The sequence below is a fragment of the Erigeron canadensis genome, chromosome 5 (genome assembly GCF_010389155.1).
Source record: "Erigeron canadensis isolate Cc75 chromosome 5, C_canadensis_v1, whole genome shotgun sequence".
Classification (NCBI taxonomy): domain Eukaryota; kingdom Viridiplantae; phylum Streptophyta; class Magnoliopsida; order Asterales; family Asteraceae; genus Erigeron; species Erigeron canadensis.
In genome coordinates, this window is record NC_057765.1 from 7,598,146 (window position 1) to 7,670,234 (window position 72,089).

The 72,089-nt window shown below is 35.2% G+C and overlaps 2 protein-coding genes across 2 annotated transcripts; both read right to left on the reverse strand.

Annotated features, from left to right (window-relative positions):
* Positions 1 to 24,767: 24,767 nt before the first annotated feature.
* On the reverse strand, positions 24,768 to 26,194 carry LOC122599666 (leucine-rich repeat extensin-like protein 4). The gene has a single exon (XM_043772211.1). It carries the CDS (start codon positions 26,128 to 26,130, stop codon positions 25,033 to 25,035), a length of 1,098 nt encoding a protein of 365 aa, XP_043628146.1. The 5' UTR covers positions 26,131 to 26,194; the 3' UTR covers positions 24,768 to 25,032.
* A 26,331-nt stretch (positions 26,195 to 52,525) lies between these two features.
* Positions 52,526 to 56,325, reverse strand: LOC122600201 (coniferyl alcohol acyltransferase-like). The gene is made up of 2 exons (XM_043772879.1): positions 55,591 to 56,325; positions 52,526 to 53,730 (listed from the first exon to the last, which is right to left on the reverse strand). Exons 1-2 carry the CDS (start codon positions 56,293 to 56,295, stop codon positions 52,792 to 52,794), a joined length of 1,644 nt encoding a protein of 547 aa, XP_043628814.1. The 5' UTR covers positions 56,296 to 56,325; the 3' UTR covers positions 52,526 to 52,791.
* Between the last annotated feature and the right edge of the window lie 15,764 nt (positions 56,326 to 72,089).

Genomic DNA, 72,089 nt, shown 5'->3' on the forward strand with positions numbered 1-72,089 from the left:
CCCCTTTCCGAATGCGCCCCTCCCCCCTTCTGGCGAGATATATATTCCGCCCAAAACACCTTTGACCAAACAATTGGTTTCCGTGTTTTTGGTCTCCAACGACTACTTTGAATATTTTTTTTCTTTTTTTCCTATATATATACTACCCATCTATATTTAAACCAACATAAACCCAACAAAAAACTAAAACAAAACCAACATCCCTTCCAAAAAATTATACAAAAAAAAACACTACATTATTTAACAAATATGGAAGATATCGATGGATTTTCATCTTCTAGTTCTTCGTCAAGTGGTGGTTCAACCGATCTAGACGAGGCTATTGAGCAAACAATCGTTTTGACGATAAACACGATGTTAGAAGCCACAAGAGAAGAAGAAGAAGAAGAAGAAGACGAGGGGGGCGCACCAATACCACGTGAGCCCGGAAGTAGGCGTAGGGCGGTTCTAGATCGAAGACGGCATGAGGCAAACAAACGGTTGATGCGTTTTTACTTTGTTGACAACCCGGTTTATCCACCAAGGGAGTTTAGGAAGCGCTACCGTATGAGTAAACGTTTATTTTTGCAAATAACAAGAGATTTGGAAGAGAAGTATAGGTATTTCCAACAAAGATACGATGCTCGTGGGAAGTTAGGTTTCACCGGGATACAAAAGTGTACTGCAACGCTTCACCAACTAGCCTACGGGAGTACCGTCGACTCATTTGACGAAAATTTCGAGATGTGTCTGAAAGGGTTTTACGAGAGTCACTGGCCAACTTTTGTGAAGGTATCATTCTAATATTTTACTTACGTAGTTTTACATTTTATTATAACATACTTATTATAATTTAGTTACGTAGTTTTACATTTTATTATAAATTAGTTATTATAATTTAGTTACGTACTTTTACATTTTATTAGGTGTTAGGAGTATATATGGGCCGACCTTTCTACGTAGACCTACTTCTAGCGATATACAGAGGCTTTATGATGTGCATGAGCAGCTACATGGTTTCCCGGGCATGATAGGTAGTATTGATTGCATGCATTGGGCGTGGGAGATGTGTCCAACCGCATGGCGTGGTACGCATACACGAGTGGATATTGAGCAGCCGTCCATGATACTTCAGGCTGTAGCATCGACTGATTTGTGGATTTGGAACGCTTACTTTGGGCAGCAATGTTCAAACAATGACATCAACGTATTTGAGTCGTCGCCCATACTTGAAGAACTTATTTCCGGGTTGGCACCTACAGGTTAGAATTACAAAATTTGACATTATAATTAGTATAAACTTCAACATTATATGATTATAACGTATTAAAGTTATATATTGCAACTCCTTTTTATGCAAATGACAATAATTACAAAGCCGGATATTATTTGAGTGATGACATCTATCCAGAGTATGCTTCCTTCGTGAAGTCATTTACCGACCCAATTGATGACAAAAGAAAATACTTCAAGAAAAAACAGGAGTCGGCGAGAAAGGATATTGAGTGAGCTTTTGGCGTGTTAAAGAAGCGTTGGAAAGTTATTAGCTTTCCATCACGGTTTTGGACCAAAGAGAGGATGCATGACGTGTTATATACATGTATTATCTTACATAACATGATTTTGCAGGATGAAGACAAAGCTTTCTGTCAAGACTTCTACGAGCACGACCCGACTTTGGACGAGGAATATTGGATGCAAGAAACTCCAATGGAGAAGCGGATTGAGAACTCAAATGCGGTTAGAAGCAGGGAAACACATAACATGTTATTGGCTGATTTGGTGGATTATGTATGGGAGAACCGCACAAGGGCGGACGAAGAAGAATACGTGTCGCCTAACGTTGAGTCCTACTTTATCGATGATGACTAGTTTTTATTCTAATATGTTGTATGATGTGTATTTGAACTGTAATAATCATGTGTTTGAACTTTATGAATCATGTATTTGAACTTTATGAATCATGTATTTGAACTTTAATAATTATGTATTTGAACTTTATAAATTATGTAATAGTTAGTTATTTGACTTCTATTTATAGTAAGTTGGATATTTTTTAATTAAAAAAATGGAGGTGAAAATAAAAAAATAAAATAAAATAATCATTAGAATGTGACACATGGCATTTATCCCCCCGGATGGAGATTCCCTCAAGTTACATTAACTTGATAGGTAAAGTTTAGATGATCTCAACCCTTGATTTATCCTGCCCCTCTTTTTCTTCTTTTTGAGAAATGATTTCATATCTTTCTCTCTCATCAAATTATTTAAACAATCATTCAAATCATTTACTTAAAATCTTGAAAAGGATTATATTGAGCTGAATTATAACCTCGACAATCTTTACATAGGATAAAAAAGAGTTTTGCTAAATGAAGCCCTAAAGGCTGTGTTAAATAGTTGTACACTTATCAGTGGCGGCTTAAGGTTTTTAAAGGCCTCAAACGAGATTAATTTTGGGGGCCTAGTTCATTACCATATAAACTAAAGTAAAAAAAAGAGTAGCTCGTTTTTTGTTACTGAACTACAAGCATCAAAAAAATATGCAGATGTTGCTGTAAAAATCAAAAAGGCGTTATTGCAATGCAAATTATATAATGATACTTAATCCAAAATTCAAACACTAAGTCTAATATACAAGATTTTGAGGCCTTGGAAATTTGGGGGCCTAAAGCGATCGCCTAGTCCCATAGTACTGTTGAGCCACCTTCTGCACTTGTCATAAAATTTAAGGGGTGAACTTTTGATATGAAAACGTACAATTTCTTTTTATATATGCACATTAAGTGAAGCCCTACGGGCTTCATTTAGCATTTTCCTAAAGAAAATGTCATTACTCAATCACTTTTAGGTATAGATTATTAAGGCCTTGTTTCTTTTTTACTTAATAAACCTAATAGTTAAGAACTTAATTATTAAGTTAAATTTCATGTTTCTTTTTTACTTAATAAACAAAAATAACCGTCAATTACCTTTATTTAACTTAACACATACATACATTCTTTATGCATTCAGCCACTTAATACACTTAGCACTTAATGACTAAAAAAAGAAACTGCCTTAAAGCATCTAATTTTCAAACCGCAAAAAGCATACCATATTTCAGCATTCAATTGAATGTTAATTAGATAAAAGTCAATTAGATAACTCTATCTTTTTGTCTAAAATTTTAGCCAATATTCAAGGTGTTTGTACACCAAACCGAGATTAGGTTTAGAAGAGGGATGATGGGTGTTTTTGGTTGTTTGTTGGCGATTCCCCGAAGGTAGAGTGAATCTCTTTACGCCAATTGATGTATGTGTATATCTTGTTTGAGCGTTCCAAAGATCTGATTGGTTATGTCGAGGGTGTGTTGTATATGAAATGGCGCCTCATCACGTCCCTTTTATATGAACGTCTTAGGCTTGGGAAATAGGCCAAGATTTAGGGTTTTCTCCAAGGGATATTATTTCCATAAATGTCGGCCTTTTGATAAGAACAAATCTCTATTTTGTAGGGAAACAATTCTTATCCTTTTTAATCTTTCGTGCGTCCTTTGTTACGCGCGACCTTCGTGACACTCTTCGTGACTCAGGCAGGGTGTGTCATCAAGCCCCACAGTCCAAGGGGATGTTTTTGCAAATCAAACATTGTCTTGGACTATTCTTGCTGAACCAATAATTAATGAGGACGTGCTGTGGTAAATGCCATTCAAGAAGTCTTGCACGAATCCCAAGTATCTATATCGACGGGTAGGGTTTCTTCCATCTTTCTATAAAACTCTTTTTTATTCAACACTGCTTTTATTTTCCTGCCATCTTTCCATTAACTCTCTGTTAGTCTCTTCTTCTTCCGCCGCCATTTACTGTTCTTTTCCTTTTCTTCTTTTTGATATATATATATATATATTTGTTTTGCAGATCTTCCATAATGTCTTCAAAGAGGAAAGTTACTGATGTTGGTTCTTCTGGCTCTCCTTATGATGTTGTTGATACCACGTTGAAGAAAGGGAAAGGCACCGTCGATGTGTCGCCCATTACTTTTTCCGGAACCTCTGCTCGTAAGTTTATGGAGGAAGAGCTTTTATCAAAGAACCTTGGTGATCGGGAAAATCTTCTGATAAACGGTTTGTGTCAAGAGTATGAATATTCCCAAGCCATGTTGAAGGAATCTCAGTTTGTTGTTGGAAACCTGTTTGACAGGATATCAGATCTGGAAAAACGTTTATCGTAGCAAGATATTGTCGTTAGGGCTTTGCGTGGTGGCTTGGCGAAGCGTCATGATGAGTTGTTGCAGAGGGATCTCGAGAATGGAGATCTTTTGAAGAAGGTTGATGGTCTAGTGAACCAGGTGATCCTTTATATTTGTGAAACACTTGTGACAGGTCCCGAGGCGGTGAAGTTGGTTGATCTTGTAGTGAATACATCAAAGAAAATGGGGTGCTTTCTACTACTCACTCTGAACATGATCCCGACTATGTGAAGGCAAAGGAGTCATTTGATCAGGCTATCAGGAACTTGGCTGCCTACCAAAGTAATTTTATTTATGATGTTACACATTTGTCTGATCCTGATGTGCATGATTTTCTGGCTGTGAAGCCTCGTTTGGACTAAACTTTTTATTTTTTCTTATGGAACTTTATATATGATGGAATGTTTATGTACTAGACTTTATATCGTCCTTTATTTTATTCCATGCTTTTTGGGTTATTTGCTCAGGCGTCCCTACCAGTTTGTTCCCATTTGAGGTTGCGACCCTCAACTTTTGAGGCGATTAGCCTTTTTTTTTGTGGTCTGCCCCTTCTGGGGCTTTAAATTCTAGGCTCGTAGCCTTGCATTGTTGTTGTTTTTTTTTGAAAGGTTATCATTCATTTTGTTATTTGTGGTAATTCAGCATGCTTTGAAATTGTTATTTGTATTTAATGTAAAAAATATCAATGCAGAGAGAGAAAAACTTAACAGTAAAATTTTAGTAAATTCGAACTATTCCATGTTCTATCGACCGGAACTCCTTTGGGAGTTTCGAGCTTGTATGCCCCATTTCCGAAGGACGTCTGTACTCGGTATGGGCCTTCCCACGTCGGTCCCAATTTTCCCTTGTACTCCTTTTCACTAGCATTATTTAGTCGTAGCACGTAGTCTCCGGTCTTAAAACTTGTGGGGTTTACCCTTTTGTTGTAGTATCCTTCTATTTTCTTTTTGAAAGCAGCTTCCCGGATGGCTGCTATCTCTCTTCGTTCTTTGAGCAAGTCCAAATCTACTCGTAGTTCCTCATCGTTTCCTTCTGTGTCTAACATTCTATGAGTCGAGACTTGGAACTCTGCCGGAGCTACGGCCTCCGTTCCAAATGCCAGGCTAAACAGGGTTTCTCCGTTGCTCCTTTTTGGTGTTGTCCTATTAGCCCAAAGCACCAAAGGCAATTCGTCTACCCACCCTTTATGGCTCCGTCCCAGACGCTTCTCTATTCCTTTGATTATTTCCTTGTTGGTCGCCTCTACTTGTCCATTTCCTTGGGGGTGGTAGACTGATGCGAATGACTGCTTAATTTGTAACTGCTTACAGAACTCAGGAAAAACTGCTTTTGCAAATTGGGGTCCGTTATCAGATACTGTCACTTGTGGTATCCCGAATCTGCATATAATATGTTCCCACACAAAATTTTTCATTTGGTCTCCATTTGTTGAGGCCAGCGGCTTCGCTTCGACCCATTTTGTAAAATAGTCGATCGCAACCACCAGGAATCTTTTCTTGTTTTGCGCTTCGGGGAGTGGTCATACGAGGTTGATTCCTCATTGTATGAAGGGCCAAGCCGAGATAACTGAGGTCATGTCATTGTTTGGTTGTCTCGAGACGTTGGCTCGTAGCTGGCACGCCTCGCAATTCTTCAGTAATGCTGTGGAGTCTTGGTGCATAGTTGGCCAGAAATATCCCAGCCTCATGGCCTTGATATGCCGTATTTTATGCCCATTTCCGATAGCTTAAAGTGTCGATTAGTGAGGTTTACGAGTCGTTTTCGTATACATTTGGTGCATTTATGGTATTTGTTAGTGTTTCAGGTGGAAAACAGGTACCAAGCGATATTTTGCAGAAAACGAAGTTTCTGGAGCAAAATGGGTGTTTACGGATGTTTCATGTGGCTCGTAAATGAAGAATTAAAGTAGTCAAACTGGTCAAAGAGGGTCAACGACAGAGTGCGACGCACCTAAGGGAGTGCGTCGCCGTTTATGTGTCGTGAAAATAAATGCTTCGCAGTTCAAGTAATGTGCGACGCACATTCTCTATAGGCGACAAGAGACCAGTCAACGAAGTCAAAGTCAATAAAAGTCAAAAGGGATAGTGCGACGCACTTGGCAATGTGCGACGCACCTGGGCGCCGAATCTGCCCACTTTTCTGCATCATATAAATAGCTGCAAAAACATTCCAAAAATTTATCTTTCACTTTCCAGACGATTTTAAGAGCTTTTTCTAGGGTTTTTCTTATTTTTCATCATTTTGGAGGATCAAAGACTCGTTCGGAATCATTTCGTTATTCGTTTTTCAATCCTTTGTATTCGGTAACAATGAATTCCTTCGTTTTGATTTGTTATTTCATATTTAGTATGAGAGGCTAATCGCCCTTTCATCCATCTTGATGGAGTGAGACATTATGTAGGGATTGGACAATATTTATTAATTCAAATGATTTGATTTAACGTTTTGTCGTGATCTTAATCTATTAATTCTTTGCTATTCAATTATTGATTGCGGATAATTTGTGCTCATTGCTTAGTGACGACTAGGATTTGGGTATAAGTTATTTTGATTGCTTAGTTAGAAGCAATTGGTTCTATGACGGGTACAGTAGAGGGTAATCGATATTTGATAAGAATTAACGGGTTGACGGTTGGGTACAATCGATAGGCAAAATCGTTATCTGAAATGACCAAAACCATTGTTAAACTAGGGAAGTTATAAAAAGGCGTCCCGGGGTACCGGTCTTAATAATGAAACTAGTTTATACAAGAGAGTCGAACAAATTGTTAACTTGACGGGTACGGGTTGGCGATTAATTTGAGTCTCGGTTATTTAATCACTAAATTGAATTTGAACTTCATCCAATGTGCAATCCTAACATTCTGTCGAGCGAAATCAAGATGGGTTACCTTTAAATTATTGTTTTCAACAACAAACTTCTCTTTCGATTAATCCTTTGGGATTACTGACTTTTCAAACTAACTACTTGCAACGTGGCAACTCGGCCACAAAACCCCCATTTTTACTTGAATCATTTAACGTTTTACAAATGCTTGTTTAAGTCCTTGCGAACGATCTCGGCTTACCAGTTTTAACTATACTGCATGCGATCAGGTACACTGCCTGTGAGTGTGTAGTAGTCAGTCTTTCGGTAAATCGTGTTTATAAATTTAAAGCTAGATTTCGCACATCAAGTTTTTGGCGCCGTTGCCGAGGACTTGAATTAAGTAGTTGTTAGTTTTGTGATTTGTTCCTTCCTTGCATTCATTTGTGAGGAAGTTATTTGTTTTTAATAGATAGATTTTATTTTTGTTTTAGTTTTATTTTGTTAGTTTCTGGTGCGGTTAACGGTATTTCTTGTGGTGCGTGTGCAGGTGCTTTGTAGTTGATGAACACAAGAGCCTCTGGTAGACCTTTGCTTAGTCCTCAATCTAATCTAGGGAAAGCCAGACAACGCTTACTTAGATCAAACAACACGGAGCCCTCAAACACCGAAAACATGGATTCAAGCGCCAAAAACCATGATCACCCGGACGTAGATTTGGATCAACATTACTCAAAGAAAGGGTCAACGTCCGAGGTGCACTTAAGTCCTAAATTCTCCGAAGGTAGTGGTTTGTTCAAAACTGGTGATAGCTCAGAGGAAGAAGATAATCGGGATAAAACTCATCAACCAAATTTAACAGAGATTCCCAGAGAAGATCTTCGGGTAACTCAACCAGTTAGAGCTAGGAGAATGGGTGATCAAGAACCGGTAAACCCTAATAACCGTCTTTACGGTGACCGTAGGAGAAATGTCCCCACTAATAGGGGCACTTCTATTCGCCTTCCAACCACCGGAGTAAACTTTTCTCTTAAAGGAAATCATTTGAAAAGTGTGGAGGAAGAGAAGTTTGATGGGGTAACTAATAATGATCCGTATGGGCATTTAGAGAGGTTCGAGAAGATTTGTAGGTTTTATCACTATGGCGCGAACCAAGATGATAATGTGAAGCTTGAGCTTTTTCCACTCACTTTATGTGGAGGAGCTAAGGCATGGTTAAAGGAGCAACCATATGATCTGTATACAACTTGGGATGAGCTTCGTGTTGGGTTTATCGATGAGTTCTATTCTATAAGGACTCAGAGGCAGTTGGAGAATAAGATCCGATCATTTACTCAAGATCCAGGGGAAGATGTAGTAGATGCATGGAAACGATATAAGGAAATGATCAGGAATTGCCCAGGAAACAATCTGAACACAGAAGCAGTGGTTGAGATCTTCTATGATGGTTTGCTAAAGAGAACTTGAAAGGAATTAGCTGGGGCATTTGGAGGTAGCTTGAACAATGTGACCCCGGCTGAAGGGTACAAAATCTTAGATGATATGGCCAAGGAGTTCTCTGATCGCGATGAGCTTGTAAGCAAGAGAACTAGTGGTAAGACTGTGGCGAAGTTGGAGAGTGGTGAAGAATCGAGCTTGGTTGCTGAAGTCAAAGCCCTCACAAAGCAGATGAACGAGAGGTTTGACAACCAAGATGTGAGATTCAAAAGCATTGAAAGGGATGTTAAGGTGATTGCTGATGGGTGTGACTACTGTGGGGACATGCATTACTCGGAGGATTACCCGGATAAGCCGGCACAAGAAGTTAACTATGTCCAGAATCAGCAAGGGAACTTCAATCAGAGTACTGGTTATCAAAATCGGTCATCAGGTACTTCTTTTCCTTCATCTAATTTTAATGCTAATAATTCTGGTTTTAGTGGAAACAGGTTTAGTAGGTTCAACAGTCAGCAGAATGGGAATGCTGAATTGAGGGATATCATGAAGGACTTGGTAGGTGCTCAGAAAGCTACTAATGAGAAGATGGCCTCTCAATAGGATGCTATGACTACTAGGTTGGATGGATTGACAAATAAGCTTGAGCAAAGTTCGAAGAGTACTCAAGCAACGTTTCAAGATATTGAGGCAAAGCTTGAAAGGCTAGGAGCGTCGAACAGGCAGCCCGGTACTTTACCGAGCAATACCCAGCAGAATCCTAAGCCTCAACAGAACAATCAAGGATCTGGAACCAAGTATAACCATCCAAATGCTAGGAATGAGCAAGTCAATGCTATCACAACAAGAGCAGGTAACACTTATAACTCTGCAAATGCTTTACCTAATGTTGTTACTCCTCTTGTGCAGGTTGAACCAGAAGGGACTGTTGATGAAGAAATCGAGATGGAGCCGAGCCCGGCCGTGAAGATTCCGACTGTTCCATCTAAGAATGTTGAGAAACCTACTATTGAGGCACCTCCGGTGAGGCCCTACCAACCGAAAGTGTCGTTTCCTCAACGGTTGAAGCGGGGGAAGATCAAGGAGAACTTTAAGAAATTCGTTGAGTTAACTCAAAATGTTAACATTTCTGTTCCGTTAGTTGATCTCCTTGCAGGTATGCCTAACTACGCGAAGTTTCTCAAAGATCTCATTTCGGATAGGAAGAAGCTACAAGAAGACAAGACGGCAGTTATGAGTGCCGAGGTTTCTGCGATAATAAAGAACGAGATACCCCCTAAGCTTGATGATCCAGGGAGTTTTCTTATTTCTTGTTCTTTTGGTGTTGAGTTGTATAAGGCATTGGCCAATCTTGGGGCCAACATTAATTTAATGCCTTACTCTGTTTATAAAAAGTTGTCTCTTGGTGCGTTGACCCCGACCCGCATGAGCATTAGGCTTGCGGATAGATCATTCCAATATCCCATGGGGATTGCAGAAAATTTACAGATTAAAGTGGGTCATTTGATTTTCCCGGTTGATTTTGTTATTCTAGAAATGGAGGCGGACAATAATGTGCCTCTAATTTTAGGCCGACCATTCCTCATGATCGCGGATGTTATCATCCGGGTCAAGGCCAAGGAAATCTCTCTAGGTGTCGGTGATGACTGGGTTGTTTTTAATGTAGATAAAGCTCTTAAGCATCCGTATTCATGTGATGAATCTTGTTTCAGGATAGACGTGATCGAGGAGGAAGATGCTTTGGAAAAGGAGCTTATGGACTATTTGGATATGGAAGATAGACAAGCTGTGTTAGCTTGTAGTGAAGAAGAGCATGAGTTGGTTGAAGAAATGATGCATGAAATCATGGCTCTTAATGTTGATGAAACTCCACCGGAAGATGAATATTTCGAAGAGATCAAAGTTGATAGAAGCATCCGAGTGCCTACATCGGTTGAGAGCCCTCCAACCGATTTGGAACTCAAGCCACTTCCAGATTATTTGGAGTATGCATATTTAGAAGGTACATCCTTTCTCCCCGTTGTCATTTCATCTTCCTTGATGGAGGATGAAAAATCTAGGCTTATTAATGTGTTGAAGGCCCATAAAAAGGCCTTTGCATGGAAGATTTCCGATATTCCGGGTATAAGTCCAGAATTCTGTAAGCACACAATTAATTTTGTTGATAATGTTAAACCTGTTGTGCAAAGACAACGGAGATTGAATCCAAACATGAAGGATGTTGTTAAAAAAGAAGTTTTGAAATTATTAGATGCGGGAATCATATTCCCCATCTCGGATAGTTCATGGGTAAGTCTGGTACACTGTGTACCGAAGAAGGGTGGGATGACTGTTGCTTTAAATGACAAAAATGAATTAATTCCCACAAGAACTATCACGGGGTGGAGGGTATGTATTGACTATCGGAAACTAAATGATGCGACCCGCAAGGATCATTTCCCATTGCCCTTTATCGATCAAATGCTCGAACGGCTTGCCGGGAATGAGTATTTTTGTTTTCTGGACGGGTTTTCCGGGTACTTCCAAATACCCATAGACCCGAAAGATCAATAGAAGACCACCTCTACTTACCCCTATGGCACTTACGCCTATAGGAGGTGCCATTTGGTCTTTGTAATGCACCAGGGACTTTCCAAAGTTGCATGAATGCCATTTTTCAGGATATGATAGAAACATCCATGGAAGTGTTCATGGATGATTTTAAGGTGTGAACGGGCACATTTGGTTTTGAATTGGGAAAAATGTCACTTTATGGTCAAGGAGGGTATAGTTTTGGCACATAAAGTTTCTAAGGAAGGGTTAGAGGTTGACAAAGCTAAAATTGATGTGATAAGTAAGTTACCTCCACCCACAAATGTTAAATCTGTTAGAAGCTTCCTTGGTCATGCGGGGTTTTACCGTAGGTTTATAAAAGATTTTTCTAAAATCACCCGGCCTATGACCAAGTTGTTAGAGAAAGATGTCCCATTTGTTTTTGATAAAGAGTGTCTTGAAGCTTTCAACTTGCTTAAGGAGAGATTAACCAATGCCCCCATTATGACCCCACCCAATTGGTCTTTACCATTCGAGTTGATGTGTGACGCTAGTGATTATGCCTTAGGGGCCGTTTTAGGCCAAAGGGAGGATAAGCATTTCCGCCCTATCTCGTATGCTAGCAAGACTTTAAACCCTGCCCAACAGAACTACACTGTTACTGAAAAAGAGTTGTTGGCAGTTGTATATGCTTTTGATAAATTTCATCCCTACTTGGTCCTTAACAAGACCATTGTCTATACTAATCATTCTGCCTTGAGGTTCTTGTTCTCGAAACAAGATGTCAAGCCCCGTCTAATTCGTTGGGTCTTGCTTTTGCAAGAATTCGACATTGAAATTAAAGACAAAAAGGGGGTTGAGAATGTGGCAGCTGACCATCTTAGTAGGCTCGAAAATCCTCACCGTGAGGAGTTACAAGAGCATGATATTAATGATGATTTTCCTGATGAGTTCTTGATGAAGATTGAAACAGGACCTTGGTTCGCCGATATTGCTAACTATCTTAGTTCAGGTGCAATTCCGGAAGATATGTCAAAGCAAGAACGGAGGAAACTTTTTACCGAGGCCAAACATTACTTTTGGGAAAATCCATTTTTGTTTAAAATTTGTGCAGATGGGATGATAAGGAGGTGTGTGGCTAATGATGAGACTCGCCAGATTCTTGATGCTTGTCACCATGGGCCAACTGGTGGACATTATGGAGCGTCAGTCACCGGTAAGAAAGTATATGATGCTGGATTCTTTTGGCCAACCGTGTTAAAGGAAGCACAAACTTTGGTAGAGGTTTGTGATGTGTGTCAAAGACAAGGTAACATTTCCAAACATGATGAAATGCCTCAAAACTTTATTCAGGTATGTGAAGTTTTTGATGTTTGGGGCATAGACTTTATGGGACCATTTCCCCTATCACATAGGAATTTGTATATCCTTGTTGCTGTTGATTATGTTTTGAAATGGGCCGAGGCTAAAGCCTTGCCAACGAATGATGCACATGTTGTCATTCACTTTTTAAAACAGCTTTTCTGTAGGTTTGGAATTCCCAAGGCCTTAATCAGTGATCGCGGAAGTCATTTTGCGAATCACCAACTCGCTAAGGTGCTAAAGGGGTACGGTGTCAATCATCGCTTTTCAACCTCTTACCACCCGCAAACGAGTGGCCAAGTTGAGAACACGAATCGGGCATTAAAGAGAATTCTTGAGAAAACCGTAGGAGATAACCCGAAGTCTTGGTCCACCAAGCTTAATGATGCTCTATGGGCATTTAGGACCGCATACAAGACACCGATTGGGACAACCCCATTCCGGTTGCTTTATGGCAAAACTTGTCATCTTCCTATTGAAATTGAGCATAAGGCCTATTGGGCGCTCAAGAATTGTAACATGAACCTAGTTGAAGCCGGTGAGTTGAGGTCGATGCAACTAAATGAACTAGATGAACTTAGGTTGTATGCGTATGATAACTCGTTGTTGTATAAGGAACGAACACAAGTTTGGCATGATCGTAGGCTTAGGAAAAAGGATTTTAAAGCCGGTGATAAGGTCTTGTTGTTCCTTTCCAAGTACAAGTTTAAACAGCCTAAGTTGACATCTAGGTAGACCGGTCCTTTTGTGATCAAACATGTGTATCCGTCTGGTTATGTGGAATTGTTTAAATCGGATGGTACTTCGTTTATTGTTAATGGTCACAGGTTGAAGCTTTATCATCATGAGGAAGAAGATGTGGGAGTCGTCGTTGACGAGGTTCCATTTTTCGAAATCAAGCAATGAGGAGAACTTCGAGTCTAGCTAAAGACTCGTAAATAAACGAAGCGCTTCGCGGGAGGCAACCCATGTTACGTGTTTTTATGTTTTTATGAAATTTTAATGTTTTTAAGGTGTCTGTGTCGAGTATTGCAGGTCTGGAAGTTCCCTACGCGATCCGGTAAATCTTTCGAGGACGAAATCCAAGGTAAGTTTGGGGGGGCAAATATGCGACGCACTTCAGAAAGTGCGATGCAGTTTCATGCTTACAGAAAAAGGCGACGGAGTTTCTAGAGACTGCGAAGCATATTTTTACTCGACAAATAATGGAGCGACTCATGGGTTGTAAGTGCGACGCAGTCCAGGTGTTCAGAAAATTCGAAAAAAAAAAAAAATTAGTCGAAAAAGTGCGACGCACTTCTAAAACGGCGACGCAGGGTAAATTAGATCTGGTCAAAGCAGTAAAGGGGCTAGGTTTTCTCACTTTTTACCTTATCTAAAAAAAATTTTAAACTCCCCTTTGCTCTCTACAACAACAAGTCGACCGATTTTTTTTCTTTCTTGATATCTCTTGATTTTCTTCATTCCCTTAATTCATTGTAATCATGACAAGAACTGGAAAGGTTAGATTTTTTGTTTAATTTTCTTTGTTTTGTCTATTTTATAGTTTTAATTCGTGAATAAATCTTGTTGTGTAATGATGGATTACTGAAGAAAATGATGAATAAGGTCGAGGGTTGTGATTGTTGATTGTTAATTGACGATATTCTGGGAATCAATCTTTTGGTTTAAGTTTTTTTGATTTAGGTTTTGAAAACCCTTCAAACCCTCGACCAAAACCCAGAACACCTTAGAGTGCGACGCACTTGCTTAAGTGCACTGCAGTGCAAAATACATATGAGGGCGACGCACTCTCGAAAGTGCGACGCAGTGTTTTGTGACGAGCTGGAAACTGCTTCGCAGTCTTCTAAAACTGCGACGCAGTTTTCCCTCTTGGCCCCTATCTGGCTCATATGTAGGGTCATAATTATTCGGGTTTTGATTGTTTTCGTTTTTGTTTGTATGTAGGCCGCTGCTGCAGGTACAAGTGGGCATAATCCCAGACGTGCCACTTCTTCATCCTACACGGGTGAAGACACATCAGAAGCGGCTCAAGCTCAAGCCGCCATTGCTCCTGTCCCCGCACTCTCTGCTCACCAATGGCTTACTTGGCCTCGTGCCTCACAAGAGGAAAAAGCCGCGTACAATGCGAGGTTGGAAAAATTTCTCTCCAAAGATATCGAAAGATATCGATGAGCCCAGGTATCTCCCCTCTAGTATGCTTGACATGTTAGCGATACGGGGGGACATTGAAGGGTTTTTACGTTTGGTTGGGATGGAAAATGATGAAAGTGGGAATCCGAGGGATTAGGACTTTAGACTTTGGTTTGATATTTTTGGTAATAGGGAGTCAGTTTGCAAGGAATGGTGCTTGGAATTTTACTCGACCATCAATGTTAGTAAAATTGATAAGGTTAAGGACATTTTCGCTGAAAAATGTATTCACTTCCGCTGTGGGGGTAAAGATAGGTCTTTAACCATTGCTGAGTTTGGAGTAGCCACCGGGATGTATACCCAGAATTTGTTAGAGAATAATCCATTGTTCAGGAAGGTTCTTAGCAGGGGGGCCAGAACCGGGTTAGGGTTCGCAGATGGTGATCAAAAATCTTATTTCAAGCAGATTAGCGGTGGTGTTACTTGGGAAAATGGTATTGGGCGTGTCACATTAAGTCACCCATTTTGAGATTGTTTTTGAAAATGATAACTTACTTGGTTGTTCAAAGATCGAATCAAAGGGACAAGGTTTATCTAGAGGATATGTGGTTGCTTAGGTTGTTTCATGAGGGTGCCCCTTATAGGTCAGCTTGTGCACCATACATGGTGGCGAGGCATATGGGAACCCGGGGAATGAGGGATCGGAAGCTAGTGTGTGGTCACTACATTGCAAGACTGGTTAAGTTTTTTGGATGTGAGAACGACAGGGCAAATGCGGTTTACAACTTGAACTGGAAGCTTATGAAAGAATTTGAGTACGCTGACTTGAAGCGTTTTGGTTTGTTAAAGAAACAGTCCCACAGGGATTTGTACTCTTTGATTGATTTTGGTGATGATGCCCCCGAGGGTGAAGAGGGGGATGATGAGGATGATGAAGAAATGGAGGAGGCAGCGGAGGAAGAACTGGTTAGACGCCCTAAGCGTCGTGCTACTTCTACTGCAGGAGCTTCTTCTTCTTCTTCTGTTGTTCCAGCAGGTTTTGACTTCACCTCTCTTCAGTCTGTTGTGGATCGGATGTTTGAATCTCAGCAATCATTTCACACCCGCATGGATAGTTTCAGAGAGCAGGTTGGGGGAGATATGACTATGATGGGTTATGGGCTTGGGAGAGTGGTATATGACTCGCGCCGTTACCAGCCCATGTGGGAGGCACAACTGAGAGGGCAGGACTTTAGCCCACCCGCTGATCTTCCCGACTATCGTCCACCCGCCATGTCTATCCCGCATCAGAGAGTCGGTGGAGGTTTTTACTTTCCTCCCGAGCATGTGGTCGAGGAGCCTCCCCGTCACAATCCAGGGGCACTAGGACCGGATATGCCGGTCCAATTTGGTTCTTATACAGGTACTTATGCTTGCATGGACGTGACCCAGGCAGGAGCTTCTGAGCAGACTTATGCAGAACGGGTGGTTGGTTCTTTCTTTGACTATGGTAACCTTCCTGGTTACCAACACTACCCACCTCACCCTCCACCACAGTGAGTTTTATGCAGGTTGAAGAATGGAAAGCTGTCAGTTCGCTGTTTTTGATGGCTTGTATGATTTGTTTGAACAATTTCATTTTCCGTACTTTTAATTTCAATTTGGTTGTTTTGTATCCACCCTACGGGGTGATGAGACATCGTATTTTCTTTCCATTTCCGTAGAATAATTAGGTTTGAATGTTGCATGCTTAACAATTATATTATTATGTTGGCTTTGTTTGTGTTCATGTGTGATAACAAGGTTGTCATATGCATATGCTGGCAGTAAGTTCAGCGCTCATTATTATTGTTGGCATCATTCGCGCATGGAACACCACATCTACCCGGCAAGTTTTCTTGTTCTTATTTTTCTTTTTAGTTTACTTTTCCCTATTTCCCTTATTTGGCTTAGTTTCTTCGACATTGAGGACATTGTCCAACTCAAGTGTGTGTGTGTGGGGGGGGGGGGGGGGGGGTAAATAGGAAAAAGTCGGGTAATTTTTGAAAATTTTTGAAACTTTTGAAGATTTTTGCATGTTTGTCCTCGTAGTTAATTGCTTTTGTCACTTAATTATAGATACATATGAGCAATGTAACTACACCTTGGTAATACTTTTAATATGTGGAATGTGTTTTGATTGATTAACGTGGCATCCCTTCTGGATTAATAACATTGCTAGCATGCTTGTAGCATCAAAACACCAAAATTGTGAGACTGATTGATTCATTGTTAGTTATGATAGGTGTTACGGTTTTGGAACTATTAACCTTGTGAATTTGTCCCTCTCTTAGGCTTTCGGATTTTATCCGGGAGTAAGGGTCTCTTTTTGAGCTCTGAACTAGGATGTGCAAGTTTGAGGTTGATTTTTCATTTCCGGATTATCTCATTTGCTATGAGTGTGCCGGTGATTGCGTTGATTCTAGAACTTGTCCTTGTTGATCGTTTCGTTATTTTGCTATATGATGAAGAGGCAAATTTAGGATAAAACCTTTATTCTTTGTTTATTCACCCTTTGTTTAGTAAAAATCTGTTATGTTCATGTTTTGTAATGTGCTTTGTAACAACACGATCTTATCACTCTAATTCACATCAACAATGGCGGTTTAGTGCGTGTGTTTGTTCTTGGTGTTTGTGTGTGTGTTGAGAGAGAATTGGGATCAAGTGTGTGTTATTCAGGTGTAATGGTATGAAAAATGTGTCAAGGTTTTTTTAATGTTATGCCAAGGTTATGATTTCTAAGGAATTGAGGGCTATTTATAGTCTAGACTAACCAACTATGCTAATTATCACAATTAGCCCCTCAACCTTAGAAATCATCAACACATGACTTAACAACAAGTAAGTCCATAACTTAAATTACAATGTATCACTATTTTTGGATTTCTAACATGCTTAGTAGCTAACTACACCGGTTAGTGAACCTCCCGTTGGAAACCCGTATGTTGCACTCCCTTTTAGTGCAAGAAACAATAGAAAACATGTTGTCACTAGCCTGTTCTTTGTTAATTAAATCCACTTAAATATAAACCATTCCTCACCATACCGATAGTCGACGTCCATTGAGGACAAGCAAGGCTTAAGTGTGGGGGGATTTGATATGTCGTATTTTATGCCCATTTCCCATAGCTTAAAGTGTCGATTAGTGAGGTTTACGAGTCGTTTTCGTATACATTTGGTGCATTTATGGTATTTGTTAGTGTTTCAGGTGGAAAACAGGTACCAAGCGATATTTTGCAGAAAACGAAGTTTCTGGAGCAAAATGGGTGTTTACGGATGTTTCATGTGGCTCGTAAATGAAGAATTAAAGAAGTCAAACTGGTCAAAGAGGGTCAACGACAGAGTGCGACGCACCTAAGGGAGTGCGTCGCCGTTTATGTGTCGTGAAAATAAATGCTTCGCAGTTCAAGTAATGTGCGACGCACATTCTCTATAGGCGACAAGAGACCAGTCAACGAAGTCAAAGTCAATAAAAGTCAAAATGGATAGTGCGACGCACTTGGCAATGTGCGACGCACCTGGGCGCCGAATCTGCCCACTTTTCTGCATCATATAAATAGCTGCAAAAACATTCCAAAAATTTATCTTTCACTTTCCAGACGATTTTAAGAGCTTTTTCTAGGGTTTTTCTTATTTTTCATCATTTTGGAGGATCAAAGACTCGTTCGGAATCATTTCGTTATTCGTTTTTCAATCCTTTGTATTCGGTAACAATGAATTCCTTCGTTTTGATTTGTTATTTCATATTTAGTATGAGAGGCTAATCGCCCTTTCATCCATCTTGATGGAGTGAGACATTATGTAGGGATTGGACAATATTTATTAATTCAAATGATTTGATTTAACGTTTTGTCGTGATCTTAATCTATTAATTCTTTGCTATTCAATTATTGATTGCGGATAATTTATGCTCATTGCTTAGTGACGACTAGGATTTGGGTATAAGTTATTTTGATTGCTTAGTTAGAAGCAATTGGTTCTATGACGGGTACAGTAGAGGGTAATCGATATTTGATAAGAATTAACGGGTTGACGGTTGGGTACAATCGATAGGCAAAATCGTTATCTGAAATGACCAAAACCATTGTTAAACTAGGGAAGTTATAAAAAGGCGTCCCGGGGTACCGGTCTTAATAATGAAACTAGTTTATACAAGAGAGTCGAACAAATTGTTAACTTGACGGGTACGGGGTTGGCGATTAATTTGAGTCTCGGTTATTTAATCACTAAATTGAATTTGAACTTCATCCAATGTGCAATCCTAACATTCTGTCGAGCGAAATCAAGATGGGTTACCTTTAAATTATTGTTTTCAACAACAAACTTCTCTTTCGATTAATCCTTTGGGATTACTGACTTTTCAAACTAACTACTTGCAACGTGGCAACTCGGCCAAAAAACCCCCATTTTTACTTGAATCATTTAACGTTTTACATATGCTTGTTTAAGTCCTTGCGAACGATCTCGGCTTACTAGTTTTAACTATACTGCATGCGATCAGGTACACTGCCTGTGAGTGTGTAGTAGTCAGTCTTTCGGTAAATCGTGTTTATAAATTTAAAGCTAGATTTCGCACATCAGGCCTTCGTCGCGACAGACCTTGCCCCTGAATGGGCTCCGCAGATTCCCTCGTTGTAACACCCCAATAAATTTAAGATAAATAAATTAACCCCTTTTTATAGTTTTGATTTTAAATTAGTTTCCTAGTATTTTATTTTTGGATATGGGGTTAATTTAGTTGGAACTTTAACGGATAGCGGGTAAAAATACCCACAAAAGTTAGTCAAGGGCGTGGCACTCATAGAAAGTGCCAACCATTTGATTTTTCTACTTCTCACATTTTCACTCTTGTTCATCATCATTCCTCCATGCAACTTCATCTCAATTCTTCCAAAATCAAAGACTAATTCTTTCAATCCAAGAATAAAAATCATAATAATAATCATCACCATCAAATAATCTCCATTCAAGAATTGAAAAGCTAGGGTTTGCGGGTTTTGTGGTGGTGGACGAAATTGCTAGAGAAAAGAAAGGAAGAAGAATTTTCCAACTTAAGTCTAAGCATTAACCTATTGTTTGTTGAGGTATTGAATTCCCCTAATTTAGTTTTTATCTTTCTTTTTGAATTTAGGGTTCATGGATGAACCAAAATGGGGGGTTTTTTTCTAGAAAATGAATTGTGGTTAATTTCTCCTAATTCCTTAGTTAACCTAGTTGTCATTGAGTTATATGATGTGTTTGATTATGAAATTGATAAGTTCAAAGTAATAATTTGAGTTTGTAAGAAAAGATAAAATTTTGCTAGTTATTGTAATGTGGTTGAAAAAGGTAAGATGAACTACCTAATATAGTTGTTAAAGGTGAAAGTAACTCAATGACAAATGGGTTGAGTTTCGGGTTTGGAAAAGGCTAGTGAATGAGAATTTGGTAATTTTTGAGCAACTAGATGAAATGGCCACATGTTGGTGGTAAAATGAGATTTTTAGCAAAATGATAGATAATTGAGATTGATGAGTTAGAAAGATTGAGCTTTGTTAAGTGAAACTTAATTTTAAGCCAACTCAAGGAAATTGAGTTTGGGTGAATAGGAATGCTAGTGAATCGTTAGTTTGGCTAAGTGAGTTAGCCAAGATTGTGAATAAAGTCTTATGTGCATATTGTATTGAATTGATAGGTTGAAAACTTTGCACTTGTTGTTGCATTGTTGATTGTAGATAGTCACGGAGGAGGTGAGTTCTCTTGCATACTCTTATATATGCGTTGGGTCGATTACCATATGATGGTGGATTCTGTGTGTGGTAATCGATTTGGCGTTAGGGCCTAATTGAGGTCGGGGCCTAAGAACCCCATAGTTGATATGAGATAAAGGCCTAAGAACCTTTGAGGCCTAAGAACCTCTTGAGATTATTTTTTAGCGTATATGGATCCATGTATGTTTTGTTAGCGCAAAAGTGAGTATGCAAGTCTTTTGTGTTTTTGCCCTCCTTCGTATGTATAATTGTATGCAAGTTTATTCACTAAGCATTCGCTTACGTTTTAGTTGTTTAACATTTTATAGGTGGTTCCGGAAGAAGGAACTAGGTATTATTGATTTGAAGTTGTTGACTTGAAGTGTTAGTGACTTGAAGGTATTTGGTCATCCGTAGAAGAATGACATTTTGGTTAGAAACCTAGTTAATTCCCTCTCAAACTCTTGGCTCTTGATACATGTGTCTTTCGAATAAGAATGTTGTGTATGATGTATTTTAAGTCTTGAAGTCTTGACTATTATGGTGGATTGAAGTATAAATCATTTTGGAGTCAACTTGGTCATTTCGTCACTTTGGGTAAATGCGGGCGAGTGACCCGCTTGGTTGTTTTAGTGTAAATTTCAATGGTTAAAGTTTCGAATGTAGTAATTATGTTGTAAATTATGTCATGTGAAGGTTTGAAATCAAATTTGATGTGTGATGGAACTTGTGTTTGAGTTTGGAAAAGGTTGCAAATTGAGTTAATAGTCAAATTTGATGTTTTGTGTATGCAGTAAGAGTACAGACGCAGACACGGCTGACCGTGCTCAGCGTCTGCAGTATTTCCTCTTGGTGTTCAGTTTCTGAGAGCACGGACGCAAAGCAAGGTCAACTGTGCTTGCGGCCGCAGTCCCTCTGTCTTCGAGCAAAATTTTTTTGAGTTTCATCCGATGTTTTCAAGGTCTGAAACTTATAGGATATGTTTATTATAACATATTAAGGTGTTCTAATTTGTTAGATTTTGAATTTGAACATTTCGAGTTTTTCACTTTATTTTGTCTAAAATTTTTCTAAGTATGGATTGGTCAAATAAAGTCAACTTGTAAAAAAAAAAAAATGGTCGAGTCGAGTTGAGTTCTTTCACTCGTGTATTTCTCTGATTATCATCTCTGCTTGCTTAGGCCTTACACAACGAAGCCACGGCGTGACGAAGCCTTTTTTATATAATTTCTTGTCTAGGATTTTGTATTGTAGGGCTTTAACTCTTATTTTCCGGGCTTCGTCTTTATCGGCCGGGAGTATTCCACTTAGCAAGAATTCGTAGATGGGAGTCATCCAATTCTTTCCTTCCTCCTCCACGAGGTCCGAAACCTGTTTTTCTTCTATTGATCTTTCCTTCAGGACTTCTACCAGTACTTGTTTTCCTAAATGTCTAAATGTGAGCGAAGCTAACTTGCTCAAGGCACCTGCTTTTTTGTTCTGGTTTCTTCGAATGTGCTCTATCTCGAAATGACTGAAGCATTCTATCAATTCCCGCACCTTTTGTAGATATAGCTTTGTTGTTCCCTGCTTCGCATCGTACTCCCCTTTCACTTGACACGCCACTAACTAGGAGTCAACGTATGCATGGATATTGCGGATCTTCATATCTCTGGCCATTCGCAACCCTGCTAGTAATGCTTCATACTCGGCCTCGTTGTTGGTTACTTCGAACTCAAACCTCAGTGCATAAGTGAATTCTTTGTCCTCCGGGCTAATTAACATGAGGCCCGCCCCACAGCCGTCTGAACTGGCGGCCCCGTCAGTGTACAACTTCAAGGTGTCATGTTCGACGCTTCCTATCACCTCCAACGATACAGAATGCATCATGGAGTTTTTTCCTTCATGGACTTCGGTAATGAAGTCAGACAACACATGTCCTTTAACTGCATTCCTTGCTCTAAATTCTATGTCATGTTCTCCCAACTCGATGGCTCACTTAGCTACTCGTCCTGATTTTTCCGGCTTCACCAGTATTTGTTTTATCGGTTTATCGGACAAAACAACGATAGGGTGTGCCTGGAAGTACCTTCGCAACCTACGTGCTGCATGAACTAACGCCAGGGTAAGCTTTTCTAGCTCTGGGTAGTTGGCTTCTGCGCCTTGTAGGACCCTGCTTACGAAATAGATCGGGATTTGATGCCTATCCCTTTCCGCCACTAGTACTGCACTTACACATTCAGCCGGTGCTGCTAGATACACGAAGAGAGTTTCTTTTGGTCTCGGGGCCGTAAGTGTTGGCAGGTCTGCGATATATTCTTTCATTTGTTCTAGTGCTTTGTTTGCTTCGTCCGTCCATTTGAAGTCCTTGTTGCTGGCGCAGCCCTTCAATATCTTAAAGAAGGAGAGCTGCCTGTCTGCGCCCCTGGAAAGAAAGCGACTGAGTGCGACGAGTTTTCCGTTTAAGCTCTGGGCCTCCTTAATTGTTTTCAGCGTCGGGATCTGCTTTAATTTATTTATCTTCGAGGGGTTTGCATGGATCCCTTTGTTGGTGATATAATATCCTAAAAATTTGCCTTCCTCTACACCGATGGAGCATTTTTTAGGGTTCAGCTTCATGTTTATCCTACGAAGGTTCCCGAAGGTCTCGAGTACATCCTCCATGAGGCCTTCCTCATCTCTGCTTTTGATGACCATATCGTCCACATATCCTTCCAGGTTCCTCCCTATTTGCGTTGCGAAGGCTTTATTGACCAATCGTTGGTACGTTGCCCCTGCGTTCTTCAAACCAAATGGCATCTTTCTATAACAGTAGGTCCTCCTACTCGTGTAAAATGTTGTCTTATCTTCATCTTCTTCCTCCATTTGTATTTGGTGGTACCCTTTGTATGCATCCAGGAAACACTTTAGTTTATGTTCCGTCAGTGACTCCACCTTCCAATCAATTTCCGGCAGGGGATAGCAGTCTTTGGGGCAAGCCTTGTTTATGTTTGTGAAATCGACACACATCCGCCATCCCCCGTCCCCTTTTCTCACCATTACGGGGTTAGCGATCCATATTGGGTAGGTGGACTCCCTTATCTTTCCGGCTTGCAACAGCTCCTCTACCTCCCTTCTGGCAGCTTCATCTCTGTCCGCGGAGAGACTACGCTTTTTCTGGTGAACCGGTTCTACATGCTTTCGCTCGTTCAAGCGATGCTCCGTCACGAAGGGCTTGCCTTCCAACGTGAGGATCCGAGGCACTCCGGTCATGTCTTTGTATTCCCAAGCGAAAATGTTCATGTTCGCCTGTAGCAATTTTCGGAGCTTGTGTTTGCATCCATCCGAAAGGTGCACACCAATAGAGATTGTTTGGTCAGGGTAATCAGGGTTGATTATGACCTTCATCGTATTTTCCTTTTCTTGCGTATCCTTCGGGACGGACGGGCTTGCGTCGTCGCCCCTTTTTACGTCACTGACTTGCTTAGTTGCCTCGTAGGTGGAGGGGATCGTTCCTATCCCTGTCTCGGATCGAAACTTTATAAGCTTGTGAATTACTAAGGGCACCATCTCCAGCTTTTGCATTGCGGTTCTCCACAGGAGAATATTATAGGGTGAAGGGGAGCGCACTATCGAAAGATCCAGGGTCTCAGTTCTTTCATGTGTTCCGTCGCTGATGGTGATGTCTAAGTCGATTTCCCCCAACGGCCATGCGTGTTCTCCCGAGAAGCCAATTAACGGGCCCCGAGGGTCTATCTTTCAGGCTCACAAGGCGTCTGGTAGTTTGAGGAAGCAGTGCTCAAAGATCACGTCACACTCACTCCCACTATCTAAGTAGACCCTTCTCACTTCGATGTTGAACACCGTGGTTTGAATAATGAGGAGGTTGTTGGATGGTTTGTCCTTTCCCAAGGGAGGGAAATAGAAACCTTCTGTCTCGATCCGACACGGATCTAGGTGACTGGTGGTTCCTTGGCTGATCGCCAGGGCTGCCCTTCTGTCCTTTAGGGGCCTGCTCTTGTTCTTCTTCACCATTTATTGAGGCGTGAGTTCACAAAAATCTTTTTCGTGGGTTCTTGATTCTAGATGGGGTCCCATGGACGGCGCCAAATGTTTCTACACCAAACCGAGATTAGGTTTAGAAGGGGGATGATGGGTGTTTTTGGTTGTTTGTTGGCGATTCCCCGAAGGTAGAGTGAATCTCTTTACGCCAATTGATATATGTGTATATCTTGTTTGAGCGTTCCAAGGATCTGATTGGTTATGTCGAGGGTGTGTTGTATATGAAATGACGCCTCATCACGTCCCTTTTATATGAACGTTTTAGGCTTGGGAAATAGGCCAAGATTTAGGGTTTTCTTCAAGGGATATTATTTCCATAAATGTCGGCCTTTTGATAAGAACAAATCTCTATTTTGTAGGGAAACAATTCTTATCCTTTTTAATCTTTCGTGCGTCTTTTGTTACACGCGACCTTCGTGACACACTTCGTGACTCAGACATGGTTTGTCATTACAAGGTCGTCTAGGGGTTCGTAACTATACATAATTCTAAACAATAAAGTAATAGTTTGTAAATTTGAAATATTATTACAAACACAATTAATTTCATTTCACATAAATAATTAATACTCCGTACATTACACAACCAACATGAATACTGACCCGACCACACTATACGGGTATAATGCTACTTATCACTTAATCATCTTATATTTAACACAAAATCATTACAATCCATTAAACCTACGAATTCATTAAACTTGCATCACGTTTTATTATTTATATAGCCTTCATCACACACGCACATATATAAATAAATATATATATATTCTGCATTTCCTTTTGTTTTTTAACCGGCACATTGTAGCAATTGGCAGTTAACAGGCCTTGCAAATCTGGTAGAACACTGCCCAGGAGTTCTCTGGTTCGGTCTACCAGCAATACAATTCTTGGCATCATAAAACACTTTCCTTGGTGGTGGGGCCACACACGAAGGTGCCTCACCGGTAAAGTAATTAAACGAGTACAAAAAGTTCACCAACTTCGGCAACCGACAAATGCTGCCCGGAACAACTCCGGTCAACCGGTTATGTGCCACATTCAACTGCTCGACACTTGTCATTCCACCAATGGCTGCGGGCAATGACCCTTGAAGGTTATTACGGCTGACATCAAAGACTGTCACCTTTTTTAATAACCCAACTTGAGTGGGTATGCACCCGCTCAAGTTATTGTTGGAGAGAACAATTTGATATAATGTGTTGGCCATTCTACCAATGCTCGAGGGAATACATCCCCCGAGATTATTGTTTGCTAGAACAATTGCAGATACCGTCGAATTACCCAGATTCGACGGTATCCCAGACCTAAACCTGTTACTATTTAATATAATAGCGTCAAGTTTTATATCAAAGAGTCTTCTAGGAAGTCTCCCTTCAAAATCATTAAACCGAAGATCTAAATACTTTAGAGTCGGTAGTGACAAAACACTAGTTGGAAATACTCCTGAAAACCGATTATTACTTAAATCAAGCTCAAAAAGTGAAGTAAGATTTCTAATACTACGTGGAATGGTCCCACAAAAGCGGTTTGAGTTAAGATGAATGAGAGATAAATCATTTAACAAACCAAGCTCATTAGGTAAACTACCCGAGATATCTGCGCGGTTGAGGTCTATTCCACCAACCACGCGGATAGACCGGTTACCCGGAAATGTGCTACAAAACACCCGACTATAATTACAAACATTTGGGCCAACCCAATTTCCTGTAAAGTTGTATGGGTCAGACAAAACAGTGGCTTTTATCGCTTGTAACCCGATGTAGGCTTGTCGGAGTCTTGGGTTTTCGAAAGTGAGTCCATTTACATTGGTTTTGCCTTGGGCGGAGATGTGGTGGACGACGGTGGAGATGATGAGGGCTATGAGGAGGAGGTGCGATGGTGACATGGTGTTATATGAGCAAGAGAGGGTGTGAGTAAGACTGAGTAGCTTAGCATTGTGCTAGTGAATTGAAGTGTTAGTATATATAAGTGTAATGTATATATTAACATTACTTTGTGACTTTCCCACCAACGTTAGAAATTTAAAGGTTTTATTTCATTATTATTAACATGGTACGAACTTTCTTTCTTTTTGATATATAATAGGGTGATTATTGGATGGCTAGGAACCTTTAACTTTAAGTAGACCCATTGGTTTCACTTACACGAGTATCACGAGTACTTTACCAAATCAAAGTAGCTACTTGAAAAGATTTATACGTCTAAAGCATGCATCTAAGTTTGTTTGTTTAGTTTTAGGTCTAATTAATATCATATTGGAGGAAATATTAGTCAAAAATCTGAAAACTGCTTCTATTAATCAAGAAAAATGATATATATTTATAATAATTAATTAGCCAAATAATCCTTTTAAGAATCTTAAGATTAAAAACTGCTTCAATTAATCAAGAAAAATGATATAAATATCATGGGTAATACTATGGATGTCTACAGTGAAACTTTTATAAATTAATAATGTTGGGACCAACACATTTTATCAATTTAACGGTATATTATTATATTGATAAATTAACAATATATTAATTGAAAGAGGTTCTATGATGTTAATTTTGAAAAAGGCATTCGTAAATATGAAACCTTGATTACCCGTATGCATTATCAACATAAAATAGATATGAATCACTTGCTAGATTATGCTAGTGAAAATAATACATGTTATGAGATTCAAAACATTGGAGAAATTGTGACGGATACCATTCAAAATCCAATCCATGATATGAAGTCGAGGGTGATTTAAATATTAAACTGTTCACAACTTATTGTTACAATACGAGTAAATAATGCCCAAACTCTTACACAGTTACACTACATTGTTGAGTTTTATGAGATTCATAGATAAAGTCCATATAAATTTAAAGTTCTACAAAAAACAAGTGACTATATATCATTTTATACTAAAATTTGAAATATTTAGAAATTATTAATTTATAGTTTTGTTGGGACCAATATATATATACTATGATTTCAAAAAAGTTATTATCTTATTATTTTATTGATTAGAGTCCAATTTTATACTGGTCCCAAGTTAGAACCAGACAAATTATTAGTTTTATCAAGGTTATTAATTTATCGAGTATTAATTTATAGAGGTTGTACTATATATCTTTTAAAGATTTTTTGTTTAATATTCGATGATAGAATTGTTCATCCCCAATTATCCATACGTTCATTTTTAGATGAATGCCATATTTGGAGAATAATATATCAACCTACAATTAATGTATGAGCCTTTTTATGAGTTGGATACTATTCTCTATTAATCAAGTCATATAATAGATGTTTTAAAAGTATTAAATATTTTTGTGGGTTTATATGATATATAGACAATAGATATATAGTTGCTTTAAAAGAAAAATTAATCAGGATTAGGATAATAAAACCTGAAGTTAAAAGATATATATACAGAATTACATACAGATCCACACTTAGTAGCTTTGATTTTCTTTTAACATAAAAAATCACCCTTAATCTTACATCAAAGAAATTACACTACTCTCATACCCATAAACTGTTATACTTCAAATAATTTAAACCAATTTTAGACTTACTAGACTGGTGCCCAAACGTTGTAGCGGTTAAACGGTGATGACAATTTAAAACATGTGAGGTGAGGCGACAACGATAAATTACAGAAACCGAGAGAAACCAACCACAACAATATTTAAATATAGGCTTATAACACTATAAAATATCAAATAGTAATAGTTATCGTAACAGAGAAACATAAGGTGGTAGAATAATTAAAAGCTACTTTGTCTCAAAAAAAAAAAGGAGACATCGTAAAGAAGAAACATAAAGTAGTGTCTATTGCAGCTTTGGTAAATAGTGAAAAGGGTAGAATTGGTATTTTAGTATTGTATTGTATTGAGGTAGTATAAATATAGAGGGTATCTTTGGTATTTTAAAGGTATAATAGTTGAAAGTTATTATGGAGTAAAGATATGATTATACGAGATGGGTACCCGCACAATGCGGTCGCGGTGGCGGCAACGGGTGGTGCTAGTGGCGGTGGTGGTAACGATGTGGTTATTAATCTAAATATAATTGACGTAAATGGTAGTTTAGTTATTTTATGGTTAAGGCATATATATATATATATATCTTTTGTAAATAAATTTATTAAAAATACTATGAGATATTAGATAGAAATATTTAAATTAATTAATAAATAAGATAGATAGTTTGGATAAATTAATATGGTAATAAACTATTTTAGGGATATATTGGGTAGATTTAGTGTGTGAGTTAGGAATGTGTTGAAAATTAAGGGTATTTTGGGTATTTTAAAGGTAGAGAGTTGAAAAGAAGAGAGAGTAGTTTGTTTATCTATACTATTATATAAAGCAAACTACCATTCCCCTTTAAGTAATTAAAAAACCTGAAATGACCATATTACCCTTCTTATTTATTCACTAATTTAAACATCTTTACCTATATACCTATAATACCCTTAATAAAATAAACTACAACATAGATTCTCCAATCCTTAAATAACCATATTAAACCTTACCGCCGCACATCATCGCCACAATTGCCGCAGCCACACTTTTGTCGTTACCACCATCACCGCTGCATCGCGCGGACACCCCGTCTCGTTAATATAGTATAGATATAGATAAGAAGCTTTGATAGCATTATCTCTTTAATATAAGCTAACCCCACACATAAAAGCTTTGATAGCATTATCTCTTTATTAACCATGTAAAAGGGATACAATATATACAAGAATACAACTGTAAAAGTCCAATTATAGCTTAAAAAGGTGAAAAAGATGCATGAAGACATACACTTTGCAATATTTAACGGAATATATTGCAAAAATAATAGAATAAAATATCAATACAATGATAACAGCTATGAAATTTATGAAAATAGGATCGAAACAAATGTCCATAGATGAAGAACGTTGAACTGGAAAGAAATAATAACTTTTTGGGAATATAAGACGAGCAAAACACAATCTTAGATGATGATGCTTAAGCTAACATGAGCTATACCACCTCCGTTATAATGATTTTCATCATTAGCAGAACTCAAAAACTTTCATACGGCCGGAATGCTGAGTATAAAATAGAAAATTTTTATCGTCATATCTTTAACTTAAACCCTTGTAAAGCATTTGAGATGTTTTTTTTTCTTTTAATTTTTAAGCCTTTAAACAGTCATAAATACTCTTAAAATTTTATACTACCTACACCTAAAAAACCTAGAAATATCTGAACTACCATTTTATCAATTCCTACCCCTAACAAGTAAAACAAAAAACATAAAATGCTGAATATAAAATAGAAAATTTTTATCGTCATATCTTTAACTTAAACCCTTATAAAGCATTTGAGATGTTTTTCTTTTCTTTTAATTTTTAAGCCTTTGAACAGTCATAAATCCTCTTAAAATTTTATACTACCTACACCTAAAATACCTAGAAATATCTGAACTACCATTTTATCAATTCCTACCCCTAACAAGTAAAACAAAAAACATACACTAACCCCCCCCCCCCCTTCTCTCTCCCTCTGTACGCTCAAACACCCTCTCGCCGCTGCAATGTGGGTACCCATGTAGTATACATCTAATAAAATTTACACTAACATATCGATGTTTTGAAGGGCCAAGTCACCTACATGCAACTTCTTATCTTAGGTAGTTAGGGATAAGGTGGTCCATATATTAATTTTCTTTATGCATACACTATCATAACTTATATATGTGAAACACAACATTGAGAGTTACTTTTCTTTTCTTTTATTGTAAAATTTCAACATAGTAAATGATGTGTAATGTTATATGTATTAAATGCTTTTTTGTTGATTATTCGAAATTTATAAAAGTGTATGGTCTTAATTTGTTAATTAGTGTTACTTATTTGTAATTGTAAGTTGATAATCGAATTGATAAAAGTTGTTTGCTATTGTTGTAATTTTTATCATCTTAATTACTAGTTTTTCATTTAGTTATACAACGGATTTTAGGCTCGTATCTATTACACGGGGTTTACGGTGTTATCAATATTAGATGTTAATTTAATATAGCTTAGAACTTAATATACTATTTTGAGTCATAAAAAATTGATCTATATATCAACACTTTAAGTTCTAAATTGAAAATCTTGTTAAAACATGTTTACTCTTAAAATCTTGATATATTTACATTATTTTTTATTTATTTTTAATTAATTAATTTTATTTTTATATGATAAAATATACTATTGGATATATATTAGTTATTATTCAATTAGATAAATATTAGTTATTATTGTATTGGATAAATATTAGCTATTATTTTATTAAATATATATATATATATATATTTATATATTTACTATTATTATTTATTTATTATATTAAAGTTATTGGGTAAAAAGTATAAATTTACGATCAAAAACAAAAAAATGTAAATTAAAGTCAAATTGAAAACAAAAGTCAACTTTAAGAAATCAAGAGCTCTGATTGGTCGATAAATTATTAGAGCAACTGTGTTTTAGAATAATAAAAAAATTTAGGTCCGTATTGTTTCAGTCAAAAATTACATAAGATAATTTTAGAAAGGATTTTAGACAACTCAAGAACCGAAGATTTGTAAGTGGGGTTTGGTGTTCAAAGATCTTCAATTAAAAGGAAAGTTTTCTTAACAATAATAACTGAAACTAAGAGTTTTATCTAAAAAGAAGTTTGAGAAAGTCTTTGAGACAAAACTACTTCGAGTAATTAAGAAAACTGTTGAAGATAAAGCTAAAGTACTCAAAATTAAAGATAAGATCTTTAAATAAAGAAAGGTTTTTGCTAATGAAAATAGTACGAAAAGACTTTTGATCAGAAAACCTCTAACAAAGACCTTAAAAAGATGTTTTAAAGAAGATATAATTAAAACAACGAAGATTAAAGCAAAAAGACTCAAGGTCTAGACTATGATCCATAAATAAACGATTTTATAGCATTAACTCTTGTGAAAAGTGGTTTTAATGCATAAAGTGGAAATAAGTAAAAGTGTTTTAATGTCAAAAACTTAGTAAGTTTAAGATAAACTTTTCGCAAAGATTTAAATACATGCACAAGTTAAATATTTTGCAAAAAGTCTTAATAAACTACAAAAAAACGTTTCATAAATGCAAACTAAGACAAAGAAAAAAATAAAGAGCATGAACACAAAGCATTTTTACAAGGAAAAGCCCTTAATCCATCTGGATTGTCGGCATAAAAACATAGGGAGGAAGCAATTGCTCCTTCCTTGTTATTTTATTATTATAATTTAATGTTAATTACAGTATGAGAGCACAAGTGATCGTTCTTGTAACATCCCGAACTTTTCGTGTTTGACTATTTGACCATCCGTTAGTTAACGTTAGGTTTGTTAAGTAAATATGCCTTATATGTGATTACATGATTAAATGCTTATGTATTTAATGTGAATATGTAAATATGATGTTTGATGAAGGTAATCAAAGTGACGTTAAGTAATTATATGCTTGACTGAGTGTTAAGACTCCCGGTAGGAAGTTTAAGCTAAGAAAGTTAAGTTTAAGACTGGAGGGGCCCTAAGTGTAAGTTAAGAGGGGATGGTCAGGAATTAAAGGGCAATTAGGCAGCCCTAATCGTCACAAATCATCTGCCATCATATGTGAGAACCCTCTAGTCGATCCCTCTCTCTTCCAAACAAGTCTTCCCTCCAGATTCAATCATTTCGTGCCGTTTTGATCAAGGATTGTTTAGATCTTGAGTCCCCTACGTCAAGTGCAAGTAATATAGATGATTTCCCTTTGATTTGTGATCATATGAATCAATTTTATGGAGTTAATTTAGGTCTTAGGGTTTGGAGAATGGATGGGGGGTGTTGATAATCATTTGTGGTAAATTGATTGAGTTTCGATATTAGGATTGGTGGTTTAATGTGACATAATAATCCTTTTTGTTAACAAATCGTTCATGGGGCAATTGATGGTGCCAAATCATCAATTAGGTCTTAAAAAAGTCTTTTTTTGGTGTAAAACCCATTTTTGGGGTAATAGTCAAAAAGGAGACTAATTCCTAGGGTAATAGTCTATAAATAGACAAAAGTTGAGAATATACCAAAAGAGACTAATTCTCAGGGTAATAGTCAATAGAGACTATTATTTGGAATGACGGTAATTAAAGGGTATGTGACACATATTTAGACTGTAGGTCAGTTTAGTCTCGTTATACTCATAAATCGGTCCTATGTTGATTATAAGTAGTCGGGAATACTTGCAAAGCTCGGTAACTTACGTTATCATTTGTTGTACGCTTCTAAGAGGTAATACACACTATTTTGACACGCTGAGGGTTCAACAAAAGCATGGTTTTCATACTTAAACTTCCCTAATGATATCTTGTTTGCTTATGGGTATTTGGGGGTATACGGGAGGTGTTATGGGATATGTAAATGACGATTGAGGCCTGATATGCAGTCCCTATGATATGAAATGAAATGAGGTGATATGAAATGATATGCTATGTTTTGAGATGTATTGAAATGTGCATGTTTGTATGGCTTGCTCATCTAGTTCACTAGACTTATTAGGTTGCCATGACACGTGCACGTTTAAGGGCCCAACGTTAATGTGAATTGATGTGATGTAATATGTGCTAATGCTCGAGCTATTTCACAGAGATGAAAGTGTTAAGCTTAACCCGTACATACCTTTGCCAGGGTTGTACGTTTGATGTGGTTGCTTGGGTGGCTCCTTGCAACGCGGTACAACGTGTAGAGTAATACAGGAGGTCTTACCAACCCCATTTGTCTCGTACATACGGATTACTCAGGGATTGGCTTGCCATTCCTTAACGACATTGATGTACTACCGAATGGTCGTTCGTCTAGTCGGGTGTGACTTATGTCACCACCACAAAGATGTATAGATGTGATACATGAAGATGTTAAAGATGTATAGGCACAATTAGGATGATCTATCCTATATGAAAGATGTTAAATGCAATGATGTGATGTGATGTTTTGAGATGATATGTGCCTTAATGAGGTAATACGGTTTTTATATAATGTTTTAATTGGACAAACGTTTTATAAATGATATATGTGTTATCATACTTAGCTAATTCGTTAGCTAACACTTGTTGCTTGAAATGTGTTGTTCCCTCAGGTTTAGGAAGCTTTGAGTGTTGATGAATAAAGAGCGAGACATGGGTAGATTGCTTGAAGACGATCATAGTTTACCGATAGTGGCTGCTCCTTTAGACCTTTAAATTATGTTAAGATTTTTATGGATTGTTAAGACTTGTGATCGGTTTTTTTATGTTGGGTAACCGATGGATTTCCATTTAGACTTGTTTCAATGATATGGCAAGTAACACCAATTAATGAATAAACCAAACTGAATTTACTGGTTTGGACTTTTAAATGTTCGTTCCGCGTTCTTTGACACCGTTAGGTGAAATTTTTTGGAAATCCTTACTTTTAAATGATGGGTGTCACAGTTCTAAGTGGTGAATTTGGGGTTGAATGTTGGTGTGAACGAATTCTGAGTGTTTATAGAGGTTTATCGAAGTTTTAGAGAGAAGATGTGTGTGATTTTTCTATGGGAGAGTTGAATGAATAAACCTATTGATCACTTGTCCCTTTTATAGGGAAAAAGTACAACTAACTATCCTAAAATTCCGGGATCTTGGCAGATTCTTCTCTTGACTTGAAGACTTGGCTCTTGAACGTTATAGGACCATTTCCACACGTTTTTCAGAAACTAACTCCAACTTTGGTGCTACGAAAACACTTTTACACGTTCCTATATTGCTCAGAGAGAATAATAACCGTTAGTAATCTCAGAGCCCATGATCCTGGACATATTTCAGATCTTGGCCCAGATCTTATTATCCTAACCATATCCTAACTATTTGAGCATATCTTAGGATCTTATGCACGTCTTAGGATCCTAAGCATATTTTAGGCTCTTTCTCGTTTTTTCATATTTTTGATCCTGAAGTACAAATTTAGCCATGAATGCTAGTTAAGATCTTAATACCCCATGATCTTAGAGCTGAAAATCTCACCCCAAACACGAATCTAATACACAGGGCTGATGGTGTTAACAATACTAGATGTTAATTTAATATAGTTTAGAACTTAATATACTATTTTTGAGTCATAAAAAAAATGATCTATATATCAACACTTGATATATTGGATAAATATTAGCTATATACCAGCTGTCACTTTTAGGGAACAACCTGGGTTCGAATCTCGCCAGAGACAAAAATTGAATTTAAGTGGTTGAATTACCTTGACATTATCCTTGTTGGGGGTTATGTGGGTACCAATTCGGCACATAGGATCAAGCGGTTCCTATCAATCTACCGATATATATATACTATTACTAGCGTGGTGCCCACGCGTTGCAGCGGCGACGGTCTATAACGATTTAGACACCGTTACGGTTTATAGCGTTGAGTTTACTTTCATGAGATGCGTCAATGCAGGATCTAACCATATATATCATTCTAAAAATAAGTCGCGTATTAGGTGCAAAAAATAATGAAGTGCAAACACTAACCATGAAAAATAACCACTTACAATTGTAGGGGAAGAGACCAAGACAATTAAAAAAAATAAATAGTCAAAGATTTAAATTTATACAAAGGACATAATTGGTTCGTAATTTCATGAGTTATAATAACGCAATTATTGTTTAAACATTTTGTAATATAATATGTAACAATTAAGATGTTTTTTCTTATCCGTAGCAATAATAATTTTAGAGTTAATGGAGATTTTATAACAATAAGGGTTTTAGGTAATTGTGGGTTTTTTTTATTAAGGGTAATTTCGAAATTTCAGGAATAAGGATTGTGGAGGTAGTTTAAATGTAGAGGGTATATTAGGTAATTCAAAGGTAGAGAGTTAAATGGGGGAGGGGGTAGTTTGTTTATATAGGTAGTATAGAAAAGGACATAATTGGTTTGTAATTTCGTGAGTTATAAAAAGGTTATTATTGTTTAAACATTTTGTATATTTATGACAATTAAGATGTTTTTTCTTATCTGTAGCAATAATAATTTTAGAGTTAATTTTTCTTATCTGTAGCAATAATAATTTTAGAGTTAATGGGGATTTTATAACAATAGGGGTTTTAGGTAATTGTGGTTTTTTTTTATTTAGGGTAATTTCAGAATTTCAAGGATAAGGTGTGTGTGGAGTTAGTTTAAATGTAGAGGGTATATTAGATAATTCAAAGGTAGAGAGTTAAATGGGGGAGGTGGTAGTTTGTTTATATAGGTAGTATAGATTATTTATTTATTATATTAGAACTATTGGGCAAAAAGTGTAAACTTGCGATGGAAAATAAAAAAGTGTAAGTTAAAATCAAAATTGAAAACAAAAGTCAACTTTAAGAAATCAAGAGTTGTAATTCGTCGATAAGTTATTAGAGCAAATGTGTTTCAGTATACTAAAAGATATAATTACCTGTTATAAAAAAAAATTCAGCATAAATATCAATATTTAAGTTGATTTGTGCTAATATCTTTAACCGCTAAAGTAGCATTAAGAAATAAGAATCTTAAACTGAGTTATGTAATTAGACACGTTTTAGCAGCCCATCAAGCCAACTCAAGATCCTTTTGGGCCGACATGGGAGCTTTAACTAAGAATAGCCCAATTACTGACCAAAGTTATAGTCTCACTCTATTACTTACCGTGAATGTTATCAATTTTTTATTTTTGAAATATAGATCTAATTTAAAGGGTTATGTCAATTAAAAGATGTCTGACCTAATCTCAATTGAACAATCACAACTCTCAATTTCTTAAAATTAATTAAATCAATTTATGTTTAAATTAATTACATTTTTTTTGTTTTTCCATGACCAATTTACACTTTTAACCCAGTTTAAAAAATAATTAATACTTTATTGCATAATGTTTATTTAATAACAGAATATAGCTAAAAGTTAGGGAAGTTACATACTTATATCAATCTTTATTTTATATTATCAACTGTAATCAAATTAATTGTAATATTATTGTTATTAACAATTGTAATTAGACTATAATTAGGATAATCACTGTTATTATTAGTAAATAAAATCAAATTATATTTAGAATACAAATTCTTCTTATATAATAGATTAAAACTTACAAATATAATCACAACAGACAAAATTATTGAAAACCCCACGAACTAGCTGTTACTTTTATTGTTCTTAACAATTATGGCTAACAAAAATAAAATAACTCTTTTGCAAGATATCAATGAGAACTCGATCAATTATGTAATCAAAGTTAAGATATTGCTTATCTGAACGAGTTTGTATAAAAGAAACTATGTTACACCAGCCAACCTGATTTATCATTCAATATTTATATTTAAATATCTCAATTTCTTTTCAAGTATATTTTTACATTTAACGAATAATTATTTTTTCCCTTCATATACTAATTCTTATATTAATAATGTTGTAAAACATGTGTATATAACATGAATTAAAATCTAGTCTGTCAAATAAAAGATGCATGGCTTGATGTTGTCGATTAAAAAGATGACTTATAGACGTATCACGTATATAAGTAAATAATTTGGCCCAAATATGCTATGCATTGGAATTGAGAGGGACCCAAGATAGCAAGCAGCATGCAGAGAATGAGAGAAGTAAATCAATGAGGAGCCCACATACAAATTTAAGTGGATTCTTTTACTTTTTATGGAATATGGATTATCTATGTCACCAAGTGGTGTCTGGTCTGTTTGCGAAAATTAGTAATGGATTTAGTAATATATATTTTACATAAAAATAAAAATCATTCGACATGCCAAAAATGATGGAAATTTTACAAAGAATAATTATTTGGCTATGGTTGATAAGTTTTTGCTTGAAATGTATTAAAACTTCTTCTTATTCCAAACCAAGCAAGATCTATGGTGTGCTAACAAGCAAACTACATTCCATCAAATGAGGAATAGGGAATCTCCGTTTATGGGTAATTTTTCGTTGACTCAAATATTAGTCTTTTAACCGTTTAAGGGATTGCCAAACTTATTTTCTAGAATTTAAAATATTTAGGTCGCGTTTGTTTCACAAAATTTGATGAAATATGATGGAATTAGAATTCAATTTCATTCCTTAGTGCGTTTGTTGTTCAAAGAAGGAGGAATCTCATTCTGTAGGAATGTAAACATTCTATCATTTGATGGAATCTCCATTTCTTGGGGATGGAGGAAGGATTTCATTCATTCCGTCACTTAAATTTCAAAAAATCAACACTACAAGAAAAATGTTGATTAGTGACGACTTTGCTTAGTGATGACTAAAATTTGGTCACTAATAGCCCTATTTAGTTACCATTAAGAAAAAGTGGTCACTAAATTTGGCCACTAAACAAAATTAGTGCCAAAAATAACATTTTTTTGTCTCTAAACAAAATTAGTCACGGATCTTTAGTGACGAAAACATTCCATCAAATAACATTTTTGACTAAAGTCGTCACTTAAATAACTAAAGTCGTCACTAAAGAACATTTTTGCAAAAACATTCCGTCAAATTCTATTCATTCAGATTCCAATTCTTCTGAAAGATTCCAATCCTTCCAAAAAAAGATTTTATGAACCAAACGCGCCCTTTATAATTAAAATAGTACTATAAAATGTTTTCATGTATTAATTATTTAATTTAAGACAATAATACTGCACTTTGTTTATAGCTTTTTCTTTCTTGTTTCCATGTGAATTGCAATTTTTGATGTTGACATTGTTGGATTACCGATAACATTTAAAAGATACACTTTTCCACACTGCCATGCTTTTTTATTTCCTTACGAATAGCGTTAACAATGTAGCAATATATGAATTTCTCAACTTTACACTATTTTACTTTTTATGGAATATGGATTATCTATGTCACCAAGTGGTGTCTGGTCTGTTTGCGAAAATTAGTAATGGATTTAGTAATATATATTTTACATAAAAATAAAAATCATTCGACATGCCAAAAATGATGGAAATTTTACAAAGAATAATTATTTGGCTATGGTTGATAAGTTTTTGCTTGAAATGTATTAAAACTTCTTCTTATTCCAAACCAAGCAAGATCTATGGCGTGCTAACAAGCAAACTACATTCCATCAAATGAGGAATAGGGAATCTCCGTTTATGGGTAATTTTTCGTTGACTCAAATATTAGTCTTTTAACCGTTTAAGGGATTGCCAAACTTATTTTCTAGAATTTAAAATATTTAGGTCGCGTTTGTTTCACAAAATTTGATGAAATATGATGGAATTAGAATTCAATTTCATTCCTTAGTGCGTTTGTTGTTCAAAGAAGGAGGAATCTCATTCTGTAGGAATGTAAACATTCTATCATTTGATGGAATCTCCATTTCTTGGGGATGGAGGAAGGATTTCATTCATTCCGTCACTTAAATTTCAAAAAATCAACACTACAAGAAAAATGTTGATTAGTGACGACTTTGCTTAGTGATGACTAAAATTTGGTCACTAATAGCCCTATTTAGTTACCATTAAGAAAAAGTGGTCACTAAATTTGGCCACTAAACAAAATTAGTGGCCAAAAATAACATTTTTTTGTCTCTAAACAAAATTAGTCACGGATCTTTAGTGACGAAAACATTCCATCAAATAACATTTTTGACTAAAGTCGTCACTTAAATAACTAAAGTCGTCACTAAAGAACATTTTTGCAAAAACATTCCGTCAAATTCTATTCATTCAGATTCCAATTCTTCTGAAAGATTCCAATCCTTCCAAAAAAGATTTTATGAACCAAACGCGCCCTTTATAATTAAAATAGTACTATAAAATGTTTTCATGTATTAATTATTTAATTTAAGACAATAATACTGCACTTTGTTTATAGCTTTTTCTTTCTTGTTTCCATGTGAATTGCAATTTTTGATGTTGACATTGTTGGATTACCGATAACATTTAAAAGATACACTTTTCCACACTGCCATGCTTTTTTATTTCCTTACGAATAGCGTTAACAATGTAGCAATATATGAATTTCTCAACTTTACACTATTTTACTCACTAATCGAACTAGCACACATGGTTCATGGCTATTGCCTATTGGACCTGGTATTCCATTACTAATTTGGAAAAGCAATTGTCGTCAATGATGGTGACAATTTAGATATGAAACCAAATTATATGGGTAGGGACGTACTTATCATGCTTTTGTTTTTAAGGGAGAAAATACTCTAGCGGTTCCAAGCTTAAATCTGAGAAGAAAAAAATATAACTCTTTATGGTCACGCTGTTTCAAGCTTGAATCATAGAAGCAAAAAATACAACTCTTTTTAGCCACGAAAACTCACTCGTTACGACATAGAGCTACCAGCAAAGTGGGTTGTTTGCCTTAAAATTAATCGACTACAAAATGAATTGTGTATCAATATATACATACTTGTGATTCATGACTTTTCGTGCATATATCAACTTTATCATGATTTAAGGTTTAAGATTTTGTCCGCAATTTGTTTACATTACTCCGTAATACTTATTTTACAATAAAAAAAAACTCCATGTGAATATAATAAAAGTACATACACATTCATATCTATTTAACTTACAATTTAACAATTGTATTAATACATAAAATAATAGATTTTTAACTAAAAAAATTGACGTGTAATATTAATGGAAACCCCTTACATTTTCATCGTTAGTGAGAAGCACGTGGATTTGAAGAGTGGTTATGACCAATCCACAACGTTTATAAAACTCTATATTCATAGTATTATTTTTATGTATAAATTTTATCCAAAGTTAAACAACTAACTTAGTTGGATCAAATGGTTGGAGGCTTTGCCTAAAGTTCGATTCTCACACCTAATAAACTAGATGTCCTTTTTTATCTTTGGGATAAATAATCTTGAGATTATTTTAACCATTCGGGTTTAGATCATATTTATATATATATATATAGTGGCAAAGCCACTTTGAACATAGAAAAGGCCAAGACCTACCCTAGCAACCTTCTTGGCAAGCAAATATCAATGTATGTTTACAAAGAATATGAGGTTTTATAGCATTTGACCCATCCTATTGGCCAATTGGCTCAATGATACGTGTATATTTATTACAATAATTGTATTTTCCTTTCTAATAATTCTTAAAAACTACGAATATATTGTAATTTTTTATGACTCCTTTTGTTTTCTATTTTGATGCTCACGTGAACCAATTCAAATGGTATTGATTTTGTAGCTTCAAATAAAAAAATGTATCGTATAATGTTTCTATAATTTCAATTAGCTTAAAGCCTTTTTATAAAATACAAATAATAGTTTCATCTGTGTATGTCACGAACACCTAGGAGACGGTCAGTTTAAGTTTTTTAGTGACGTTAAATAGAACCAACTTTGGAAGCTTTTTCTAGACTAGGAACCGTTTAATATGTTATATTAAACCTATTGTTAAAAGGTTTTACCCGGATTAACTCTCGTTATTGTAAGTCCTAGTTAAATAAAAGTAAATATAAGTCAAACACCGTAGATATCCAAGTCTGAAAGCTGAAAAAACTGGAGACTTTAGCTAATCGCCTAACCCACATATATGATAAAGCCGACTACGCCTAGTAGGTAAAGAAAATTTTTTTTTTGACCCTTCCTGGCTTAATAACCTGGCTTCGCCACTATATATATATATATATTATATATAGAATGATTAGAATCAATTACCAAAGAGCCAGATGTAGCAGTATATTGAAAAATCTCAACCAGGTTATGGCCGGTTACTGAAGCACTCATCAATCACTAATCTTGTACGAGTATGCCATATTTGAACCATGATCAGCAGGTTGTGCCAAAAGATTCATGGACCCACGGCGAGCTTAAAATCAGACGGCTAAGCGGAATATTAGGACTTGCAAGACATAAACCAAAATACTTGCGTACCTATTGTCTTAACCACCCATGGCCTAGCTAGAATGCGCATATATGATTATGATTTATGAAATACATATGTGAGTTACGTAGTAAAAAAGAAAGATCTATTAAATTCGGGCTCTGGATGGTTGCCCAATTTGTCCCTAAGCTCCCCAATCCCATCTGTATAAAAATTAAAAAACCTTGACGTGTGAGGAATACAAAAGCTGTCAAATTTTGTAGTATTTAAAGATTATTTTCACTCATTGGTCGACCAAGGGTGGAAAAAAACTGTCCAAAGGCACTCAATGTATTGTGTTGTTCGGAATTTCAAAAAATTGATTGGTCTAATTGTAATTTTCATGAACGAGTCGAAAATATATACAAGGCATTGACTTCAAATTTTCCAATAGAATTGTGGTTTAAGACCCCTCATGTTATTTTGTAAGCGGGTCATAAATAAAATGCAAAAGGTAGCTAATCATGTAGTTAGCTTAAATGGTAGAGTCGGCCTCAATATTGTGGATCGATAACTATCCCCGATAAGTGACGAACATACGAAAGTTAAATGGTATGAGCAATTCGGGATATATAAATCTTTGGGCCTAAGGAATATATAATAAACTCTTTCTTTGGGCCTAATAATCAATAGAGAAAATCACATGATTAGTCAAATTTCATTGTGATTAAATCAAATTAGCCAAGTTTTTTTGGATTTTCTCAAAACAGCCGACAAAATCGCAATGAGTAGAATCGCTACGAGATTCTAATAATCACAATGCGATTTTGGGAATCTCTATGTGATTATGATATCTCTATAATGAAATTTAGCTAATCATGTGATTTTCTCTAATTAATACTTGGCATGCCTCCCAAAATTTCTTTCTTTTGGTCAACTATTAGATTTTAGGCTCGTAACAAATACACGGACTTATAGTTTTATCAATATTAAAAGTTACTTTATTATGATTTAAAGTTTACTTTACAATTTTTAGTAATAAAAAATTGATTTATATTATAAAACTTTGAATTTATAGTGAAATATTTTTTAAATTATGTTTATCGAAGTTGTTCACTGTGACATACATAACGATATTTGAATATTACAAAATCATAATATGTCCATCACAGTTGTAGATTGTGAGGTACTTAACGATATTTGAATATTAAAAAAATCATAATAGGTCACTATCATTTTATTTAATATATTTTTACACAAGGTGATATTACATTCTTATTTTACACTTTTAAAACTTATAACTTATTTTTAGATAAACATATTCTAGATATTTAAATTAAAATATGAAAATGGTATATCTGTTTTCTATAATGATTACAGTTTTACATGTTTTATTTTTCGTATGTGTCAAGACAATTAGTAATTATTTTTCGTATATGTGTCAAGACAATAACTAATTAAAAGAAACTTCAAAAAAAGATTGATACTATAACTATTTCTAAAATCTTAATATATTTATATTAAAATTTTATTTATTTTTAGTAACTAATTTTATATTTATATGATAGAACGTATAATTATAATATATAATAGCTATTATTCTATTGAATCTATATTATCTATTATTATATTAGATATGTATTAGCTATTATTTTTTATTTATTATATTGGAATTAATGGTTAAAAAATGTAAACTTGTTATTGAAAACAAAAAAGTGTAAGTTAAAATCAAACTAAAAATAAAAGTCAACTTTATCAATATTAGATTTTAGTTTAAAAAGTGTGATTGGTCAATAACTTTTTAGAGCAACTGTCTTTTTATATATTAAAAGAAAAGATTTTGTGGAAGGAAAAAATTAGAATTAAAATGTTGAATTTTTTTTTAATTAATTAAATGATGAAAATCTAAAACAAAATTCTAAATTGATAACTATAAATTATAATAATCATAAATTAAGTCTTTAGTGAGGGTAAAATGTATAAATTATTGATGCAAAGCAAAAAGGTGTAAATTAGTAAGATTTTTTCTACAAATATTAATATAAATATAATATACTAATATATTTAAATAATGATTATTAGGATTTTTGATTTATTACTATATTATTAATGACATCATCAATTTCTAATTTGATAAAATCGAGAGCTATGATTGGTTAATAATCTATTAGGTCAGTTTTCTTTTAGTATATACGAGATGAGTACCCGCGCAATGCGGCGACGGGTGCGTCAACGGGTGGTGCTACTGGCGGTGGTGGTAACGATGTGGTTATTAATTTAAATGTAATTGACGTAAATGTTAGTTTAGTTATTTTATGGTTAAGGGATATATCTTTTATAAATAAATTTATTTAAAATATTATAGACATATTAGGTGTAAATATTTAAATTAATTAACAAATGAGATAGATAGTCTGGATAAATATGGTGTAAAATATTTTAGGGATATATTGGATAAATTTAGTGTGTGAGTTAGTAATGTGTTAAAAATTAAGGGTATTTTGGGTATTTTAAAAATAAAGAGTTGAAAAGAGGGGATAGTAGTTTGTTTATTAATATAGTATAGAATTATAGATATAGATCAAAATCCAAACTTTAGGCCCGTTGGGTACTGAACAAAGGATCCATATAACTTTCTCGTTATTGTTGCCTCTCTAGATTCGCCTTACAGCTAGTGTGATGGAATTGAAACAGTAATGAAAGTTAGAGGAATTTGTACAAGGGATTATTGGAAGTAAGGTAGAACTAGTATGGCTGCAGGTGAAATCATTCGACGGCAAATTATTTTGTTCCTAGTTCTACACACGGATGCATAAGATGGAATCTAGGGTTCTTGAAAAATCCCCTATTAATTCACTTGATAATTGTGTTGAGACACGAACCTACGTGAATCTTTTTTACCAATGAGCCACCAACCCCATTATTTGTAAAAGTGCATATATCTCACCTCGAAGATGGTCTATCTTCGCGAATGCAAAGCGTAAGAATATTGGACTTTTACATATTGGACGGGAGCTTTTTGTATAGGTTTTTGTTTCGTGCTTAACGTGTCACCTAATTTTTTATAAACCGCTCCACATCGATCGCAGCTTATTTATTCACATAAAACAGATAAGTACCCATACTTCGTGTCCATTATTTGTTTTTTATCCGGTTAAATAGTTGGTGTAAAATACGTACCGTACGTGATATATCTTCATTTATCATTAGAACACAAAATTTAAGAATATATAGTCATCAAGATAATACAAAGAGGAAAAACTTAAAGCTTGGTCTATTAAATCTTCATGAAATCGAATAAGTAGTAACATGAACATATTGTACGTAAAGATCGAGTACCAAAGAAAAATATATATAAAATAAGGTAATTAAATAGGTGGTAACCCTTAGGTTCTATGAACCGTCTTTTTTTCCAAAATGCACACTGTATAAACTCATGTCTCACAAATGGATCACAAACTATAGTTTCTTCACTTATCTTTAATTGCAGCCTTAGATTGGTAGATCCAAATGTTCACATGATGGTACCATTGATCAGGTTTTACCTATTTGTCCAAAGAAATATATTACAAACACAAGAAACATATTTTCTTAAAATCAAATGTGAGAACATATAACTTTAGTGGAATGCTTTAATAAGTATAATTCAACTACGTTAGGTTGGACGTTTAGCAGACTTTTTTGAGGGACCGAACTTAATTGTTTGGGGAGTTATTAAAAACAAGTTGGGATTAAAATCGGTAGTTCAACCTCTATTTCAGGATATTTTTCAGATTTTCATCTATTTTAGTTCCTTGGTCAAACTTAAGTTAATTAAAGTGGTGTTTCATATGTATATTCTTTTCATTTGGTGTATATACACATGTACTTTTGTAAACTATATTGCGACTTGCATATAGTTTAAATTAATAAAACTTTGTTTTTTGTTATAAAAAAGTAGACTTTTTGAGGAGAAATTAAAGTAGACTCTTTTAGGAAAAATATAAACTTAGCTTACAGCCTTACAGACCTTAAGATCGCAAAGTCATATTATTGCAAATAACCAGCCAATTTAATTAGTGTACCATATCCGTAATATTTAATGCACTTTAGGTGAATGTATGCCATGTGGAAAGACCGGAGATGGACATTCCAATCTTTATTCTAATTGACAAAACACAACGTTGAAAACGTCGGGTTTATGGGTTTTAGAATCTCTTTGTTTGAACACTCGTTTTTGTAATCTTTGCAAGAAGCATAAATTATTTGGCTAAAATAATCCATTGGAAATATAATTATTATTATTACGTAAATGTAATGTATATACGAATCGGGTATATCATTTTGAGGAGAGTTTTACGGGTTTGTACTTAAAACAACTGTCTTTGGATCCAAACTCGAAAAAAAATCTAAACATCCCATACTGGCCCAAGACATGTACATCTGGACCTGAGCCCAATCTAAAAAGTCGAAATTTGGGTTTTGGTACAGGACCCTGGCTAACAATACGCTACACTGTAGCAAGATTGTAAACAACCTATAATCATCGGATCTCATTGACTATTAAAAATTTAGACTAAACTAAAGTCATTATGGAAAACAAAGTATTATACTTTGCTAAGTTCACACATTTGTTACTCAACAACTCTTTCTAATTGACTTAGAATTCCACTGTGAATATTTTTACCCTTTGATTTCCGTGTAATACTCGTATATAAGTATGCAAATATTGTTGTATATATAGTATCGTAGCTTGGCTTGATATACTTCTTCGTCTATGATCCTTAATTTGATAATGCATGGTATAACACAAAAATTAATATTCATGTATCGGAGCTTGTAATGATATATTTCGTTATCTTCAATTTGATTCTTCAAAAGTGGTAATAATATAACCATATGTTTTCTTAGTTCTTTAACTTTGGGCTTTAAGCCGACCATTTCTTTAAAAACAAGAAAAAATTAAATCTAAAATTTATATAACATGTATTAAATGGTTGTGACGACTATATACAAAAGTTACATTTTATTAAATGGGGAAGGGAATATGAAGCTGTTAGGCACTCAAGTTGGGTAAAAAACCCTCACATATCTTTTTTTAAAAGGTAAAAATCATGGGGGGCCATGTATTTATTTAAAATATTAAAATATTAGTATGTGAGGGGTTTTCACCCAAGTTAGGTGTATAACAGCCTCATACTCACTTTTCCCTTATTAAATAATTAGAAATATAGCATAATAAGAGACAACCATGTTATAAATATTTTTCATATATAGATACCTTCAATTCGCTAAAAAAATGAAATATATCTATTATAATAGTGACTAAGAACGTGATTGGCAAAGTCGTATATAAAAAACAATATACTTTGTGAAATTAGCTATATCTCGTGAAATTAAAGATTATTTCGCATGGTAGACGGAATGAGGAATAGGGATAATTAAGCATATAGGTCCCAAATCCAATTGATGGTATCAGGATACTGAAAGAGACTTGGGCCAGGACCGCTAACCGTTTCTTTTGGTTTGTGGGACTTTGGAACGTGATACAAGCTAGGAAGTGGTACTAGAATATGGTACTAAATGAAAATTAATGAGACCGATATCAATACCCAGTTTCGGATTCAGAATCGATTTCGTTAATATCAGGATCGATACGGGATATATGAAACCGATCTCATATCCATCCCTAAACAAGGAATGTTGCGAGGCACATGTAAAAGGTGGAGGATCAAAGAAAAGTAAGAAAAAGTTAAAAAAGTGATGAGTTAGGTGCAAAACTAAAAGATTTTTATACAATATATAGGGAAAAGTTAAATTATGCACTCCTTATTTTAGGGACTCCTTCTACCTTCTTCTTCGGCCACCACCACCATCATCTCTGACCACCACCACCACCACCACCACCACCACCATGATATCATCTCCGACCACCACCATGATCCTCCGGCGACGACGACCATCTCAGGCAAGACTTACACATGCATATACAATTTTTTTTAGGTAGATCACCCATTACCGGTCACCCCTATGACCTATCACCCTCTATGACCTATCACACTATGACCTATCACCCTCAATGACCTATCACCCCCACCAGCTTTGGTTTATGAATATCCTTAAGGGCGAAGCCCGCTCCGAATCATAGTTTTTATTCAACTTACACATGTGTAAGTTGTACTTACACATGTGTAAGTCTCGCCGGAGATGAATATGGCCGGAGATGCCGTCGGAGATGATCAGTGGTGATTAGATCTGATGAAAATGGACGGTCTAGATCGAGTCCCTAAAATAAGGAGTCCTTAATCTAACCCACCCATATATATATATATATATATGCAAGTTATTTTAGGACAACTTATTTTAGGACCAAATTTTAGGACATATGTTTTTTGTAACTTACATACCATCATGATTATCTCCGACCACCACCATGATTTTCCGGCCAGCGCGTCGCCGGAAAATCATGTGTAAGTAACTTACACATCTGTAAGTTAACTTACACATGATTTTTTGGTGGGCTCGTCGCCGGAAAGTCTTAGTGTTTTTATAAAAAAGTCTTGTATATCGTAGTAGATGATGATGGTGGTATGTAAGTTACAAAAAACACATGTCCTAATTGGTCCTAAAATAAGATGTGGTCCTAAACTAACCCATCCCTATATATATATATATATATATATAGGGTAACACTCCGATGAGAACACTTTTTAAATAAGAAAGGCGAGAATACTTAAAAACATCATTTTGATGCATTAAAAGTCCATAAAACTAACATAGTGCTTAACTAATTATCATTATTTAAGTGTTTAACAACACATTGATCCGTCAAAATAAAAAAAAACACGTTTTTTTTTTGTGCAATCATCTTGAATGCATATTCATCAATATGATGCATCCAACAAAAAACGAGATTTTTTTGATTTTGACGGATCAATGTGTTGTTAAAAACTTAAATAATGATAATTAATTTTGCACAATGTCAGTTTTATGAACTTTTAATGCATCAAAATGTAGTTTTTAAGTGTTCTCATTTGTTCTCATTTTAATTTCCTTCTCATTTGATTGTCACCCTCTATATATATATATATATATATATAAAAGATGAAGATGATGATACAACTAAAAAAAACAGAGAAATACTTTTTAAATATCAATCTTCTAAAGTTATTGGTCATAATCCACCTGATAATTATATGGAGGTGGAAACACATTACCATTATGTCTCAAAATATGTACATGGGTGAGAAAGTCCAACTTGATGTCTTGATAAATTCTATGTGAAACCTAGCTAATTGCGTTTATTTATATCATAATATGGATTATGACAGTCAATCATAGTTAGCCATTTGGTTTTGAAGAGTATAATGAAGTAATACCATTCACATCCTAATTTAATATACTAAAAATTTAGATTTCAAACTTAACATCTTAGGTTGTTTGAACATATTTGATGATGCAAAAGCTAGAAAAATTGATTTCTACCCTCAAGATACATAGTAACATTAGCACGTACAAATGATTAAGACAGCTTGGCCCATATGCCATGTGAAAAAAAGTCGGATTGGTAGATATCTTAATCCACAAAACAAATAACGACAAATTTACATAGCTATATAACAATAATGGCATGTGAAAAAAGCACGGTCGGGTAGAAAGATAATAAATAGTACATGTCAATTTCTTTTCTTTATAACGGCTAATTTAGATCACTAGTAATATCATTATATTATTGAATTATATTTTAAAGCCAAATCACCGATTCGGAAAGAAACTTAATATTTCAAATAAAACTGTTGTGAGATCAGGGTATATGAGTTTAAAGGTAAGGGTGCACTACCAAATTTTAACATAATGATAAGTTTTGGTAACTTCCAATAAAAACACGCCACATGACCTGTTGATTTTCTTGTCAAAACTTGTCAAAAGATGCCAAAGCAAAAGGGTTAGTAAACCAATTATTTCCAAAATGGCAATGACTGAAGAATTAATCGGTTGTTGCATTTTGTAAAAGTGACCATTTTTTTCTTAGGCTCAGAAATTGGGGGTCGTGAATTCAGAAGTTGAAGACGCCATGACTACAACCCGAAGGTTTACCCCAACAAGATATGCCCCAGATAATCCAAGTCCTATTTTTACGAACATTTTGTATCATCATCGCTCATTTAACGTAACACGAGCAACCTAATTGTTCAACAATTTCATCACCGACATAATACTACTTTTCCGACCACATATTGCTTTAATGGAACAAAAGACGACAACACTAACATGGAAAATTTTTTTTCGGCAACCATACCTCCAAATTAACACTACCAAGCTAATCACAAACATGCAATTAGCGACAATATTAAAATACATATACATATAGAACCATAAGCATAACAGCAACAACAGTTAACCAGAAAACCCAAAAAAGGGTTCACCAAAAAACCAAAACAATAGTAACCAGAATCCTTAAAAATGTGTCACCGAAATAATGAAGCAACAGTAACTAGAAACCCCATAAAGTGGTCGCCGAAATAACGAAGCAATAGTAACCAGTAACCCAAAAAATGGGTCGCTGAAATAACGAAGCAACAACAACAATAACCAACAACAACAATAACCAGAAACCCAACAAAGGAGCCACCAGAAAAAGTAGCAGCAACATTAAATAGAAACCCCCCAAAAAGGTTGCCAGAAAAGTGAACAACCATGGTCGGCGATGAAAAATAATCCCAAAAAGGGGTTTCAGATCTCACCGAAATAAGGGTGTAGTATGTTAGGAGCATCTCCGACATCGATTCCGACATTGATTCCGACAATACAAGCCAATAAAACGATAACAATAGCCTCAAAATCAAAAACCCCCAATTAAAAAAATTAGGTTGGTGGAATGACAAACATTCACGCTACAAAAAAAGGATGACATAGAACACTTCCAACGTTCACAAAAATCAGCCAAATATAGTTGATATATATAGCTGATAACAGGCCTTCAGAGATTGAAAAATAGAGATTGATTTTCCTATCTTATATATGTTGGTACTTTCTACAATTAAGCTGTAGTCACTGACTAATCAACATCGACTGATTTTCCAGTCTCTGAAGGCATTTTTTTAATTTGTAGTATGCAAATTACCGTTCCTTGCCGATGGATAGGGTGCAATGGAGCCAAGGAGATGATTCTTACCAAAGGAAAGAGCTGATACAAAATGTTGGCTGCACCCATGCCCATTATATACTATTAAGCGTTATCCTACCATTAAAATTCAAGTTAGATCTATAAGGACATGTCAATATGTCAAATAAGGACACACTCGTGATTTCCCGCTCTTATTTATGGAGTACATAATAATAATCAAATCAACAAAAGGGAAGGTGATGCCACTCACATTTCTAATGTTGATTATTCGATCTAAAAAGCATTGGTTGTCTAATACGGAGTAGTAGAAGAATATAAGATGACTTGTGTCCACTTTTCTAACTTTTGGATTTACACCACATATCCAAGGTAAATAAAAACCACATGGCTTTTTATTAATTCAATGACAAAGAATCTAGAGGAAGATATTTTTTAAAATCATATCAAACACATGATCTATTAGTATGTTTGTATGTGACTGTCACTCATATATTGACCACATTTTCCTCTGATGTGTGCATGTGTACGTTCCCTACATACTGAATAGGAGGTGATATTCGTATCATAACTTTTGATTAATTTACCACCAACATGTTTTATTGACTTGTACAGTATGATGTAATAACTGTACTGTGTGGTAAATATATCAACTTTTGTGGTACGAATATCAATTCTCATACTGAATTGATCTCATCATAAAATGTACGAACACACTCAAAAGATAATAGCTCTAGCTACTTAGAGGGTTGGCAACCCATCTTTCATTTCCTTTTTCACCACTCATTTCTAACCAATCATAGCATGCCACCTCAACTCCACCACTCATCCAAATTTCGTTGGCATCCCACCACTCACTTCACCACTCGTTTTACAATTTTCATTTTATTTAAACATCAAATTTTCATTAAACTAAAAACATTACATAAATAAAAAGAAATAAAACATACATACTAATTAAAAAACATTACAAACACATTACATAATAAATAAAAACATAACTAACATAGTAATTTTAAAATACATAAAAACTAACACTCGGAATAGTTCGAGCCCACATTACTATCGCCGTCGTTACGATGAATGTAGCGATATGTTTCAGGTGAGGAGATACGTACTCCTCCCCCGGGTCAGAGTAGTAAGTTACATCCTCACCATCACCGACACTGTCTTGCCAGAACACCCCATGGTCTAACGTGGTGGTTAAAGTCGTAGAGACGGTGGTAAGCTGAAAAATAACTTGATTCAGCAAATCAATCTTCTCACGAAGATACACGAGATATTGACTTTCGTTGCAGTTAAGAACCCTATTGGGAGCCGCCAATCGGTCGACCTGGGCTTGGTAAGCCACCTTGTTTTCAGACACGCTCTGAATGACGTTGTTTACTCCGATGCGGTGTCTGGAGGCGTAATTCAGGTGGACTTGGATCGTCATTTTAACATCACGAAGATTCATTGGACTGTTAGCCATGAAGAAGGTAGATTGTGGTAAAATGAGATTTATATTTAGGAGAAAGTATTTGAAAGTGAGGAGTTGTGTGTGTAAATATGTAGTAGTATATATATATAAGAAAGGTAAAAAGATAAAAAAAAAAAAGAAAAAAAAATAAAAAAAAAAATAAATCAAACGGCTCAATTATTTCGAAATGTAAACGTTGGCACGCATCCCTCAACCTCGATTCCATGCAAATTGTGAGTGGTGGACCGCGTGGTGTGACCACTCATTCTCACCCCGCCACGCGTGGTGAGGCGTTGGCGGCGGTGTTCTGTCGTGGTGCCACGCCTATATTCCATCCACCATCTATCCATTGCCAACCCCCTTAATTTAAAATTGTTTATTGATTAAATTACTTAACAAGTTTTGTAATAAATGAAATGATTCTATTTGAGTTATAGCAACCTATATATAGTAACGAAATTAATACAATTAATCCTCATATGATAAGCACTTTCATCCATCAATTGCCTAAAGCCCCTTGGATTTGCTTTTACCGTGGCTATTTCTAGGTTTTAAAAACTTCTATTATATATGTACTTAACTTTAACTTCTTTCACGATTGATCTAACATGTCATCTAGGTTAGAAAAAGATACAGAATAATGAAAATAACCGAAGTTGGATATATACACACAACTGGAAAAGAGAAAATGATCTGTACTACGTTACTTTACTTAATTTAGGTATTGTCATGTTAAAAAAGTTACAAATTAAACATTTGAATTTGATAACATACATAACGTACCCTCTCTATTTTACATAATCTATCCCTGAAATACACATGTTTTACCTAAGATAGGTACAGCATGTTAAAGTTATGAAAAGTTGCAAACATACAATAACAATATTATAGTCAAAGTTGGATACATATACACATTGCAAAACAAACAATAGAATTTTATACACAAATTAGAGATTGCAAGTTGTATACATCAATCGTGAAAATATAAAAGTTCAATACGTACACACGTACATTAAAGGTTTTAGAGTTGGATACACACAAACAACAACCTGAAAAAACTTTAATACACCTTGATGTTGTAATCCCTAAATATTTTCCAGCCTTCAATTCCTTTGATCCACCACATGAACTTGTATCACCTAATTACATTGTAAACAAGGAAATAAAATGTACAAATTAACTAGAAAGAGTTTGCAGTGGAAAGAGGTGTAAACACATTAGCAGCCATATTCTCAATCACATCCAAGTCCTTCTGTTTAAGATGCATATAAACAACCCAATCTCCCTTTCTAGTTGCACTTGGCATTGTAGTTATGTATCCGGTTCGGCTACCCCATGGGACATGATACGAACCAAAATCGGGTTTGCCCCATCCGAAGTCCATTTCATTGATTGGTAAACCTTGTCCTGATGACACCACCACGGCTTCGCCTTCAGTCTTTTCTTGCCCAAAATATATCTTTGCGAGCGCTGGTTGTGGACGATGTAACTCAACCCAATCAATCAACCCCCTAAAATGCTCTTCATTTGTTGCCTCGGCAACAAATTTTTGAACTTTTTTTGCAACTTCATGGAGTGGCATTTCTTTTAGATCACTATGGTTTGCTACACCATATGGGACAGATACTACATTTCCAAAATGGTTACTTAACAAAGGTGAGTTTTTATCGTTTGTTAAAAAACGTCGTCCATCAACGACAATTCCCATTCTAAAAGGACCGTTAGCCGAATCATTTCCTTCATGAGCTAACAATTTCCAAAGATACGCCGTGAATGATAATAATTTGCTTCTTTTGGCTTCATTTGTGCTTGCTTCAGATTGAAGTCGTTCAATTGATTCAGCACGGATATAATACATCCGGCTATAAAGAGGTTCTTTAAAAGTAGACGGTGGAGGGAGCGACGATATGGGGATGTAGAGATTATCGATGGATGGTTCATAACGAGGAGGATGTCGTGCGTTCAAGACGGATGGCCTAAATGATGGGATGCTTGAGATTGTTTCGAATTGTGAACACTTAGCCCATGCAGTTAAGAACATGTTTAACGAGTAACCATCGGTTACTTGATGGTTAGTCGCACATGATATTATTATGGATCCACAGTTTAATTCCGTTGCCTGTTTCCATAAAAGTTGATCAGTTAGTGATTCATCTATCTCAATTATACATCCCGAAATTTAAACATAAAGCAATTAAACATGTACATATTATACATCCCGAAATTTATATAAATTGATTAGATATCAAGCTAGCTTGAGGGTTTTTTTTTAAGTTTATTTATGAATAATTATTGCCTTCGTAGCAAAATTTGTTAGTCTCTACACCTGGTTTTAATTTCATCTTTTGTAAATATATCAAAATTGTCCTTCATAGTAAAACAATTAAAATAGGATAATTTTTGTTAGAACAACATGTTAGTTGGTTAGTGTATCGAAGCAGTAACATTTAAGTAACATTCTAAAAGGACCGTTACCCTTAGTCCTGAGGACCAAGGGTAAGATAACACGGCCCGCACCTGTTGGATCGCGATAAAACTGATGCACACAAGTTCATAAAGCACAAACACCGATGCATGAATATATACATATATATACATATATAGGGGTGAGTTATTTTGAGAACTCCTAAAAAAAAAACAACTCAAGAACCATTCTGGACCACACATTTTTTTCCTCTTTCTCTCTTTTCAATTAAATAATAAAATTCACCCAAATCATTCAAAATGTTCTAACTCACAAACCGTAAATCGTTAGACGAAACAAAAAGCATGGGTAGTCTTAAAATTTTGTTCTCTTTCATTAGAGATCTAATTCGATATATTTTTGACGACTTTTTAATTTTCGTTTTCTTTTTGGTAGTTACACATAACTTACACATGTGTAGGTTGAATTTACACATGTGTAGGTTGAACAAAAATTATGATTCGGCACGGCTTTCACCCTTAAGGATATTCATAAACCAAAGCTAGTGGGGGTGATAGGTCATAGAGGGTGATAGGTCATAGGGTGATAGGTCATAGGGTGATAGGTCATAGAGGGTGATAGGTCATAGGGGGTGACCAATGAGGGGTGATCTACCTAACGGGCTCCGCCCTTAGCCGCTATTCTTCCGCCATGGACTGACGGGCTCCGTCCTTGGCTACCATGGCTCTGCCATGGATTGACGGGCTCCGCCCTTGACCTTCATTGTTGTGTACATATGTTCATTTACTAATTTACATGTGAAAACAATGATTTTACACATGTGTAGGATGAACATACACATGTGTAGGATGAACGCGATGGAAAAAAAAAACGAAAATTAAAAAGTCGTCAAAATTATATCGAATTGGATCTCTAATGAAAGAGGACGAAAATTTTAAAACTACCCATGCTTTTTGTTTCGTCTAACGATTTACGGTTTGTGAGATAAAGCATTTTAAATGATTTGGGTGAATTTTTTTATTTAATGGAAGAGAGAGAAAATATAAGAAAATGAGTGGTCCAGAATTATTCTCGCGTTCTTTGTTATTTGTGAATTCTCAAATAACCCTTCCTCTACATATATATATATATATATAGTTCTTAAAAAAAATTAGATTATTAAAATAAGGGTCCTATATATATATATATATATATAATGTTAAATGAAACTCTTAGAACTTCACTTAACATGTATTTGAAAATTGTATAATTTTATATCAAAAATCTATCCCAGAATTTTATGGTAGACGTAAAACTCTTTAATAAACTTTAATGATATTCCTTTAAGGCTTCGTTGGCGCCTTTCATAATAGACAATGATTTTCATATAAATATGAGAGATTGTGATAGTTTTGTTTTTTTCACTTCTTTCATTTTAACCTCTCTCTATATATTTATTAATTTATTAATTACTCGTATATAACACGGTTATGTTTTCAATTTGTTGCTAGCCGTGTACGTACGTGCATGGCTAGACTATTTCCAATTTTAACAGTGTGGTTAATTTAATTTTACCTGAACTGCCAACACTCCGTGATTTAACTTGGGAACCAACTTCCCTTTCACGGTCTCATCCGGGTTATAAAAATCCAAGTCTTTCAAATCAATGTCAGCACGGGCATGAACAAATTCCACCCCACGGTTGTTACATACCACCTCGGGCTCTCCTTGGCTATTCGGCACAATCTCACCAGCAAGCGTATAATACGTCGATAGTACCTTAGCCAATGAATTTTTCATCGTGTTCACAACGGTTTCTGGGGACATGTTGGTGTGTTTTTTTTTCTTGTAACAAAAGTAAACTCCAATTTCAATAGGAGGCAGTAGAAGGTCTAGATTTGAGAGAGGAAGCCAGTGTTCATTCGCGGGTGAGCTATCCGCTGAAATGACCTCTCTACCCTTTATGGTCACCTCATAGTCAAACGTGGAGTCAGCGTCGTATAAGGGTTGCGCTGACGTGTTAAGTGTGGAACGTTGAGTGTTATAATGTCTACGAGCGATATTGCGGGTTGATTCAAGGAAATGGTGTGAAAAAATAGGATTTCTATTGAATGTGTTTGTTGATATATTTGAAAAGGTTGAAGGTGGTGATGGTAATAGTGGTTGAAAATCACGACAAAGGTTCTGCGATTCAGCGAGGCTGGCTTGATGAGCCCGCCTCGTGCTGGAAACGAGACCTTTAGATCTCTTTAGAGTAAGGAGTTGATAAATTTTCCTCATGTTCAAAATAGAAAGTAAATTGAAGATGAGAAGATTGTACGTTTAAAAGATGAGAAAATGCAAGATATATATAGGAAAATTTAAGGGAGGCACATAATTAGTCTTCTTAGTGACGGTTTCTTTCTTTCCCTTTTCTTTCTATACTTTTTTTTAAAAAAAAATATTTGCATGGTTTAAAAAGTCTGACTTGGGTAAGTAGTGGTTTCATTGTTAGTGTAGATATAAATTACATTAATTTTGTGGATCATTTCAAAAGTCTTTGATAGTTAACCCACTTGGATATGAAGGGTATATATTATTCATAATAATGATTACTAAATCAAAATACATTGTAGTACGTGTTAATATATATCTTTCTCCTAGAAGAGAAACCAATAATGTATTTTGAATTAATATAAATAAATACTGTATAATATATATTTGATTTAGTGTGATTATATTGTCCAATTGTGACAAATATAGGTAAATTATAGTTATAAGTTCGTCGTTTTCTCCAACCAATATCAATCGTGTTTCGGACAAATTTCTTAAACAAGAAAGCCATTAGATTAATATAGATAAATACATCATGAGATGGATGTACATGGAAGAAAAAGAAAACGATGAGTGTGTTAAGTTCCTACTCATGAGATGCATGCTATTATATATTAAGGCAGGCTAAAAAAGTTTAAAGACTAGTTTTATTAATTCGTCTTGTAATGTGATATATATACTTTAAAGCTAGAGAAATGAATTGGATGAATACTTTCAGATCAAAGCATAAAACATATATATTATAAGATATTAAGAATTCAAAAGTTTAATTAAGGCTATATATATATATATATATACACACACACAAAGCATTAACGTTTCACATGTGAATGAACAAAAAAAACATATGATTCAATACATAATTTTAGAGTTTTAAAGATTGTTACAAAAAAATGAGTTTAAAAAAAAAGCACCTGATATATATACATACACTAGCATTTTATGAATAAAGTAGTATATATATACACATATGAATAATATTACTAATTTCAATGTGCAACGTAGCCATATCCTTTAATCATATCAAGAGTTAATTGCAAGATTGGTCCCCGTTGTTTATGCATTTTAGCAAGGGGTCTCTATTTGAGAATCGTTACAATGGGGGTCCCTATTTTGAGAAAGTTTTGCAAAATTGGTCCAATTTTAACGGATTCGTTAAAGGTGACCGTCAAGTATGCATGTGTGCAGCACGTGTGAGGGTATTTATGTACTTTCCAATCCACAAAGACCCCATTGTTAAAATGGAAAACCACATAGACCAATCTTGCAACTAACTCTTCTTAACAATTTAAAAATTTTAGTTAACCTAAAATTAAATTTACATGTATCATAATTAAAATTATAAATTGAAAAATATGGAGCTAAAAAACTTTTAATTATTAATTATATTAATAATTGTAGAAAAAGTTTAGTTAACTTATAATTTTTTAAAATTCATAACTAATTAATACTCTTTAACTTTTCCATTAAAAAATAAATCTTCTTAAAAAAATAACATAAATAAAATTTTTAACCCTTTTTAGCTTTTCATGATTATATATAGTTAAATTACTAAAAACATATTTTCACTAAAAAGTATAAAACTTATAAATAAGTCAATTGATGATTAAACTCCAATTCACATAATAACTTATATCTACATTTTAAGAATATATATCAAAGATTTTGTTTTTTTACGGTAAATATCAAATTACTAGTTTGTTTTTTCTTACATTTGTATATTAGAATTTATAAATTTTTTTATTTGCATTTATTTAATAATTTATTTTATTTCAAAAAATGTTCCTGACTTTTTGTATAATTGACACGATAGTAGATAACTAAAATACGATGTATATTATTCGAACATATTTGCTTTTTTTTTCTTTTGAATAAATATCAAATTCTTAACATACAATATTTTATTTTTTAAGTTTATATAATAACAAAAGTTTATATATAAATCAGTTTTCATAAATAAAGGTATTTATATAAGGTAGATCTCCATTATTAAAATTTTAAATTGTAAATAAATTTACTATTAGAGATCTAATGAGCAGATAATTATACGTTACAATCTTTTTAATTAAATCAAAAAATATATTAAGATGTTAGTTGCGAGATTGGTCCCTGTGGTTTTTCCATTTTAGCAATGGGGGTCCTTGTGGGGTGAAAAGTACATAAATACCCCACACGTGCACACTTGTCGGCCACCTTTAACATCCGTCAAAATTGGACCAATTTTGCAAAAAATTCTCAACATAAGGACCCCATTGCAACGATTCTCAAATAGGGACCCCACTTCTTAAAATGCACAAACCACGGGGATCGACCAATCTTGCAATTAACTCTTATATCAATTAACACTTAAAAATCTTAACAATCTTGTACACAATATAATGCTGATGAGAACAACTGCTTATGTACTTCGTTGTGCAAAGTTGTGACAAGAGAAGTCGAGCAAAGGGGTGCTATAAATTGTTCTCTGAAAGTTTCGGAAGATCAAAGAACATCTCTTTAACCTTCATAGCTAGCTGCCACTTATAATAGGCATAATACATTAAATGTATAGTCGTATAGAGGTGATATTTGATTATTGCGTTTGCAAATTAAATACTAATGATTAAATAAAATTGAAAATGTTTAGTTGTAAAAGTAGTTATCGACCTATTAGTTATAGAAAAAACACGGGTTTGAGAAGATAGGTAATTGTCTATTTTTTCAATATGCAACTTAAAACACGCAAAATTCAATTTGAAAACGCGATCCCAATCACTCTTAAATCAAATGGTCACTTAATCCATTACACAAGAATATGCATGATAATATATATTTTGTTAGGTAATGTTTGCCAAAATAAAAATTTGTCATATGGATGTTTGTGGTTAAGCTAATTATGTTATCACTATCATTTTTATTGGCTAATTAGTTTAAGAAACTAAATAGTTAATGAAGAGAAAAAAAAGAGTTTTTAAAGCAAATGTTTTGCATAATTATCTGTGACTAATTGTATCGATGAAAAAGTCTGACTTGATATATATAATATGTAAAATTGTAAATTCTGTGTGGTTGTTCAAAAATCTATATCTGGTTCATGTGAATACAATTATGCCTACTTTGTGCATTGTGGATCGGTTCAAAAGTCTTTTTTTACAGTTAATAAATCACTTGGTTTTGAATATGGATGTATAGAAACCCGTTTGAATTTTATTTATCTTAAATTAGTTATCACATTTCATTAAACGGGAGTTAGTTTGTTTTACCTTATAAAATGTAGTCAGTATTATATTAAAAGTTAAAACTAATTTGAAGATAGAAGTGAACATTTTTTTAGTTAGTAAAATCCGTACTGTATTTATCTTAGTTAACGAGTCATATGTCCGTGCAATACATCGATGATGGTGTTAGTGGCGCGGGTGGTGGCGGCGGCGGCAGTGGCGATAGGTGGTGGCGGTGACAGATGGTAGTGAACATAATTGATGTTAAAGAAGGTAGTGTAATTAAAACTATTATAAATATATTAGGTATAGATATTTAAATTAATGAATAAAATAGAGAGGTATCTTAGTTGGTTCAATTATTTTTAAAAATCGAGTTGCTTTTTCTTATAAAGTATTATAGATAATTTTTTTGTAGTTAAAAGATACTTTTTCAAAAGCAGGATGGAATAGTACATATTCATAACTAGTGAGGTTTGGGCCCGTAATTGTTGTGTTGAAACGGTTTCGTTATGATAGTTTACTTGCGTTGAAACTATTTAAAAATACAAAAGAAAAAAAGGGCGAAAAAACCAAGAAATAACTTGAAAACAAAAAATGTTTGTGTGAGAAAACTAAAAAAACCACGTAAAAAAGTTTGTAATATCGAATACATACATCTTATTTGAGCAATGAAACGGAAAAAGCAAAAGTAAAGGAAAAACAAAATGTTGAGTAAAAGTTTTCAATAAATTAGTTGAGAACACAAAAGCAAAAAACTATGATTAACACCAAGAAAAAACCGAAAGAAAAAACCCCAAACGGGATCTACAATGACAAGATCTAAATAGTGATGTGGGGTATACGATGATCCAATAGAAAATTACACAAAACCAAAAAAAAACTATGCAAGAAATCAAGAAATACAAAAAAAATTTAACTTTAACGGGATCCGAAATAACAAAATCTGAGTAGCAATCGTAAAGTACAAGTAGACCAATAAAATAACGTCATGTGACAGTGGCACTGTTCATTAGGTTCGCGTTTAATGAGACTACAATTTCTGAGGAATAATATCGCATCTTTTGAATAATACAGACAATAGTTATTGTATTTTAAAGTGACTGTGTAAGAAATATCGTGTGAAAAGGTTGATAAATGTGACAAGTAGACTTATTTATAAGTTGGTCATTTATACCCACTATCGCTTAGGACTACCAATCTCTTTGAATATCAATCGATCCCGTGATAACACTTGGACTAATATGTAAATTAACATTAGATTGTGTATCAACCCTTTAATTGATAGCAGTTAGGTGAATATGAATATTACCATTAAATATGTTAGGGGCAAAGGTACAATCGTCGGTTTGTATCGGCTTTTTTTATTGGCAAGCATTGACTTTTTGACTTCATTATACCCTATACATTGGCAAACATTGTCATTTTATATTGGCTCTTTCCATCTACTATATTTGGCCGATTGTGGAAGAGTGGCAACTGCACCCTTGCCCCTCAGATGAACAAAATTTACGATAATTTCATAGGCAAGTTGATTAAAAAAAAGAAAATTAATTAGAGAAAAAGAAAAAAGAAACGAAAAACTAAAATTGCTGAAAAATTCTTTTAACATGAATATTAACATTAATTTAATATTAGGTGTTTAAGAGTACGTTTGTTAATATAAAAATTTTAAGAAATGAAATAAAAAACAAAGATATTGAATTTTTTTTATATAATTTTTCATGTTTTGTAAAAAAGAAAATATTTGAAATGGAAAATCAACAGATACACATATATTTATATTATATTATAAAGCAAATAATATCTTCAACTTTCAATAATACATCAAATAACATCACATCAAAATCACATTAGATTAATAACCTATATCGCGGCCACTGCCGCTACCGACGCACGTTACCACCATCCATCATCGCCACCACCATTACATAGCCGCAATGTGCGGATAGTGTTATGTTCTACGGAGTAGTAGTTAAGAAAGCCGTCACTTTTTTTGGTTGTGAAATGTAACTAGGACATGTTTGACATTTGTTTGACATTTGCTTTTATTCAAGCCTGACACATTATTTTTAGTTAGACAGTACTACAGGAGATATTTTCGTGAAAGAATTTGATTTCCATCAATTTTATTGAGAATTCAAAATGCATACAAGTTAAAGGATCTCCTAATAATCCAAATTCTGGTGCTTACATCTATTTTTCTATCAAACAAAAGATTTGAGGTGCATTTAATATTTAATGCCAGTCAACCATTGATAAAAGAAACAAAAAATTTCATTCGGTGATCACTTTAACCAGCGAACTTCACCGACCAATTTTACCGAGTTAAGAGCCATCTTAACTGTTTGGTTGCTTTCACTCCACTTTCACCGACCTCAGTTCACCTACTGTTAATATTGGTCTTATCTTCATTTCTCCATTGCTCAATTTCATGATATCAAAAACACCCACGCATTTCTCAAGCTCTGTTTGGTTTCCATAATATTTTTTTAAAGAATTAGAATCTGTTAAAAAGATTTAGAATGTGATAAGATTGGAATCTGAATGAATTAGATCTGCTGAAATGAAAATTTTATTAAACTATAATTTTTTTTATTCTGTTCCCCTTTTCATTCTCTTCCTTTGAAAATTTGAGAAAGATGCAGTGGCCCAACTCAAGCGAATCAAGAAGTTCTCCGTTGCACAAGACATTGGAGCACGTGGTGCTGCCCATATATTTAGTAAGATATATTAGTTTTGCTAAAGCTAGAGGAGTTGGGGCCCAGATGGTATCTCGGGTTCCCACTAATTTCTAGTAAATCCTTTTAATTTTTAATGAAAGTGACGATTTTATTAAATAATAATAATAATAATAATAATAATAATAATAATAATAATAATAATAATAATAACAATTAAAGTTAAAACATATATTTTTTAATTAGTAATGTTATACTTTTTACGAAATAAAAATATTTTATAAAAAAGGTTAATAATTTTTAAGAAAGAAAATAATTTGTTTAGATCAATATTAAATTTTATAAGGGTTTAGTACGCCGAAATGCAACTAACTATGCCCAAAAAGTTATAGTGTGCACGAACTAACGTTTTTTTTATTGTATGCATAAACTTAATTAAAAAGTTTAAATCATGTGACTTTTTGTGATCAACCAATCAAAACCATACACGTGGCCTGTTTAAAAATTTTTTTTTCTCCACGTGACAGCTCATACAGGCTGTCACGTATACACATTGTATGATTTGAACATTTTTACTAAGTTTATGCATACAATAAGAAAAAACGTTAGTTCGTGCACACTATAACTTTTTGGTCATAGTTTGTTTCATTCTGGCGTACTAAACCCATTTTATAAACTAAAGTTAGTTTTTTAATAAGAAAATATTGTTGTTAAATAGTAATAAATTTTATAAATTTTTTATTAATTTATAAATATTTTTAATAAAATTTTATTATAATATATAAATACTTATATAAATATTATTTATAGTTTTGTAAATTAATAGTTTTTTAATATTTTATAAATTATATATAATTGAAGTATTTATAAAATAATACTTTTATATAGAATAATATTAAACTTTATAAACTAAAGTTATATTTTTATATAAAAAATATGTTTAAGGAGTAGTAATAAATTTTATAAATATTAATATTTCTTTATAAAATTTTAAAGAATTTTTAACTAATACAAACTAATTATTAACAATAATATTTTATTTATTTATTATTAATAATAAAAATAATAATTTTTATAGTTGTTTAAATATAACAATTTTAATAATAATAATAATGATAATAATGATAATAATGTTGTTAAATTTATTAGTTATAGATTTAGTAATCAAAGAATAATTATGAAAACTTTAGTTTTACCAAAACTTTGAATTATAATGGAATTTTGAACAATATATTAAAAATGTGAAGGAATTTCATATAATAAAATTCAAAGGATTCCAATTCTAATTCCGTTTGAACCAAACAAATAATGGAATGAAATATGAATTTCATTTTGTCAACCAGACAATATGTGGAATGGAATTCAGATTTCAATTCCTTTAAATTCCTTGGAATTCTGTGAACCAAACGCCCTTTTAGTATTGCAAATAATTTGACTAAATCTGTATTTTACCGGTAATGTATCTATACATTTGCCATCTGGTCCCCTTTCTTTTTAGACCTTGTACAATATATGTATAGTGTTAGATTAACTGGTAGTGCTGAGTACACTAAAATAAAAAACCAACTGTTATAATTTGGTTTTTGAAATTCAAGACCATTGGGTTTCGGTATCTTTGGTTTCGGTTTTTTCAGTTTAGGTCTTTTTCGGTTCGGTTTTATGTTTTAGTTAGTTTTGTAACCACTTGCGGGTTTGAGCTAACTTGAGCTAAAAGAGATTGAAGTTTATACCCTATGTTTATACTACAACGTCCAAAACTTATCCAAACAATATATGAGTGACAAAAAACAATACAACAATGACGATAAATCCATAAAAATAAGTTGAATAAACTTTGAAAATTTATCTTAAATAACCTTCATATATAACTATTTATATCTTTCACGTGTTGTCTCAATATGCAATTGATTAAACTGAATCAATCTTGTTGTGTATTTTCACAGAAAATATATTATTTAATATTGTTTTGTACACTAACAACACAAAATATATTAACATAATTAATGAGAAAAAAAATTAACATATTTAATGAGAGTGAGTATTAAAAAGATGTAAATACACAATAATATATATAATATATTTTTTTGGTTTGGTTCGGTTTTTATGATTCATTTTTTCATTTGAAACCGAAATCAAACCAAAACATACGATTTTAAAACCATTGGTTTTTCGGTTTTCATGTTTTTTTTTTTTTTTTTGGTTTTTGCTCACCCTACTAACTGGTATGAAGCAACTTGGAGGAGGGCTTATGTCATGTGGTGTCACATAATTAAGTATGTAACTATGTAAGAAGATTGGTTTTTTCGGTTTTGCTCACCCTACTAACTGGTATGAAGCAACTTGGAGGAGGGACTTATGTCATGTGGTGTCACATAATTAAGCATGTAGTTATGTAAAGTCCATCGAAAAACTTGAAGTGAGGCAATTCTTAGCTAGATGAAAGTTTTAAATGTGTGTAAAATGGATGAATATATTTATGTAAATGATGATATACCCATACGGAGCTCTAGCTCCGTATTCGCAGCAGAAGCAACTTCGTGCAGGTAAAAATATTTGCTCAAATACCTAGAATGGAGCTCGACCCCCGTTCAGAACAAACCATTCCGAAGCTCCTAAAGTAACGAATACCCAGCTCCGAGGGAGGATATCTCTAAAAGACCGGATATATATCTTTTCCATGATTATCCGATCAAAACATATATCTAGCTCCGATTTACTCGGACACGGCTTGGTAACAAGGTTACCACGAATCTCCTCAAGAAGGAAACAAGATATTTACAAAGAGAAAGAGATTTACCCTAATTCTCTTACCCTCCTCTCCAAGTTTTCTACCCTCTATATAAATAGAGGAAGAAGCCATACGGCAGATTCATCATCATACACACAATACGCCTCACACACACAACCCTCATTCATAGTTTATTCGACCTCCGAATAAACCCCACAATAATCCTTCAAACCCTAAGTCGAACAAATCAACTTATATCATCAATAATAAGGCGTAAAGCGGTTTTCGACCCTCTAACCATAAGGGAATCGCCGATAAACACCAACAACCATACTCACACCTCCAGTTAAGCCATAGTGCGATTATTTGATCAAACAAATTGACGCCATCCGTGGGACGCTCTGTCCTCAAAACCGAACCTAGCCACGATCAAAAGAAAAGTATTATGTCAAATTTAGATTCCCTACCAGAGCAGTATAGACCCAAAATCGCTTGCAACTAAAACGAAGGTAATGACAAAGCCTTTCCCGACGAAACCGCTAATTCTTACGATATGCAGGAATACGATAACCCCTTATTTTCTTCCAATCGGAGGTCGGACCAGTCGACGTGCCAAAAAGCGGTGGTAGAAAAAATAATCGACACTAACCGCCAAGAAGAAGGAGGCATTGGCAAAAGAAGCATAGCTTCAGGATCGGGAGAAGATATCGCGCAGACTCCTGAATGCATGAATCAGGACACTCCCCTGCCTCCGGCGCAGGGATCTTCGAAGGAAACCAAGACCCGAGGCCTGAACTAAGGAATCGACAAAGCAAGGGGAGTCGGCCAGTGGTCGCCCAAAAAGATCCCAAGCGAAGAAACCAAACCTAAGGACTGGCACAACGACAGCTTCGGTGCAACAAAGAGTTTGGAAGTCACCTACCCAACCTACCCGACCTACCCAACGTACCAAAGGACCTTAACAGGGATCACGAAAGCTGGTACGACGCAACAACATCAACCGATACACCCGTCATACTATTACAGAGGGTGTTTTTACCCGAACGGAGCACCGCAGGACCAGCCCACAAGATTGCTACCCTTGGCTAGAGGTCACCCGGTGCAAATACAAGGATCGTGATATTGCCCGTATGTGCTTATGGCACCACAATACCCCAGGTAGACCCCATCGCTAAAGTCACAAAAGACGAAACCACTCAGGAAAAACTGGGGCTTAAGTTTAAGGGATCATGTGTGCAGTTCGCGTAGAAGCTGTGCCAGCACGTGCCCCTGGTAAAGCTGTTTGACACGCAAGAACTTCCCTGGTATGACGGAACCTTTGAGATCAACAACTTCCTCCAGGAAGTCGATAATGTAGCCCAGATCGAAGGGTGGAACGATCCTATAGTCTGTCATGTTATCCTCTATCTCCTGTATGGAAAGGTTAGGGATTAGCTGGAAAGCCTACCAGAAGAAAGCATACATGACGCTGAAAGCTTCAAAGCAAAACTAATAAAAGAGTTCGGTTCCCACCTTCGGGCACATGAGGTAAAATAGGAGGAGGACGAAGAAATAGAAAATTTTCTAAAACGATACGGGGATAGCACACGGAACCTGGTGCGTCAATCTGAACAAGGAAGAATATCCGGAGCTATACACGTGCTTCGATCGAAAGAACTGATACGACATCTGTGTCTCAGTAAGCCGACCAGCTACTCAGATTTAGTCTACAAGTTTCATGACTGGAAAAGTGCAGAAGAAAGAGCAGAAAAAGCCGTGATTAAATGGAAGACCACGGTAAAAAGGAATGAGAAAAAGACAGAAACAGAAGAGGACACACCAGTGGAGGAACCCTCCCCCATTTACTGAATCAACAACTACAAGAGAAAGATTGCTAACCTCCGTAAAACTCCCTCGGAAATCCTATCAACGGAGGAGATAGTAAAAACGTTCGTAAGGCCAGTACCGTTATCCGAAGAGGAACAAAAAATCTTGACAAATTCTATTGTTTCCATAACGGATACTGCCATAGAACAGACTACTGCAAAGAACTATTGAGACAGATAGACGATGCTGCAAGAAAAAATAAGCTATCGCACCTGGTAAAGAGAACCAGACTGAGCTTCGATGAACCAGAGCCAGGCGAACACAGAAGAAGAATACTATCAAACACGCTGATCAGAAAAGGTCCCGAGCACTACTACTTCGGTGGTCTGGACAATCAAGGTTCAATGGACCAGGTGCTGATAAAAGCTAACATAGGCAGCGTTTGCCTAAAAAAGGTACAAGTGGACACCGGGAGTGGAAGAGACATAATTTATGAGAAAAGTTTCCTCCGATTACCTCGAGAGTTGCGAGAAACAATTATGCCACTAGATACTGAGGTAATAGGATTTGCCAGCGAACGGATCCGCCCTCTAGGGGAGATACAGTTGGACGTCACCATTGGAGGATTCCCATGGCGAAGAACCACGAAGCTACTGGCAATTGTGATAAAAGCAAACTCGCCCTATGATATGCTTCTGGGTAGAGAGGGACTAAAGAAATTCCACATGATTGTGTCCACAATACATGGTTGTGTACAGGAAAATCTCACAGGGGAATGCAAGCGATGATCTCCCCAATCACTACAGACACAAAGGGTGAGACGTCCATGCCATTGTATAAACACAACCGGAGAATTATCCAGAAGGGCCCTAGGGGACGACTGGGGCCCACTGCGGGAGAAGGATCCTTTGAAGCAGAAAGTGCAGAAAGCTCCGGAGAAATGGAGAATGAAGTGGAAGTCAGACAAAAGACTTCGAAAGACATCAAGACCGGTTGGAGTATAATCTCCTCTCGAGATAAGCCAAATTGACGGAGCAAATAGGGCAGCACAAAAGTAGCAGCTAGGAAAATTACAAATTTTATTTTGTAAAATCCTCCTGCATTTACTTACAAGCTCACAAATAAATAAAAACGATCGTAACATTATAAATGCGCATAAAATATTTTATAAATCTTTGAATTGTTAAAGGGATGCCCAAAAGACCTTCAAAAGAATCATGAGGTAATGACCCATGAGCCTAATGCATAAGTTACTCACTTCTTATGATTGAAGTACATAAGCATTAGTGTGTGAGACATTCCCTTAAAGAAGGAATGCATTAAGGGATATCATTCTCCCATACGAATGAAAAGATAAAGCAATAGCATAGAAAGAAGAAAGGTCATTCAAAATATACTGGAGCATAGTAAGTCTACATCCCTTGAGGCCTAATATCATACAAGTCAGAAACAGAGGCATCAGGATTAGAGACTATACGTTGGACATAAGGATAAGAAATATTCCTTATGGCATCTTCAGCAGCATCAATTTTTAATCCCCTATCCAGAAATTTCACCCTATTCTCTGTAAGTGCACGTCTATGTCAATAGCAGTCTAGATTGTTTGAACTTATATTGTAATATGTCTTTGTCATTGTAATTGTCATTAATGAACTTTGTATTATGCATATAATACTAGATTAAGTTTAAGTATTGAATGTATAATTAATCTGCTTGAGAGGGATTACGACCTCGTAATTGCAGGGATAATTACGAGGTGGCTATAGGAATACGACCTCGTATTAGTGACGGGTTGGGCTTGGATTTGCGAGGCCGACTCACTGGAAATCCATTCGGGTGTTTCCTATAAATACCAGAACCCTAACAGAGAATAGGGTCGAACATTTGTCGAATTATCAAGCATATTTGTGTAGGTTAATAGGTCAAAGGTCGTTCCGCTAGCCCGAAGAAGACCTGCGAGGCAGCAGGTGATCTAGGGGCTTTCGTTGTGAATCACCATGTTATAGAGAGGGATTCCGCACCTCTGGATAACGGGATCAAACTATTAACGATCCGCGTCAAGGGGACTTACAAGTGGTATCAGAGCCTCTTGGTTTAATACCAGAAGGTTATAGTTTGTTGGTGATAGACAATGTTTTGTTTAGGGTCGTCTAGTCGTGATTCTTTCACAGAGTTCTCGACCGGAAACATTTGTTTTGAGATCTGGTCGTCTTCCTGTGATTTTTCCATGAAGTTTACGACCGAAATCTCTAGTTTTGAGATCTGATCGTGTGAAGACAATCATGATTCGGTTTTCCTCCTTACATGCTTTATAATGTTAAAGCCTTGTAACGATGAAAACAAGATCTGATTAGTTTTGCATGTTGAGGCGGACCAAGATTCGTGGCTATTCATACTGGGAACGAGTTAGGGTTTTGGGAGAAGAAAAGATGTTGTCGTTCGAATAAGATGCTGATCAGAATTTTTTGCTACCTGGTTGAATTACGACCTCGCAATTGGTATTTTGAGTTGCGACCTCGTAATTAAACATCCGTTTACGACCTCGCAATTGATTTTTGAATTGCGACCTCGTAAAGAACAAGTAAGTTGCAACCTTGCAATTGGTTTTTGAATTGCGACCTCGCATATACAAGTAGCAGCAGTTCTAGTCCACTTACAGAAGAGGATTCTTATGCCTTTTAAGTTGTTTAATCAGAAGACTTTGATCACAGAGTTGAAGAAAGTTGTCTGAAGAAATATAGGCAAAAATTTGGAGGGAAATCAGAAATACCTTCTATACCCTATCTTGGCATAAGAAGACCTCATCAGATTCTCAGAAAGAAGAAAGTAGTCTTCTGACAATCACAGCAGTCGAAGGTGTTTTGGATTTTAGGGTTTCAATTTCAAGAGAATTAAAGGTTTCAGCATAGTTTGCGACCTCGTGAGCTCAATTACGACCTCACAGTTCAAATACGACCTCGAATCTAATTGCGACCTCGTATTCTTGGACCTCGTAAACTTTATGACCTCGTTTATTTTAAACAGTTCGTGAACTTTGCTAGCTCGGAGAAAATGACGTCTTAGTTACATGCAATCTATCAAGCTTTGCTGAATCAATTAATTCTGATGGATTATGAGACCAGAAAGGTCAAATCACCTACCATGTTGATAAGCTTATTATTGCTTGTCGAAAATCTCCAAGGGGAGGGATTATTGCCTTCTATAGTGGAGAGGACGACAAGATGAAGATGTCAATGGATTTTGACAAGCAACTTGATGTATGTAACTTCTCCGGAACTAGCCATGATAGTGCCTAATGAGGTTCAGTGTAGTAGTTCTCCAAGCTCGGGTTACACAGGGATACGATCTGCGGAGGGACATTTGGGCATGCTGGCTTCCTTTGTGTCTGCTCATGAGAAGTTGATTGGAGGAAAATTGACTGATCCTAATTTGGTTAGGGAGGATTACAAACAAGTTGATCCGGAAATATGGATCTGAACTAGCAATTAGCTATGTTAACATTGAGAGTTCAGCTTTTCACAGATAGAACTGGAAGGAAGGTTGTGAGTGGCAAAGTAGGGTTTGACAAGACCAAGGTGAATTGTTATATTTGTGATGGTTTTGGACATATTGAAATAGAGTGTCAAAGGACAAGACAGGACAACAATTCAGCTATAGGCCGTCAGAACTTCAATCAAGTGGTTCTATAGTGAGTCAGAATTCCAGACATCAATTTGCTAATACTGGGAACCGAAGCTCAGGAGAATTGGGCAACTCAAGAGCTTTAGCTGTTCAATTTGATGGTATGAATAATTGGGGTTCGACTAGTACCGATGATCAGAATCATGCATTCATGGCAGAAATTCAAGACCTTGATGAAGAAATGAACGATTTTACTGATAATTCATTTGATCATATGGTATGTGCCAATGTTCATGGTAGTGTTCATTAGAGGGTAGAAGAGGAACCTGAATCATCAGAACCAGTAAGAGCAGAGAACGAAGATGTCACTGAAGCTGAGACGAGCTTGATGACACATCTTGAGGTTGTTGAACACCAGGAACCACTAAAGAGAACAAAAGGATTATGGTTCATTGATAGTGGATGTTCAAGACAATGACTGGTGACAAGAGGAGCTGCTAAGGAAAATCACAGGTTTATGGTTTGTCGATAACGGAAGCTCAAGGCACATTATGGTAGACAAATTATTGTAGAAGATCATGACTGATTGATGATCTATGGAAGGAGACAGTCGTGAATGTCAATCTTCGAGGAGATATGGGAATACTTTTCAACAAGTGAATGCTTGTTCACAGGCTCAGATGCTTAAGGTTAGATATTCCTCTATGCTCTTGTAAAGAAGGACACTAAATCCACCATATCCTCTACCAATAATCCTATTAAGCACAGTAGGACTAAGCACATAGACTTATGGTTTCATTTATATGTGATTGTGCTGAAATTCTACTTAAAGTCACTTGTCACTTGACTTTAATTTAGCTGATCTGTTCACTAAGGCTTTCGACCGAACTCGTTTCGAGTTGCTAGTCCAATTGATTGGAATGAGAAATCTATAGTGACAGTGTCTCTCAACAGGAACTTTGTAAAATGACTCGTGTTGTATTGTGTGTCAAATAGAGTCATAAAAACAAAATAAAAAATGAGAAAAATTAGAAAAGAAAAAGAAAATAATAAAAAGAGTAAGGTTATCGTATGAAAGACGATTAGACGTGACGATACTTTAGCTTTTAAGCCTCCTTAATTGTACTTTAATATTGGTTTGTTCAGTGACTCCATTATATGATGTATCAATAGGCACAAAGTACCAAGGTTTCCTTATAATCTGAACTTAAATGTATACAATGTTCTTACGGGAAATATATTCAGATTTATGGCTGAGAATGCCTGCTCTTTATTTAGAGCATGGTCCTTAAATCTTATGAAAGATCTAGCATTGTAATTTTGTATATTTGGTCATTATATAGAAGGTCTCGGGTACATACATAAGTGTGTATTGCTTTTTCGGATGTGTACTTGTGACAAGATATGCAAATATCTAATTAATCTTTTGAAAATTATGGAGCTAATGTGGTCTTTGAGATTCGGACAAGTAAGTCCTTAGGGTGTCTTTGTATACCTAGCCTACCTAAAGCTTCCAACTTGGGATAGGTTGTCAGAACGTTCGCTACATGGGTCTCATAGAAAGTCACAGGTTTTCATAAGTGCTTTAAAGTTATGTCACAAATATACAAGTACTTGGCATTATGTAATGTTGGGTATATTTCCGTACGTGAGTCAAGTTATGTCACTCTGCGTGTGAGGAATCACCAACCTGTCACCGCTGACTTGATTCTTAAAGACCGTCTCCCT

What these genes read in the sequence shown, in the direction of transcription:
- LOC122599666 (XM_043772211.1), bottom strand. Translation starts at nt 26,130, where the DNA reads ATGTCACCATCGCACCTCCTCCTCATAGCCCTCATCATCTCCACCGTC.
- LOC122600201 (XM_043772879.1), bottom strand. Translation starts at nt 56,295, where the DNA reads ATGAGGAAAATTTATCAACTCCTTACTCTAAAGAGATCTAAAGGTCTC. An exon ending in ACGGAGTGTTGGCAGTTCAG is followed by an intron (nt 53,731 to 55,590) that starts GTAAAATTAAAT and finishes TTATGGAAACAG; the next exon opens with GCAACGGAATTAAACTGTGG.